This window comes from Nicotiana tabacum, chromosome 8 (genome assembly GCF_000715075.1).
Source record: "Nicotiana tabacum cultivar K326 chromosome 8, ASM71507v2, whole genome shotgun sequence".
Taxonomy (NCBI): Eukaryota; Viridiplantae; Streptophyta; class Magnoliopsida; order Solanales; family Solanaceae; genus Nicotiana; species Nicotiana tabacum.
The window spans coordinates 86,646,618-86,718,706 of NC_134087.1; the positions used below are offsets into that span (position 1 = coordinate 86,646,618).

Consider the following 72,089-nt stretch of genomic DNA (forward strand, 5'->3'; position numbering starts at 1 on the left):
AGTTTCAAATAGCAAACTGGACCTATACCAAGTCCCAAAATAAAAACCCGAATCCGGTAGCGATAAAGTCAACCTACGGTCAAGCCTCAAAAATTTTCAAACCTTCAAGTGACTAGCTTTCGGTGAAACAAGTTAAATTAACCTAGGGACCTCCGAATTCAATTTTGGGCATACGTCTAAGTAAAAAAAAATACGATGCAGACCCACCTAGATTGTTAAAAGACCGATCCGATGTCGTTTACACAAGATATTGATTGTAGTCAACTCAAGTTGTTTTAAAGCCAAATATAATTGTTTTTTCTTCAAATTTTTACGTAAAAACTTCTCAGAAAAAGGCTCAGATTTTGCACGAAAATCAAGGAACATAAAATAGAGCTAATAGAGGTATCAGAATATGGAAATAAGGGCTAGTACTCAAAATGACCTATCGGGTCGTCACATTCTCCACCTCTAAAAGAAATGTTCGTCCTCTAATGGACATATAAAAGTACCTGGACTGGTAAAAAGTGTGTATATCTACTCTGCATATTAGACTCGAACTCCTATATAGCTGCCTCGATCGGCGGACCTCTCCATTTCACTTTCACTGAAGGAAAACTCTTATACCTCAATTATTGAACCTGTTGGGCTAGAATATCCATCAACTTCTCCTCATATGCTAAATTCTCATCAAGTTAAATCGTGCTAAAGTCCAAAACATGCGAGTTGTCCTCATGATACTTCTGAAGCATGGAAACATGGAATACCGGATGTATTGCAGATAGGCTAAGAGGCAATGAAAGCTTGTAGGCAACCTCCCCAACTCTCTCAAGGATCTCTAAAGGACCAATATACCTAGGTCTCAACTTTACCTTCTTCCCAAACCACATCACACCCTTCATAGACGAAACTCTAAGCAAAACCCTTTCTACCACCATATAAGCTACATCCTGAACCTTCCGGTCCACATAACACTTCTGCTTATACTGAGTTGTATGAAGTCGATCCTAAATTAAGTTAACCTTCTCCATAGCATCACGGACAAATTGGTGCCCAACAATCTAGCCTCTTCGGGCTCAAACCAAACAATCAACGAACGATTTCTCTTCCCATATAAGGCCTCGTACAACGCCATCTGAATACTCGACTGGTAGCTGTTGTTATAGGCAAACTCTGCAAGAGGTAACACAAGCATGTAACATGTTCTACAAGATCTAAATAGAGCGCTCAAACTGTCCGTCTGTTTGAGGATGAAACACAGTGATTAGCTCAACCCACGTGTAAGAATACAACTTTAGTGTCAATGCCTCGGGTATCGTCTCAGCCATTGGTAAAGTTAAAGATACTAGATGGTCCAAGCCCATACAGACCGACCCTTCTTAGAGGAATCCCAACTTAATATGTAAGTATCATGGTATTCACGGGCATAGGACCGAGGATTGCAGGCAGCATAGGGAGGAGGTAGCCCGGTTGTTCAATGAAAGGCATCTTCGTGAATTTCTCAATGACCGGGCAAAGAACCATTTCTGAGAAAGAGATGCAAACAGGAAGACTGAACTTGAAGAACCTCAACAGGCATTCACATGATCATCGGTAGAGTCGACGTCCCATTGGGACCCATATTCAAACGTACCAAAGTATCCATCACGAAAGAGAAAGAGAAACAGACTCAGATCTATGTGCCCGAGGACGCCCTATCGTCCTGTGATAAGGAAGCAGAGGACGTATCCCAGCCTCACAACAATGCCCTGGTAATCTCTATCTTTTTAAATAAAGTTTAGATTAAACGTGTTTTAGTGGATCCAGGCAGCTCTATGAACATAATCAGATTGAGGGTTGTGAAACAACTCGGCCTACAAAATCGGATTGTACCTACATCCCGGGTGCTGAATGGTTTCAACATGGTAAGTGAAACAACAAAGGGAGAAATTATTTTGCCAGTAAATGTAGCTGGGACCATACAAGACACTAGGTTCAATGTCATCGAAGGCGACATGAGGAATAACGCACTCCTCAGAAGGCCATGGATACACAATATGAGGGCAATGTCGTCGACCACCTCCCATATCCACAACACAAGCACGTAACATGTCCTCCAAGATCTAAATGGTGCGCTCAGACTGTCCGTCTGTTTGAGGATGAAACACAGTGATTAGCTCAACCTACATGCCCAACTCAATCTGCACAACTCTCCAAAAATATGATGTGATTTGCGTGCCTTGGTCAGAAATGATGGAAATAGGCACGTTGTGCAGGGATAATCTACTGAATGAAAATCTGAGCCAATCTCTCTCAAGAATAGGTAGTCGCCACCGGAAGAAGTGCACGGACTTAGTCAACCGGTCCACAATAACCCAGACTACATCAGACTTCTTCAAGGTCCGTGGAAAGCCTACCACGAAGTCCATAGTGCTGCGCTCCCACTTATACTCTGTTATCTTCAATATCTGAATCAGTCCACCCTGCTTCTGATGTTCATACTTCACCTGTTGACAATTCAAGCACATAGATACATAAGCAACGATGTCTTTCTTCATTTTGCACCACCAATAGTTCCATTTCAAGTCACGGTACATCTTCATGAAACCTGAATGAATAGAATAACGCGAACTATGTGCCTCCTCAAGGATTAAATCTCTCAACCCATCAACATTTGGAACACAAATCTGTCATTGAAGCCACATAACACCATAATCACTAATCACAATGTATTTGTCACCACCTCGTTGCACCATATCCTTCAACACCAACAAGTAAGGGTCATTAAACTGGCGAGCCTTAATACGCTCCAATAATGAAGATTGTGCCACCATATAAGCTAGAACACGTCTGGGCTCCGAAATATCTAATCTCACAAACCGGTTGGCTAAATCTTGAGTATCTATGGCTAGTGGCCTCTCAGCTACTAGTAAATATGCCAAACTACTCATACTCTCTGTCTTACTACTCAATGCATCGGCCATTCGTTGGCCTTCCCCGGATGATACAATATGGTGATACAATAGTATTTTAATAACTCTAACCATCTCCGCTACCGCAAATTAAGATCTTTATACTTGAACAAGTGTTGGAGACTCTGATGATCGGTATAGTCCTCACAATGAACATCGCACAGATAGTGCCTCCAAATCTTCAGCGCGTGAACAATGCCTGCCAACTCTAATTCATGAACATGGTAATTATTCTCATGAAACTTCAACTGTCGAGATGTGTAAGAAATCACCCTACCATCCTGCATCAATACTGTACCAAGCCCAATATGCGATGCATCACAATACACGATATAAGATCCTAAACTCGTAGGCGACACCAATACTGGGTTATAGTCAAAGTACTTTTTAATATCTGAAAGATCAACTCACACTCATCAGACCATCTAAAAAGAGCACCATTATGGGTTAATGGGGTTGCAATAGATGAAAATCCCTCCACAAACCGGTGAAATAACCTGCCAAACCTAAGAAGCTCAGAATCTCTATAGCTTAAGCTAGCTCTGGACTACTTCAATCTTTTTAGGATCCACTTTAATGCCATTGGAGGATACATCATGGCCAAAAAAGTAAATCGAGTCCAACCAGAACTCACACTTTGAAAACTTGACATATAACTGACTATCTTTCAAAGTCTGAAGTACAACCCGAATATGTTGCTCATAATCCTCCCGACTACAGGAGTAAATCAAAATATCCATAATGAAAAGTATCACAAAACAAATCCAAATAGGTCTTGAACACCCGGTTCATTAATTCCATAAATGTTGCTGGGGCATTTCTCAAGCCAATGACATCATTAAGAACTCATAATGATCATACTGAGTTTGAAAAGTTGTCTTAGGGACATCCGATGCCCTAATGTTCAACTGATGGTAGCCAGATCTTAAATCAATCTTCGAATACACTTTGGCACCCTGAAGTTGGTCAAATAGGTCATCAATCCTCAGCAAAGGATACTTGTTCTTGATAGTGACCTTGTTCAACTGTCGATAGTCAATACACATACTCATCGTTCCATCATTCTTCTTTACAAACAATATTGGTGCGCCCCAAGGCGAGACACTAGGTCTAATAAATCCCTTGTCAAGCAAATCCCCCAATTGCTCCTTCAATTACTTCAACTCAACTGGGGTCCTATGATATGGTGGAATAGAAATAGGCTGAGTGATCGGAGCCAATTCAATATAGAAGTTGATATCTCTATCGGGTGGCATCCCCAGCAAATCTGTAGGAAACACTTCTGGATATACTCGTGCACAAATAGTACTGTATCCATGGAAGGAACCTCCGCACTAGGATCACGGATATAGGCCAAATATGTTAGGCAAGTCTTCTCGACCATACACCGAGCCTTCACATAAGAAATAACCCTACTAGTAGAATGGACAAGAGTCGTTCTCCACTCTAATAAAGGCAACCCCGGCATAGCTAATGTCATCGTCTTGGCAAGACAATCCAAAATAGCATAATAAAGGTGACAACCAATCCATGCCCAATATAACATCAAAGTCAACCATATCAAGAAGTAGAAGATCTACACTAGTCTCAAGGCTCCCAATAGAAACCACACACGAATGATAATCAAGATCGACTATAACAGAATCTCCCACAAGCATGGACACATAGACAGGAGCACTCAAAGAATCGCAAGGCGTAACTAGATATGAAGCAAAATAGGATGACACGTAGGAATAAGTAGAGCCTAAATCAAATAAAACTGAGGCATCTCTATAGCAAACCGGAACAATACTTGAGATGATGGTGTTGGATGACTCTGCCTGGGATCTGGCTGGGAATGCATAAAAATGGGGCTGAGCCACACCACTCTGACATCTAATTGGCTAGCCTTCACCTCTAATGGCCTGACCACCACCTCCAGCGCCTGACCTTCACCTCTAGCAACCTGACCCCCACCTCAAGCTAGTTGCCGAAACCAAAGCACGAGAACCCTGTTGTGGCATGCCGCCCTAGGACCTAGGGTAAAACCTAGCAACGTGCCTCAGATATCCACATGTATAGCAAGCCCTCAGTTGTAGTGGCTGCTGAAGCTGAAACTGATCCTGATGGCTCGGATACTACTGTGATAGTTCTAAATCTGTTGTACACTGATGGGAGTTAAAGGTGCCCTATAGGCTGGCTACTCCGGACGATACCCATATGAATCACGACTGCCTGAACCACCATGGGATTCTTGAAGAGCTAACTGAATCGGCCTTGGAGGATTTCCTCTAAAGGAAGAACCTCTACCTCCAGATAAGGCACCACTAAAGCCACCAAAATAATAAGGCCTCTTCTCAAACACCGTCTCTCTACCCTAAATATGAATCATGTCGATCCTTCTAGTAATCTCTATGGCCCTCTAGAAGGAAATATCATCCAAGGTCTCCTTGGCCATATGTAGCCTGATGCCAAAAGTAAGTCCAATAATGAATATCCTCACCCACTCCCTCTTAGTAGAAAGTAATATAGTTGCATGGAGAACTAGGTCCACAAATCAAGTCTCATACTGGATAATAGTCCTGATACCCTACTAAAGGTGCTCAAACTTCCTGCAGTACTCCTCTCTCAGAGTGAAAGGAATAAAATTCTCCAGAAATTGATGCAAATAATGATCCCAAGTGAGGGGTGGCGAACCTGTTGGTCTACCCTGCTCAAAATCCTGCCACCACCTCTTAGCAGAACTGATCATCTGGAACACTGCAAAGTTGACCCCATTAGTCTCAACAATACCCATATTGCTCAACACCGCCTGGCAACAGTCCAAATAATTATGTGGGTCCTCAGAAGGTGCGCCACTGGAATGAATAGGGAAGAGCTATGTAAACTTATCCAACCTTATCAATCCCTTAGAAGACATCGCGGGCCTCTCCCTAGTCTATGTAGCAATAATAGGTTGAACTACCCCGACTAGCGGGACTGTTAGAGTCTGATACATGGGAGCCATTTGCTCTGGAGAGTGAGAAGCGAGAGTTTGTGCTCCTCCCCTAGACAGGTGGTGCCACCGGAATGCTCCAGTCTGGGCCACACTCTCCATAACTCTAACTAAGCGGGCTAGAGCGTCCTGAAGTACAAGAGTGGCTATGAATCCCTATAGGACCTGAGCGGGTCCAACTGACGCGGTCTGGACTGGGATATCCTCCTCAAGATCAATCTGGGGCTCCATGGTGAGTGCTGCAGCATGTGCTCTAGGCTGAGCTCTGCCTATGCCTCTGCCTCTACCCCTACCTCGGCCCAGCCCCTACTTATTGTAGTGGCTGCAACAGAGGGCTCCGTCTCCTACCTCGTTGTAGATGTTGTGTAAGTTATCACCATCTATGAGAGCAAGAAATGAATGATTCAAACATCAATGATAGAATAAAATTGCACGATAAAGAAAGAAGAGGTGATATTTTTCCTAAAGCTCCATAACCTCTAGAAGATAAGTAGAGACGTCTCCGTATCGATCCTCCAGACTCTTCTAAGCTTGCTCATGACTCGTGAGACCTAGGCAACCTAGTATTCTAATACCAACTGTCACGACCCGAAATTCTACTCTCAGGACCGTGATGGCACCTAACATTTCACTTGCTAGGCAAGCCAATATTAGCTAGATTTTTTAATAAATATTAACAATTCAAAATAAAACAGTAACAAAATAAATCGAAATAATCTATAATGGAATAATAAAATACATATGACGATATCTAGACATCTCCCAGAATCGGAGTCACGAATACACGAGCAACTAGAGTACTACACATAAGGTCTAAAGCAAATACAACTGTTTGGGAACTTGATAAATAGTAGAATAGATAAAGAAGGGGACTTCAGGGCTGCGAATACCGTACAACTATACCTCAAGTCACTGAATGTAGATGAGTCCGAGCAGAACACCTCTTAACGCTGCTAGGATCAGCACCAGTGTCTGCACAAGAAGTATAAGTGTCGAGCCTAACCTCGACGAGGTAGTGACAAGACTATGACAAGACACCTACATAAAATCATGTCCATATATATATATATATATATATATATATATATATATATATATATATATATATATATATATATATATATATATATATATATATATAAAGAATTAAAATAAAGTGGAACAATAAAATATTAACTGGGAGGGGACATGCGAAAGGGGAATTTTATAAGAATGACAAGTACTAAATCACCAAATAATATTGTAACGACCCGATCGGTCATTTTGAGCGTTAGCGTTCCATTCGGTGTTTTAATACTTTGAGTAGCTTCATATTATGTATTATGACTTGCATGTATGGTTGGTTTCGATTTTCGAGCAATTCGGGGTTGATTTGGAAGAATGATTCTCGTTTTAGAAGCTTTAAGTTGGAAGAGTTGACCAAGGTTTGAATTCTGTTAAACGGACTCAGAATCAAGTTTTAATTATTCCAATAAGTTTGTATGATGATTTTGTACATGTCCACAAATTTTTGTTAAATTCCGATGAGTTTTGGATAAGTTTGGGTTATATGGTGATTGATTTTGGTTTCGACGTTGATTTGAGCATAAAGGTTACCATATTGAGCAAACGGTCATTGATTCGTATTTCTACTAAACCATTATATCTGTATCGTAATTTTAGAACCATAGCAACTGAAATCATCAAGTTTCGGCATCGTATGAAGAATTTATGGTCATTTCACAAAGAATTGGTTTGCCAGATTTTTAGATTAATTACGAAATTGCCACTAAATTCGTATTTAAAAATCTGCACTATTTCTAAATATTGAAACCAACATATCTACTTTATTATAAGGTCAAATGAAGTGATTCAAAATCCTATCTTGATTGAAATTTTCTGAGGAACTCGTTGGAAATATCCAAAGCGAGTTTCAGGTTCGTTTGGTACAAGAAACGAGGCAGAACAACCGGGCATTTTAGCTATTAATGTTGTTGGGGTTTTTCTCATCTTGAAAGTTTGAGATTGGGATAACTCAAGGATGTTTTTCAAGTTTATTCTATGGGGTAATGTCTAAACCATAACCTAAGTATTTTCCTTTGACTCAATCCCTTGGTTTAAGCTTTAATCCATGATTTTAATTGAAAACCCATTTAATTACTTAAATCAAGACCTAGGATTATGTCCTAAATTATAAAAATTGAAAATGAGTTAGAGGCATTTATTTCCTTATTCCTTTTGGGGTTTTGTTTTCCTATATTAGGAGAACAACATACTCGAATTTGGTGAGTTTTGGAGGAGTATTTCATGAGATATGGCCCAAAGTAGTGTGGGTAGGACTCTTGGGTTATGAACACCCAAGAGCGAACTTTTGGCTAATTGGCTGAGCTATCGGACTCTGATTGAGTCGGTTTCCATTCGTGTGAGCTTGTATTGGTTCGGGCTTCGCTCGGGCAAGCTTGGATTCGGAATTCAAGGGGGGTCTGGCGTTGACCTTTTGGGAAAAATGTAAATATCCTATCTTTATTTATTGTAATTGATTTCTCTTGCATTATTTGATGTTATTAAATTATTTTTGGTTAGATTGGAGTCGTGTGTAGGCAAATTTTAGGGGAAAAGCTATTTCGGAGGGTTGAGTTGGCCTAGTTGAGGTACGTACCTTGCCTAACTATGTGGGGGGGGCTACCCCTTATGATTTGTGTTATGTGAAAGCCGTGTACGCAAGGTAACGAGTGGGTATACGGGCTATATGTGGTATTGACCGATTTAAATTATCTAGAATATTTCCATGTCTTTAATTGAATTGTCATACATGTTATATCTCTCATTGTTAATCTACACTTACATGCTCAATTTGATGTTGTTAGCACTTGTTCTACCTCTTACTTGTTATTTTTCTCTTATATGCTTTAGTTCAAGTTATTGCCTTCTTTATTGTTTTGTTACCTCTTAATTGTTTGAATCACTTTTAATTGAAGTTGTTATTTTGTGGAATATAATTTGTTGAGTTATTGGTGTTGAAGTTTTAATAGTTTTTATCACATTGAGGCGAAGTTATTAATTGTTGAGATACCTTTTTTTGTTGAGCATTCTCATTCATTTTATTATTGTCGAAATTCTTATACACATTATGGTTTGAGCCATGGGCTATTTGTTGTAGAAATATTGGTGTTGTTGACTTTGTGGCAAGTTGTGGCATATGAGCACTTGTGGTGCGAGTAGTGATTGTGTTTTGATATTGATATGCATGCAGTGGTATAAGGCTAGGGGTTGATGTCGCGCCCCCTTTTTACTTTGCGGGGAAGTTCGGGTTTCGATATTCATGGGGAACAACTCGTTTCCTTTTGGGAATTGGGTATTTGAAGAGTCGCCACCTAACGAATTAAGGTGCGTTAGGGCACCTAGAGTAATTAACTCATGTAACCAATTTTGCATTACCAGAGATTAGGGAAAGGGCTCGAAATAACCTTGAGGGGAAGGTGTTAGGCACCCCTTGCGGTCCACAACGGTGGTTCCATGTCGAACTTAAACTATGTGAATTAGTCAATTAACAAGTAAGCAGTCTTAGCATATATTTGCAAATTAAGGTAGTTTTCACAGTCTAAATACATATATGATCAAGAAAGTTTAGAGGGTCCAATGAAAGTAAAAGAGGTTTGGACAGTTTAAACACATATATGTAAAGAAAAAGAAGTTTAGATGGTTTTAACACATATGTGAATTGGGAAAGGAAGTCCTAAGTTGATCAGCCTATAGGATCAATCTGTGCAATGCCCGGTAATCCTCCTCAACTAGAGGGGCTACACGTGACATTAGCGCGCAGGTCATCATATCCTTTTACTACCCATTACCCTCCCATTAATGGTGATATAAGAGAATTTCATTAACGGCCTCTAAGCGTGATGTTACCCGTCCCTTCCTTGTGGCCCTGGAGGAGTTTAGGACCTCTAAACTTAGGCAGTTCTAGACAATCCTAAGGTGTTTAAAAGGCAAAAGTCTAGGCGACAACAAATAACACATAGGACTGTCAATTAAGGAAGTAGATAAAAGGCTTATAATTACCTCCACATATACATAGGGAAATAAGCAGCACGTCTTAAACAACCAATTTTAAAAGGATTCAGAAAGCCTAGGAACATGATATCTAGATGACCATCACAGATACAAAATATGCAGCATTTGTTTAAGGGAAGTGGCAGAATCCTAACCAGTCTGCCTACTGGCTTTATGGTCTGTTAAGCCTGGACAATTTCACACATAAATAGAACCTTATTTCACAGTTATTTAACGGCCTAAGGCTTTCCTAGGCGTGAATATGTAGTCATAATCTGGGAACCACTTAAACAATTTGAAGTTCTTTAATCCTATAGGCATGCTGATCTATAGCAGGTGATTTTATACTGATTCATACTAGAACATGGTACCTATTTGTGGGGGCTGTTTTAACCTACTTATTTTAGCGACATGTTTCAAGGCAAATGTGCTCACAGTCCTAAAACAGGATCTCTAATGCACATGGAGAAGGTTATTTTATTAAACAGTATTAGTAACTTAATGGAAGGATTTCTAAGTGATAGCGACTTATGCAGAATCAGAAGTGATGTGATGAACTATAACATGTGATATGCAGAAGCAATAAACATGATTGTCCTAAGTCAAGGCATCTAATGCACAAATTTTGTGTGGTTTAATGCGAGTAAGCATAGAAATCCTAAAGCATGATATCTAATGCGTCATACAAACCTAGAACATGATTTCTACAGCAACTCAACATAATGTAACACCTAAAGCATGATTTTTACCCAATTTACCCCACATAATCATATAACCACCCTTCCCTTTTTTACTAGTTACCCCAATATCTGTTTACAAAGGATTATTACAGACCAAGATTGAGTAAATTACATAAATGAATTGTAAAATTCCACTATAGGGAGTCTGAAGCAGTCCCAAAGTAAACCTGGGAGTACCAGGCCTTTAATGTAGTCTCAAATGCTCAGAAATCGCATGGCCAACAAGTGTCCAAGTGTGTCAAAGTTCCCTAAGGACCTCAAGGATCCGGGGCAGTGCTCACACCAAGACTTTTCTCAAATAGGGGGCTGCTTATGTGCAGTAGGAAGAGCCAACCCTGGTATGCCAAAGTTCAGAGAGATTTCAAGGATCTCTAAGCAGTACACATGCCAGAGGGGCAGAACTTAATAATCTAAGAGTAAATGAGAGTGTTTGACATAATTTGAAAGATTTAGTGAAAAAACACTGTGGAGATAACTTTTAGGAGTGAAATTTGTTTTCTAGAATAGACCAGTTTTAAGAAAATGCTAGGAATGAAAACTAGTTTTTAGAAGAATAGTGATAACATTTTGAAATTAGTTCTGAAGAGAGCAAATTCAGTAAACAGCCAATCAATCATAGAAGGCTCAGATTCACAACCACTTAGCAAGCAGGTTTGCACACATTGGTGAAAGGGATTGGGAACATATAGGAATCTCATTGAGGGTACATGTATAGGGTACATAGAGGCATGTAGACAATAATATGCATAGAACACTTAGGAGATTCATAGCCTTAACAAATTAACCAGGATAGTAGGCAATTAAGACATGGAGCAAAGATGTAGAGGACAAAATCAGACACACAAGTGGGGTCAACCATATGCGTTAAGTAGCCAACATGATCACATAGTTAAGGGATTAAACATAAATCAACAAACAAACTGGTCAAGCATCAGATAAACAGCTGAAGTGTAGACATACTAGTTATACATTGAACAGGGCAGAATTCAGGCAAGCTAAGCAAACAAGTAAACAGGAAGACAGGTTGAATTCATAGTCAATGAACTAGTGCAAGAATGAAACACATAGAGTTTGGGTTTCCAATTTAACTACAGACATACCAGTTGAAGAAAAGAGTGCAGAATATAAAGCAGGTATAGTTCTAATATCTAGCCTTGGCTTTCAGTTGGCTAGATCAAGAGTTATCACAAGTAGCAGAGAAAGAAAGAGAGTTTGAGTGTGAGTGTGTGTTTCTTTATAACTTTTGTCCGTGTCTTAAGAAGTAAAACAGAGGAGTTTATATAGTAGTTCAAGAGTAGAGCAAATAAGGTAAAAGAATCAACTTTAGTTAATCAAGGGAAGATTACATAGCCAATTACACGAAAATCAGCATAGTCTTCCCTTAATTAAAGGTAATTAACCAACGGTAAGGACAAGAAATATTTAAGGAAAGAAATTCAAATCAGACTTAGGCAAAGAGTGAATAATTAAGAATCTAATTAAGGAAATAATCGTGCAAGGAATCAGTAGATACTACAAGCAATTAAATAAGGCAAGAAAACTAATTAAAGTCATCAATAAGGTAATAATCAAGAATCATACACTGAATTTTAACAGAGCAAATCACTCAACAATTTTGGAAAGAATATATCAATTTCCATAAACAAAATAGGCTGAATAAAACTTTAGGGACACAGAGAAATTAGGCGGAAAATAATTCAAAAACTCTAATAGAGATTAATTAGGATAAAAATCACAAAGCAAGGAATTTGACTAAGGGAAAGCGTGCAAATCAGAATACAGCATGAACCAATACGACTAGTAACTTTGAAAACCTCAGAATTGAAGCAAAACATCAGACAGTTAGAGTTTTAACATAAATCAACTAGGGCTTATACAACTTTAGCATAAATTAGTCAAGGACACTTAAGAACAAACGATTAAGCATTCAAAAATCAGAAAACCTTTTGAGAAGATGACTTAGGGTAAACCCTAGTTTAGGAAAAACGGGAAATCAGTTGAAAACCAAAAAAAGAATTCAAGGAAAACATGTGAGATATGTTCGATTCGTCTCAGATCTGTCGGAGATAAAAAAAATTACGGTTTTTTAGAAAGCATGACAGAGACGAGAAAATAGGCCTAGAAAATCATGGATTCATATCAAAATAAGAGAGGTTTCTTACTCATGGTCGAGCAAACGGCCTGAAACAAGCAAAGAAATCAAAGGTACAAACCAGACCGCCTATGACCCTTGAGATATTCCCCAGGATCTAAGAAACTGATGAACCATAGCAAGTAGTAGGCCAGTATAGGCCTGAGATGACAAAGAAACATCATAGAATGGAGGGATACACCGGTGATTGTGCCTGAGGATTAGGGTTCGGATAGAGAGCATTTGAGAGAGAAAGGAAAGGGTGATGGCGGGGTATGGTGGAAATGAATTAGGTTAGCAGGGGGTCGTTTGGAACTAAAATGGTATGAATCAATACGGGCCGTTGATCTCAGAGATCAACAGCCAGGATTAGGAGGGCTTGGGTCGGGTTTAGAATAATTGGGGTTGGGTTTGACCAATTTGGGTTTAGTCTTAGTGGGTTAGGGGTTGAAACTGGGTTGTTCAATTAGGCTAAATCCGAAATAAAAGGGCGATTTGTTAAATACCCAGGTATTTGAATAAAAAATATTTTATAAAATACTTAACAATGAGAAAAAATAAAATTCATGCACGGAGATGCTTTAAAATAGTTGTTTAATATTTTAAAAATATAATGGGCTAATTTATGGTAAAATAATGCAGTGATGTATGCATGGTCTATAATTGCAAAATTATTGCAATTGTAACCAAAAGGCGTGAATCTGGCCATTTGTGAAATAATTGGACCTTAATATGACCATAAATGGTATTAAATCAAGAGATGTTTTAAAATCATCTGTAATGCAATTTTGTAATTATTTATTTAAATATAATATTGAGATAAATTAATTTAATAAATGTAAAATTATGGAAAAAACCAATTGATGCTAATGCATAGTTTTAATGGTATGCATGCATTTCAAAAAATATTATAGGGAAAAATTGGATATCAACAACTGCCCATCATTACCCGGGAAGTATGGAAGAGTTTTCGGGTAAAGAAATGATGACCAATTTTTCCGAACGGGCATTTACAAAAATATAGGCCGAACTCTAGTCTTTGAGCTGCCTACATATCCCCGGTTTTACAAGAATTAGGCCATGTGTAGTTCTGGATCCACCGGTGAATGAAACTAATGGAGTTGTTATAGGAATGGTTGCCAACTTCAACAAAGGCTCTTTTATGAAGGGTAATGTCGGATGGAGTTATGATTGTGGGTCTAGAGTGCTTCGGGTGCATTATAGGGCAGGTAGCTGGATATCACGAGGTAAGATGGGTAGCTAATAAAGATTAGTTATGAATGGTGAAGTGAAAAAAGGTATGGAAATCGGAGCAAATGGTTACTCCTGTTTGAAAACAGTTACCTGCGAGATCACCTGCAAACTCAAAACACGATACATGCAAGTACGTAGATTACTGCGGGTATTTAAACGTGATGCAAATTTCCTTTGAACCATGAAAGATTGCCTTTGGACGGTGCAGATGATGTCCTTAGACCATGATGTCCTGGGCCATGAATTGTTTAGTGAGGGATTTGCAGCCCATGAAATAATGTTCGCGGGCCATGAAAAAATGGTGCCTCCGAAACATGTCACCTTTGAATAATGATATGCAAATTCGAGAGATCCTCAGGCCATGGCATGGCGTCTTCCGGTTATGAGGATGATGCCTTCAGACTATGGCGCCTTTGGACAGGTTGGCGATATTTCAGCCAATGAGATGCAACAATATGATGCTAAAGTCAACAAGACAAGGCTTAGTCTTGTGAGGTTGAGGGCAGAGCTTAGCCCGAAAGAGGAGCAAATAGATAGTGTCGGAATAGAGCAACATTTATGGAAGGTGGGACAATGCTTAGTCCCATGAGAAGGTAATGCTTAGCCTTATGCAAAATAGGAGACAGAGCTTAGTCTCATAAAAGATGCGGGACAGGGCTTAGTCCCATGCAGATGGAAGGCAGGGCTTACCCTTATATAGATATGGAGGCAGGGCTTAGCCTCATGCAGGGTTCGGGACATGGCTTAGTCCCATACAGGATGCGGGACAGGGCTTAGTCCCATGCAGATGGAAGGCAGAGCTTATCCTTATGCAAATAGAGGCAGGGCTTAGCCTCATGCAAGGTTTGGGATAGGGCTTATTCCATGCAAAAAATGAGTAGCAAAATAAGAGTAGAATATTTCTTAGCTGTAGATATATTCGGTGTCTGGTGGCCCAATTGATCGTGATTTTGCTGTGTGTATATCTTTGTGAATGCTACTGTTATGTCAATGGTCAAAGAAAAACTGTAACTTTTGTAAAGGGATGCTGGTTCGTGCCTTTGTCTGTTGGCTTTGCTCCTCTGTTCTCGAGGCCTTGTTTGGGTTTCTCTGGGTAACCTAGCTGTTACAACAATAGAGTTTTCGAAAGTATGCAATTATCGATGAAAATAGAGTTATTTTAGAAAACATAGTGAAATATCAAGTAATTTCAGATGAACTAGTGATGGTAACATATTTCAGAGACACTGTGGCTTTCTTGTATTAGAATTTTGAGGATCCTCCTCAAAATTCTGCCCCAGTTTGGTTGATGATCTTTCAGCTGTTTGAAAATGACGAAATTTGTTGAACCTTCTTCGGAATTTTGAGAATCCTTCTCAAAATTCTACCCCAGTTTCTTAACCAATTTCTGACTCTCTGGCATGCGACGACGTCGACTGAACTTGCTCCGGAATTTTGAGGGTCCTCCTCAAAATTCTGCCCTAGTTTTGGGTCCTAAAGGAAATGAAAATTTTATTGTGATATGTTCGAACCCTTAGGGCTACCTACATATCCCCTCTTAAATGGGAATCAGGTCAAGCGTAGTTCAATTACATCATATGAAGAAATGTAAATAGTCTAATCATAGTATCTTTTGACTGCGTCTAAATTGATTAGTTTTGGTTGGATCTCTCCATCCATTTTTGCGTGTATGAGCGCTCCTCCTGTTAGCACCCTATAAACCATGTAGGGACATTACCAGTTGGGAGAGAATTTTCCTTTGGCTTCATCTTGATGTAGGAAGATCTTCTTCAACACCAACTGTCCTAGTGCAAACTGTCTTGGCTTGACCCTTTTGTTGAAACCTTTGGACATTCTGATATGATAAAGCTGACCGTGAAATACCGCATTCATTCTTTTCCCATCTATAAGGGCCAGTTGCTCATAGCGGCTCCTTATCCATTTTACATCGCTGAGTTCGGCTTCCTGTATGACCCTTGAAGAAGAGATCTCTACCTCGGGTGGGATGACAGCTTCGGTACCATAAACCAGCATGTAGGGAGTTTCCCCGGTTGATGTGCAAACTATAGTGTGGTATCCCAACAAAGCAAAGGGTAGCTTCTCTTGCCATTGTTTGTGGTTTTCTACTTTCTTCCTTAGTATCTTCTTGATGTTTTTGTTGGCGGCTTTTACGGCTCCATTCATCTGAGGTCTATAGGTTGTTGAATTCTTGTGCTTGATTTTGAAAGTTTCACACATGACTTTCATCATATCACTATTGAGATTGGTGGCATTATCAGTGACAATGGACTCGGGGACTCCAAATCGGCAAACAATATGATCCTTGACAAAGTCTGCAACGACCTTCTTGGTTACAGCTTTGTAGGGTGCAGCCTCTACCCATTTTTTGAAGTAGTCAATGGCCACTAGAATAAACATGTGGCCATTTGAAGTAGTGGGCTCAATCAAACCGATGACATCCATTCCTCAGGCGGCGAAAGGACAAGGTGAGCTTGTTGCATTGAGTTCATTTGGCGGCACTTTTATCATATTGGCATGCACTTGACATTGGTAGCATTTGCGGACATACAGGATGCAATCTGTCTCCATAGTCATCCAAAAGTAACCGGCCCTAAGTATCTTCTGGGAAAAGACAAAACCATTCATATGTGGGCCACAGATCCCATTATTTATCTCCTCGAGTTGCTTAGAAGCCTCTTTTGCATCGACACATCTTAGCAATCCCAAATCAGGCGTTCTTCTATACAAGTTTCCTCCGCTATGGAAGAAGTGGTTGGACAATCTCTGGAGTGTGCGTTTCTGAGTATGGTTTGTATACTCCAGGTATTCTCCCTTTGCCAAATATTTCTTGATGTCATGGAACCAAGGTTTTCCATCTGTTTTTTCTTCAACATGGGCACAATACGCCAGCTGATCATGAATTCTCACTAGGATGGGATCAATGAAATTCTTATTTGGATGTTGTATCATGGATGATAAAGTAGCTAATGCATCAGCAAACTCATTCTAAATTCTGGGCACATGCCGAAACTCTATCTTCGTGAACCTCTTTCTCAATTCCTGTACACGGTGCAGATATGGCAATATCTTTGAATTCTTAGTGGCCTACTCTTCTTGTACCTGGTGCACAAGCAAATTTGAATCACCAATTACCAACAGCTCCTAAATATTCATGTCGATTGCCATGTTGAGTCCTAGTATGCAGGCTTCATATTCTGCCATGTTTTTGGTGTAGGGAAATCCAAGTTTAGCAGATACCGGATAAATTTGACCTGTTTCTGATACCAAAACAACTCCAATGCCCACTCCTTTGAAATTTGCAACTCCGTCAAAGAACGTCTTCCAACCATTTTATACATCAGTAATGTCCTCTCCTATGAATGACACTTCTTCATCAGGAAAATATGTTTTAAGGGTTCATATTCTCCTCCCACAGGACTTTCAGCAAGATGATCTGCCAATGCTTGTCCTTTGACCGCCTTTTGAGTTACGTAGACGATATCGAACTCACTTAACAGTATCTGCCACTTGGCTAACTTCCCAGTCGGCATGGGTTTCTGAAATATGTACTTCAGAGGGTCCATCCTGGATATGAGGTACGTGGTATAGGCATAGAAGTAATGCCTCAATTTCTAGGCTGTCCAGGTTAAAGGACAACAAGTGCGTTGTAGCAGAGAGTATCGTGCTTCATAAGGTGTGAATTTCTTATTTAGGTAGTATATGGCTTGCTCCTTTCTCCGTGTCTTGTCATGTTGTCCCAGAACACATCCGAAGGCTCCATCCGGTACAGATAGATAGAGTAGCAAAGGTCATCCTAGCTCTGGCGGGACCAAGACCGGTGGTGTGGATAGGTACTCCTTGATTTTATCGAAAGCTTTCTAACAATCCTCGGTCCAGCTTGTTTCAGCATCTTTCCTCAGCATCTTGAAGATGGGTTCACATATAACTGTGGACTGTGTTATGAAGCGACTGATATAGTTGAGACGTCCTAGGAAGCTCATCACGTCATTTTCGCTCATAGGCGGCGGTAACTCCTGAATAGCCTTAACCTTAAATGGGTCCAGCTCGATCCTCGATGACTGGCAATGAATCCCAGTAACTTTCCTACGGGAACCCCGAATGCACACTTTGCGGGGTTCAGTTTTAAGTTGTACCTCCTTAACCTATCAAAGAACTTTCTCAAGTCCGTTATGTGATCCGCGACCCTCTTGGATTTGATAATGACGTCATCCACATACACCTCTATTTCTATGTGTATCATATCATGGAAGATGGTTGTCATGGATCTCATGTAAGTAGCCCCAGCATTCTTTAGACCGAATGTCATCATCTTGTAGTAGTATACCCCCTCATGGTGTAATAAAAGCTATTTTTTCTACGTCTTCTTCATCCATCCAGATCTGGTGATAACCCGCGAGGCAATCTACAAAGGATTGGAGTTCGTGCTTGGTGCAATTGTCGATAAGGATGTGTATATTTGGCAGTGGAAAGTCGTCCTTGGGACTCGCTCTGTTTAAGTCTTGATAGTCAACACATACCCTGACCTTCCCATCTTTCTTCGAAACTGGTACAATGTTGGCTAACCAGGTTGTGTACTCAACCACTCTGAGGACTTTGGCTTTGATCTACTTAGTAACTTCCTCCTTGATTTTCAGGCTCATATCTGGTCTGAATTTTCTGAGTTCTTGCTTCACCGGTGGACATATGGGATTGGTAGGCAATTTATGAGCCATTATGGTCGTGCTCAAACCAGTCATATCATCATAGGACTATGCATAGATATCCTCAAACTCCTTCAAGAAATGAATGTACTCCTCTTTCTCTGTCGGTGATAAGTGAATGCTGATGTGAGTCTACTTGATGGTTTCGGCGTCTCCCAAATTAACTGCTTCGATTTCATCCAAGTTGGACTTAGGCTTATTCTCAAAGTTCTCAACCTCCTTGACAACTTCCTCAGGTATTTCATCTTCTTCATCTGAGTCACTATCCTTATATTGTGTTGCCTCATTACATGTCACAATCACCGGTTCATCAAGAAAAGTAATAATAACGTTGTAGAAAGAAAAGTGTGGAAGATAATAATGAATAGTAAATAGCAATGCATTGATTAAAACTGAGAACATCCAAAACAAGTACGGCTCGATGAATTGAGCAATTATTTGAAACAAGTAAGTCTTTAAAAACAAAACTACTGAAAATCTTAGATGCCTAGCATGGCTATAGAAATAAAATTAAGTTGATTGCCAAGCTACCCAGGGACTCAGCGGGCCCAGGATGGTATAGTAGTCCAGTTCCTGAGAACAGCTCCCTTCTCCACGGTCTGAATAGTGAGGCCTTCTTCCTCCTCCTCCTCAATTATTGCACTGCAATCTATGTCTTTGTCCTCTAGGAACAGATTCCTCAGCCAGCTAATGCTTCTTCTTCTGTAGTCCCCATATTATATCAGCTTGGTGAAACATCTGACCTAGATATGGAACTGGTTGCTCGAGAGGGTAATAAGGTCCACTCCATGGAGGCAACCAATCATCATACTCTTTCCATGTATACTGGTATCCGAGCCCGAAGGTAGTACCATGACATTTCAGTTGTATCGGTTTGGTAATACCTTGGAGATTCTTCCCAAGCCCTTTTCCGGGTTCATACCCAAACGATGCTAGTATGATTTCTATTTTGTTACTCCACTATTTGTCTTTCTCAACGGCATTGACACGTTCGATGTGATGATAGGTTTCCCCTCCTAGCCTTCTTCGGTTCCAGATAACCGGGATGTTTTTACTAGTGTAAATGAGGTTATTCCCATCCCCGTAAATGATCACCTCCTGATGGTTTCATCCAAATTTCACGGCCTAGTGTAGTGTGGAAGCCACAACTCCAGCAGCATGTATCTATGGTCGACCTAACAGAAGATTGTATGAAGCCGATATGTCAAGCACCTGGAATTCAATGTCGAACCAAGTTGGCCCCATCTGTATACAAAGATTAATCTCCCCAATCGTGGCCCTTTGAGACCCACCAAAGGCTTTCATGTTCATGCTTCCTGCCCGTATTTCATGGAAACCTTTGCCCATTCTTCTTAGAGTATCCAACGGACAAATGTTGAGGCTTGAACCTCCATCAATCAAGACTCTGGCAATGAATTTGTCTTCAAATTATTGCTCGATTATGATTCAACCCTTCAGGTAGTAGCTCATCATCGTGGAACATTATCTTATGACTTTCCAGCACCTGCCCTACCATGTTGGCCATCTCTCCACATGTGATATAGTTGGGTACGTAAGCTTCACTCAACACCTTTATCAAGCATTCTTGTAAGCCTCTGAATTTTGTAACAATGATAGGATGGATATCTGAGCTGGGGTTTTGTTTAAATGATCAATGACAAAATTTTCCCTTGCTTGTACTTTCCTCCAAAGGTCATCTGGTCCTGTTTCAATGATAGGCTGCTTGGTAGTGGCATCCTTACTTGGTCCTCCCAAGTGTTCTGGTGTATAGATGCAGCTACCTCAACCTCGATTGGTGACTGAGTCTGGACCATTATAGGAGTAAGCGTGACTGCGGGTTTAAAGTCATCGCCTTCTCGAATAAGCCTGATTGCCCCTCAGAATCCCATTCCTCGTCCACCTCTATCACATGTATCCCACCACCCTTATGATCTGGGAGAGGATTGTTGCGGATATTGGGTGCAACCTCTTTCGCCTGTATGACCTTGTTGTCAATCAATGTCTGGATTTTATCTTTCAATGTTCGACATTCATCAATGGTGTTCCCCTTCATACCGGAATGGTATGCATAGGTTTTGTTTGAATTGACCCATTGGGATGGGTTGTCTACTGCCACAGCGGGAATATGAGTGACGTAACCAACGGCTTTCAATCTTTCATACAGCTGGTCGATGGGTTCAGCAATAGCAGTGTATTTTCTGGGTGGTTTGCGATCAAAATTGGGTCGTGGTCTTGGATAATGTTGGCGAGTTGGAGGTGACTAGAAATGAGATGGTTGGGAATTATATGTGTGATAGACAGTGGCCGGTTGGGAATATCTAGGAGATGAGGGTTGATATGTAGGTGGAGGTGCTAGGTATGTGGGTGGAGGTATTTGGTATATGGGTGGAGGTGTTTGATATGTGGGTGGAGGTGTTTGATATTTGAGTGGAGATTTTGGGCCCTGAGCCACCATTACTGCCCCAACATCTTTTTTCTTTCATATGCTGCCTGATTGTAATGTCTTGTTTATGGCTTGTAATGCCTCAAAGTTTGTTACCATCTCGTTTTTGATGTCTTCTTCGATCATTTCACCAAGTTTGATGATATCAGAGAATTTATGGTTTTCGATAACCATCAATCTTTCATAGTATTGTGGATCATGTGCTCTGACGAAGAATTTGTTCATCTATTCCTCATTTAATGATGGCCTGACTTTGGCTGCTTCTAACCTCCAACGAGTAGCATACTCGTGGAAAGTCTCAGTAGGCTTCTTCTTGAGGTTCTAAATGTAGAAAACATCCAGTGCATTCTCTGTGTTGAAGCTGAATCGGTCCATGAAATCAGATGCCATATTCACCCAGTTGGACCATTTGTTAGGATCCTAGCTGATGTACCAGGACAAAGCATCTCCCGTAAGACTCCTCTTAAAAATCTTCATCCGGATCTTTTCATCCTTTTCGACCCCGGTGAGTTTGTCACAATAGTCCTTAGATGAACCTTGGGATCACCTGTACCGTCGAACCTTTTGAACTTGGGAGGTTTGTCACCCTCTGGCAGTTCTACATCTGGCTGTATACATAGGTCTTCATAATTCAAACCTTCTATCCCCTTGCCTCCTTGGACACCCTGAACCTGACTTGTCAATTTCTTGAGTTCCTCGGCCATGTTCTTGATGATTAGGTCCTTCTCAGCGGATTCTGCTATATAGGAGGTTGGTTGAGTAGAGTGAGGTATGGTTTCCACATATATAGGGTTGTTTTGGTGAGTGCTAGGAATTTGGGTGTAGTGGTGGTCATTCATTGAGTTTTGAGGATCGGGAATGGGTTGTGGTGTGTTTTGGGGAGTGTGATAAGTAGCGGTTGGTGGGTACTGGATTGGTTGATGATGGTGTTGCGGTGAAGTTGGTATCAATAATGGATTGAGATTTTGAGGTGGGTTGCATATTAATGCGGTGTAGGAGGGTTTTGTGGATGCTGGTTTGGTGCGTTTTGGGGAGGAGTTGGGTTTTTTGTGTTTTGTTGGTTGATGTCGGGGAAATTCAGTGTGAGGGATAAATTTTCCAAGTTGTGGACCTGTTCAAGTTCTCCATGTAGCTCCAGTATCTTTTGTTCCAACCTTAAAACTAAATCATTTGGTGCCGAAGTACTCCGTTCGTCTGAAGTTTCTGCATTTTTCGCATTTTCCTTTCGAATACCACTTAAGTCATCCATTTTAGCTTTCCCTTTGCTCTTTGTATTACTTGGAGGAGGAGGAGATGGAAGGCCTCTAGATCTGGTGTGATACACTAATGATACTGGTATGTGCGATCCGACCTTAGGGGATGGGAATAAAGGATAAAGAAAACAAAAGGTAAATAAGTCAGTAAGGGTTCTGAAATGTTTGCAGTATTTAAACACATATTGCGAGAATGTAAATTCACGTCCTAATTTGGGAGCCTTGTTATGCCCATGGTAGGCCTAGCGACAAATAAATTTGGAGAAATTCAATGAAATAATTGCCTCATTTCATTAATGTGCAAATAAACGACTCAAAAGGACACTAAATAAGATAACATTGCTAATGGCAATTGGCCTTACTACATTTAAAAGGAAAGCAAGTAAACCTAATCTACTTGGTCCTAGAAGGACCCTCTTCAGATCGGATGCTGTTGTCGATCAACTCTCCCAGCTCGCGCAGGTTCAGTAGTAGGAATGCCCTTGCCAAGTGCCCTCCTTCATTTCCCTCAGCGTTCTGGCAGTCGGTGGCCCTCTTTCTTATCTTCCCTTCCAATTCCATTAAATTGTACTCCAGATATTCCAGCCTTTTGCTGGATTTAACAGCTCTTTCTTTCCACTCGTTAATCATTTCCATATCGGCCTTATGCTGCGCCATATGCTCAGCTTCAGACTCTCGAACTCTTTTGCGTAGCTTGTTGTACTTCACCTCTGCTTCGGCAAACTCATCTATGACCCTATTTCCTGGACCGACCCTTGGCTCAAAGATTCCTGATAGATTATCATCCAAAACCCTGAGAGGAGCGTAAGGGTATATTCTTCTTAACCCAATCAACACCAAATATGGGACGTCTCTAGATTTAATGATAAACTCGTCAGTGGGGAACCACTCGAACATCCACTGAACCTGGTCCTCAATCAACTTGTTGAAGAACTGCACCCATCCTATAGCATCCTTAGGCTAAGCAAACATGTCGAATGTAAGTCATTCTCTTAGGGTGATGGAAGGCTATGTGGTCATTCCACGGCCTTCGTGGAAACTCTTGGCGGTATTGGCCCCTTTGGAGATGTTCTAACAGCCAAACTTGTAACAGCAAATTGCAACCCTCAAAGAATCTGGATCCCTTCTGGAAGCATTCTAAGGCCTGGTACATATCCGCAATGATCATAGGGACAATAGTATATGTCTGCCCCTCGATCCCGTCCATCAAAGTTTTGGCCACCATGGCCAGCCTAGTATGGATTCTATCCCCTTGGGTTGGGAATACCAATATGCCCAAGAAGCACGCAATGAACACGAATACCCTAGATGAACCCAGCCTAAGGAGGTGATTGAGAATTCATCATCAAAAATGCGGTAAGAGCTACTGTTGCTGTATCTTTCATAGAGGAAGTCAAAAGGTACGTAAGAGTGCTTCAGGCACTCTAAATCATCTTTTTTCTTCAGCCTCATCATCTTAAGGAGCCCTCTAGCGGTGCAATTTTCAGATGCTAACAGACCAGGGCTATCCCAAGGCAACCCAGCAAATCCTCCTATTTATTCTAGGAGGGGAGTCATTTTATATCCCCAAGGCTGAACACCGCCCTTTCCTTATCCCAAAACAGAGTGGCAGCCTCGATCAACATTTTGTTTGGCTGAAGATCCAACAGTGACGGAAAATTCCCTAAGACTCTTTTCACATGATTTTGGTCACTTGAGGGAAGATCCCTCCACCAATCTAGTAAAAGTGGAGGTATGCTACCGACCATACCAAATTTGGGGACTCCGTGCCTCATTTTTTCTGCAAAACAAAAGATACTTTAGCCCTTCCCACCTCCAGGTTCGTCTATTTATACAATAAATATTAGCATATTGGCACTTATTTCTCCAAAATTAATGCACGCAATCATGGTTGCATCCGTTGGGATTATGGAAAACCCAATGAACTTTGGACGAGGCTTGTCTTAAAGGGTTGTTATGCGGACAACATATTATACCGGCTAGGTTTGACCATGATACATGCACAATTAATTAGAGTAAGGTTGCTATAGAGGTCTAGACTGGGACCCTCAAGCGGACAACTTGAGGGGGAAAGGCACAGAACCGTCGAACTCACCGATTATTGACTAGTTTTACTGCAAATACGCCTTTCCGAATTTAAAAAGGGTTATATATAGGAAGAGCGCAAACACTCATCAAGCGTTGCTATAGTATTGATTACGCACGAATGGAATATGATGTTGAGCATGATTTATGCAACAATAAATAGTATGTTGTCAAATATTTGCACGTTAAAAATGATAAATGCAGTATTTAAATAATTGAAAGACAGTTACGGAAAAGAAAACAAAGATACAAGTCAGTTTGAGGAAATAAAGAAAATCATAAATGCTTGAAAATAAGCAGTTAAATTCAAATAAGAGGGAGGGTGCACGGGATAAAGCATGTTTAAGACTAATTCACAAAAAAATTGTTATGGTAAGAGCCTAAAATATCCCCAGCAGAGTCGTCATGTTGTCGCGCCCCTTTTTTCTTTCGCGGGAAAGTCCAGGTTTTGACATTCATGGGGGAACAACTCGTTTCTTTTTGGGAATTGGGTATTTGAAGAGTCGCCAGCTAATGGATTAAGGTGTGTTAGGGCACCTAGAGCAATTAACTCATGTAACCAATTTTGCATTACCCGAGATTAGGGTAAGGGCTCCAAATAAACTTGAGGGGAAGGTGTTAGGCAACCCTCGCGGTCCACAACGGTGGGTCCTGGCCGAACTTAAACTATGCGAATTAGTCAATTAACAAGTAAGTAGTCTTAGCACATATTTGCAAATAAAGGTAGTTTTCACAGTCTAAATACATATATAATCAAGGAAGTTTAGAGGGTCCAATGAAAGTAAAAGAGGTTTGGAAAGTTTAAACACATATATGTAAAGAAAAAGAAGTTTAGATGGTTTTAACACATATGTGAATTGGGAAAAGGAAGTCCTAAGTTGATTAGCCTATAGGATCAATCTGTGCAATGCCCGGTAATCCTCCTTAACTAGAGGGGCTACATGTGATATTAGCGCGCAGGTCATCATATCATTTTACTACCCATTACCCTCCCCTTAATGGTGATATAAGCAAATTTGATTAACGACCTCTAAGCGTGTTGTTACCCTTCCCTTCCTCATGGCCCCGGAGGAGTTTAGGACTTCTAAACTTAGGTAGTTCTAGATAATCCTAAAGTGTTTAAAAGGCAAAAGTCTAGGCGACAACAAATAACACATAGGACTGTCAATTAAGGAAGTAGCTAAAAGGCTCATATTTACCTCTACATATACATAGGAAATAAGAAGCATGTCTCAAACAGCTGATTTTAAAGAAATTTAGAAAGCCTATGAACATGATATCTAGATGAACATTATAGATACAGATTATGCAGTGTTTGTTTAAGGGAAGTGGCAGAATCCTAACCAGTCTGCCTACTGGCTTTATGGTTTGTTAAGATTGGACAATTTCACACATAATAGAACCTGATTTCATAGTTATTTAATGGCCTAAGGCTTGCCTAGGCGTGTATATGCAGTCATAATCTGGGAACAACTTAAACAATTTGAAGTTCTTTCATCATATAGTCATGCTGATCTACAGCAGGTGATTTTATACTGATTCATACAAGAACATGGTACCTATGTATGGGGGCTGTTTTAACCTACTTATTTTAGCGACATGTTTCAAGGCAAATGTACTCGTAGTCCTAAAACAGGATCTCTAATGCACATGGAGAAGGTTATTTTATTAAACAGTATTAGTAACTTAATGGCAGGATTTCTAAGTGATAGAAACTTATGCAGAATCAAAAGAGAGGTGATGAACTATAACATGTGTGTTTACCGTGAAAATGGTAATAACAATTAAATTTGTTGATGGAACTGTAAAAATATGTGATCTATTTTTATGCTTGTTGTTAGAGTAGTTGATGCCAGATATGTGAAACTTAACGACGAAATACGAACTAAAACAGTGTTATAATCAAACTAAGGTGCTTGTTGTCCGGGCCTCAGACTGACCTATGAGGGGCCTCGAGGTCGATGCCTGGGCTCGGGCTCAAGCTATCGGGGATAATCGGGAAAGGGCTAACAGTTAGAGTATAATCGTTAGAGGCTCTTCATGGCCTATGGGGAGCAATAAATGAATAACAAATATGAAAGCAATAAATGAAAGTGGTAGCCTCGAGCGAGTAAGTTAGACAGAAAAGAGAGAGAGAGAGAGTTGTTATTGATCTTGTGTAGAATAGTTGGAGCAACAACAGCCCTTTACAAAGTGGTGAGGATCCCCTTTATATAGTAGGGGAAATACAACATAGTACAGAATGCATTAATTGTAAAGATACGGAGATGGGATGGCTAGACATGATACCAGACTCTGCTAGTATTACCTGCTTGCCTTGGGAATTCCCCATCATCGGCATTATCGTTGGGTCGAGCATACATGAGCATCGAGGGAGAGAACTCGACCGCAACCCCACAGCCTCGAGATCTCGATATGACTTCCCGGAACCCCGTAATGACGAGAAATTGGACCCTCCGATTTTACCGTATACAAATTGTCTCCGCGTTTCCTAGAATGAAGTAATAGGAAACGATTTTGAACCGTCGTTCCGAGGACATCATTGTCGTGACATCAACCGATAAGAGCATTAAATGCCATGTTCCAAAACACCGTGCAAAGGTCTCTGTCAAATGCGATAAACATGATTGTCCTAAGTCAAGGCATCTAATGCACAAATTTTGTATGGTTTAATGCGAGTAAGCATAGCAATCCTAAAGCATGATATCTAATGCGTCATACAAACCTAGAACATGATTTCTACAACAACTCAACATAATGTAACACCTAAAGCATGATTTCTACCAAATTTACCCCACATAATCATATAACTACCCTCCCCTTTTTACTAGTTACCCCAATATCTGTTTACAAAGGATTATTACATACCAAGATTGAGTAAATTACATAAATGAATTGTAAAATTCCACTATAGGGAGCCTGAAGCAGGACCAAAGTAAACCTAGGAGTACCAGGCCTTCAATGTAGTCTCAAATGCTCAGAAATCTCATGGCCAACAAGTGTCCAGGTGCATCAGAGTTTCCTAAGGACCTCAAGGATCCCGGGCAGTGCTCACACCAAGACTTTTCTCAAATAGGGGGCCGGTTATGTGCAGTGTGGAAGAGCCAGCCCTGGTATGCCAAAGTTTAGAGAGATCTTTAGGATCCCTAAGCAGTACACATACTAGAGGGGCAGAACTTAATAATCTAAGAGTAAGTGAGAGTGATTGACATAGTTTGAAAGATTTAGTGAAAAAACAGTGTGGATATAACTTTTAGGAGTGAAAAAGATTTTCTAGAATAGACCAGTTTTAAGAAAATGCTAGGAATGAAAACTAGTTTTTGGAATAATACTGATAACATTTTGAAATCATTTCTGAAGAGAGCATATTCAGTAAACAACCAATCAATCATAGAAGGCTCAGATTCACAGGCACTTAGCAATCAGGTTTGTACACATGGGTGAAAGGGATTGGGAACATATAGGAATCTCATTGAGGGTACTTGAATAGGGTACAGGGAGGCATATTGACGACAATATGCATAGAATACTTAGAAGCTTCATAGCCTTAACAAATTAACCAGGTAGGATAGTAGGCAATTAAGACATGGAGAAAAGATGTAGAGGACAGAATCAGACGCACAAGTGGGGTCAACCATAAGTAACCAACATGATCACATAGTTAAGGGATTAAACATAAATCAACAAATGGGCTGGTCAAGCATCAGATAAATAGGTGAAGTGTAGACACAATAGTTATACATTGAACATGGCAGAATTTAGGAATGCTAAGCAAAGAAGTAAACAGGAAGACAGGTTGAATTCATAGTCAATGAACTAGTGCAGGAATGAAACACATAGAGTTTTGGTTTCAAATTCAACTAGAGACATACCAGTTGAAGAAATGAGTGCAGAATATAAAACAGGTACAGTTCCAATATCTAGCCTTGGCTTTCAGCTGGCTAGATCAAGAGTTATCACAAGTAGCAGAGAAAGAAAGAGAGTTTGAGTGTGAGTGTGTGTTTCTTTTTACCTACTGTCAGTGTCTTAAGAAGTAAAACAGAGGAGTTTATATAGTAGTTCAAGAGTAGAGCAAATAAGGTAAAAGAATGAACTTCAGTTAATCAAGGAAAGATCATAGAACAAATTACACGAAAAATTAGCATAGTCTTCCCTTAATTAAGGGTAATTAACCAACGGCAAGGACAAAAATATTTAAGGAAAGAAATTCAAATCAGACTTAGGCAAAGAGTGAATAATTAAGAATCTAATTAAGGAAATAATTGTGCAAGGAATCAGTCGATACTACAGGCAATTAAATAAGGCAAGAAAACTAATTAAAGTCGTCAACAAGGTAATAATCAAGACTCATACACATGAATTTTAACAGAGCAAATCACTCAACAATTCTGGAAAGAATATATCAATTCCATAAACAAAATAGGCTAAATAAAACATTAGGGACACAGAGAAATTAGTTGGAAAATAATTCAAAAACCCTAATAGATTAATTAGGATAAAAATCACAAAGCAAGGAATTTGACTAAGGGAAAGCGTGTAAATCAGAATACAGCATGAACCAATACGACTAGTAACTTTGAAAAGCTCAGAATCAAAGCAAAACATCAGACAGTTAGAGTTTTAACATAAATCAACTAGGGCTTATACAACTTTAGCATAAATCAGTCAAGAACACTTAAGAACAAATGATTAAGCATTCAAAAATTAGAAAACCTTTTGAGAAGATGACTTAGGTTAAACCCTAGTTTAGGAAAAACAGGAAATCAATTGAAAACCAAAAATATTTTAAGGAAAACATGTGAGATATGTTCGATTCGTCTCAGATCTGTATAGATCTGAGAAGATCGGAGATAAAAAAAATTAGGTTTTTTTAGAAAGCATGACAAAGACGAGAACATAGGCCTAGAAAATCATGGATTCATATCAAAATAAGAGAGGTTTCTTACTCATGGTCGAGCAAACGGCCTGAAACAGGCAAAGAAATCAAAGGTGCAAACCAGACCGCCTAGGTCCCTTGAGATCTTCCCCAGGATCTAAGAATTTGATGAACCATAGCAAGTAGGAGGCTAGTATAGGCCTGAGACGACAAAGAAACATCATAGAACGGAGGGCTACACCGGTTATGGCGCTTGAGGATTAGGGTTCAAATAGAGAGCATTTGAGAGAGAAAGGAAAGGGTAACGGCGGGGTATAGTGGAAATGAATTAGGTTAGGAGGGGGTTGTTTGGAAATAAAATGGTGAGAATAAATACGGGTCGTTGATCTCAGAGATCAACGGCCAGGATTGGGGGGGCAAGGTCTGGTTTAGATTAATTGGGGTTGGGTTTGACCGATTTGGGCTTGGTCTTAGTGGGTTAGGGGTTGAAATTGGGTTGTTCAATTAGGCTAAATCCGAAATAAAAGGGCTATCTGTTAAATACCCAGGTATTCGAATAAAAATTATTTTATAAAATAGTTAACAATGAGAAAAAATAATTTTCATGCACGGAGATTCTTTAAAATAGTTATTCAATATTTTACAAATATAACGGGCTAATTTCTGGTAAAATAATGTAGTGATGCATGCATGGGCTATAATTGTAAAATTATTGTAATTGTAACCAAAAGACGTGAATCTGGCCATTTGTGAAATTATTGGAACTTAATAGGACTATAAATGGTAATATTAAATCAAGAGATGTTTTAAAATCAACTGTAATGCAATTTTATAATTATTTATATGAATAAAATATTGAGATAAATTAATTTAAAAAATGTAAAAATATGGAAAAATACCAATTGATGCTAATGCATAGTTTTAAAGGTATGTATGCATTTCAAATTAAAAATTAGGTTTCAACAGCTGCCCCTCTTTACCCGGGAAGGATGGAATAGTTTTCGGGTAAAGAAATGATGGCAATTTTTCTGAACGGGCGTTTTGGAAAATATAGGCCGAACCTTGGTCTTTGAGCTACCAACATATCCTTGGTTTTATAGGAATCAGGCCATGTGTAGTTCTGGATCCACCGGCGAATGAAACTGATAGAGGAGTTAGAGGAATGGTTGCCAATTTCGGAAAAGGCTCTTTTATGAAGGGTATTGTTTGATGGAGTTATGATTGTGGGTCTAGAGTGTTATGGGTGCATTATAGGCAGGTAGATGGATATCACGAGGTAAGATGGGTAGCTGATGAAGATTAGATATGAATGCTGAAGTGAAAAAGGTATGGAAACCGGAGCGAATGGTTGCTCCTGTTTGAAAATGGTTACCTCTGAGATCACCTGCAAACTCGAAACACGATACATGCAAGTACATAGATTACTGTGGGTATTTAAACGTGATGCAAATTCCCTTTGGACCATAAAAGATTGCCTTTGGATGGTGCGGATGATGTCCTTACACCATGATGTCATGGGCCATGAATTGTTCAGTGAGGGATTCGCAGGACATGAAATGATGTTCTCAGGCCATGAAAATGGTGCCTCCGAACCATGTCGCCTTTGAATAATGATATGCAAATTTGAGAGATCCTCAGGTCATGGCATGGTGTCTTCCGACTATGAGGATGATGCCTTCAAACTATGGCACGTTTGGACAGGTTGGCGATATTTCAGCCCATGAGATGCAACAATATGATGCTAAAGTCAACAAGACAAGGCTTAGTCTTATGAGGCTGAGGGCAGAGCTTAGCCCGAAAGAGGAGAAAATAGATAGTGCTGGAATAGAGCAACATTTATGCAACGATGCTTAGTCCCATGAGAAGGCAATTCTTAGCCTTATGCAAAATCGGAGACAGAGCTTAGTCCCATGCAAGATGCGGGACAAGGCTTAGTCCCATGCAGATGAAAGTCAGGGCTTAGCCTTATGCAAATATGGAGGCAGGGCTTAGCCTCATGCAAGAAGAGAGACAGAGCTTAGTCTCATACAAGATTTGGGACATGGCTTAGTTCCATGTAGATGGAAGGCAGAGCTTAGCCTTATGCAAATATGGAGGCATGCTTAGCCTTATGCAAGAGGGGAGACAGAGCTTAGTCTCATGCAGGATGCGGGATAGGGACTTAGTCCCATGCATATGGAAGGCAGGGCTTAGCCTTATGAAGATATGGAGTCAAGTCTTAGCCTCTTACAGGGTTCGAGACAGGGCTTAGTCCCATGTAGGATGCAGGACAGGGCTTAGTCCCATGCAGATGGAAGACAGAGCTTAGCCTTATGCAAATATGGAGGCAGAGCTTAGCCTCATGCAAGATGGAGACAGAGCTTACTCTCATGCAGGATGCGGGACAGGGCTTAGTCCCATGCAGATGGAAGGCAGAGCTTAGCCTTATGCAAATTGAGGCAGGATTTAGCCTCATGCACGGTTTGGGACAGGGCTTAGGCCCATGCAAAGAACGAGTAGCGAAATAAGAGTAGAATATTTCTTAGCTGTAGATATATTCAGTGTCTGGTGGCCCAATTGATAGTTATTTTGCCACGTGTATATATTTGTGAATTCTACTGTTATGTCAGATGTGCCTGCGTTCAAAGAAAAATTGTAAGTTTTGTAAGGAGAGGTTGGTTCGTGCCTTTGTCTGCTGAGTTTGCTCCTCTGTTCTCGAGGCCTTGTTTGGGTTTCTCTGGGTAACCTAGCTGTTACAACAATAGAGTTTTCGAAAGTATGCAATTATCGATGAAAATAGAGTTATTTTAGAAAACATAGTGAAATATCAAGTAATTTCAGATGAACTAGTGATGGTAACATATTTCAGAGACACTGCGACTTTCTTGTATTAGAATTTTGAGGGTCCTCCTCAAAATTCTGCCCCAGTTTGGTAGATGATCCTTCGGCCGTTTGAAAATGAAGAAATTTGTTGAAACTTCTTTGGAATTTTGAGAATCCTTCTCAAAATTCTGCCCCAGTTTCTTAACCAATTTCTGACTCTATAGCATGCGATGGTGTCGGCTGAACTTGCTTCGGAATTTTTAGGGTCCTCCTCAAAATTCTACCCCAGTTTTGGGTCCTAGGGGAAATGAAAATTTTATTATGATATGAACGAACTCACAGGGCTTCCTACGTATCCCCTCTTAAATGGGAATCGGGTCAAGCGTAGTTAAATTATATTAGTTGAAGAAATGTAAATAGTCTAAACATAGTATCTCTCGACTGCATCTGAATTGATTGTTTTTTGCCAGATCTCTTCGTCCATTTCTGCGAGTATGAGCGCTCCTCCTGTTAGCACCCTATAAACCATGTAGGAACCTTGCCAGTTGGGATAGAATTTTCATGTGGCTTCATCTTGATGTGGGAAGATCTTCTTCAGCACCAACTGTCCTAGTGCAAACTTTCTTGTATTTCCTTTTTGTTAGACTTTGGAGGATAGAGATACTGATTTCATTCTGTAGTTTGTGATTCACAATATTCTGGATTTTGGGAAAACTGTGTACGTCCAGTGTTTGGTTATTGTACATGCCAAGCAGCTTTATTATTGGTTGTTCAGTATCTAATACAGTTAGTAGTTTATTTGGTTCTATTGTTGATATTTTTCCGCAATTTGTTAGGCTTACCTAGTCGTAGAGACTCGGTGCCGTCACGACATGTCTCGGAGGGAAGTTTGGATCGTGACAGTGTGGCTCCTGTAGATGACAAGATGCGAGAAGCGAGGCTCAGATGGTTCGGACACGTGCGGAGGAGAACCCTTAATGCTCTGGTGAGGAGGTGTGAGCGGTCGGCTTTGGTGTGTACACAAAGAGGTAGAGGGAGACCTAAGTAGTATTGGGGAAAGGTGATCAAGCAGGACATGGCACGAATGCAGCTTTTCGAGGACATGGCCTTTGATAGGAAGGTCTGGAAGTCGAGCATTAGGATTGTAGGATAGGGGGTAGTCGAGCTTTTTCTACTTCATTCTGGGGGTGAGGCTGGTTTGATAGGGTTGATCATAGACAGATAGTGGTTAATGTTGTGTTCACACTATCCTTTCTGTTTTTCATAGCTCCGCGCCTTAATTATTGGTTATTGTTATTGCATGTCATCTACTTTATGATTTTTATGATGCTGTTACTATTTCTATGGTTTCTGTTGACGATACTGATACATTGTCTCTTCTTGTTTTCTTTCCGTCTTCCTGAGCTGAGGGTCTAACGAAAACAGTCTCTCTGCCCCATCGGGGTAGTAAGGTCTGCGTAGACACTACCCTCCCCAGACCTCACTTTGTGGTATTTTACTGAGTTATTGTTGTTGATGTTGTTGTAAGACAACCAGACTAATCGCACGATGGATTAAACTCGGTAGTTTTAACATCGAACATTAAAAAGTATATAAGAAATTACTAAAATATTAAAAATATATATGAAATTCGAACTCATAATTTCAAAAGGACGAATTAATGTAAGAACGTTAATCCTGAATCCGCATTTGATAGAAGCTAATTAATTCCAATACATAAGGATACTAGTAAAATGTTTCTTTTTAATTTCTTTAGAATATATTTTATTTTTAAAAAGTAATGGAGTATTCTATTTCAGTAAAAATGGTAGGTTAGACCAAGTATAAACCAATAATATATAGTTATATAGGTAAAACCTTCTCTTACCAAATCTTTAGAGAGTTTTGCCACATAGGTTTCTTTTCTTTAGAATTGCATGTATATGTAGATGACCTTTCGCATGCAACAAAAATAGAAAGAACCAAGGGAAAGAAAAAAGGATAAGAAAAGTCAAACCAAATGAAAGAGCATTTATAAAAAGTTGAGTATCCCCTGACCATTCATGTCTTGATATGAAACTTCAGTGTCACAAGGAAAAAATAATAAAATAAGTAATTCTGATAGCATTACTTTTTCAATCTACCATAGAAAATATCAACAACTTGCGTGTACTCAATCCCATTTACAGTATATAAAATAAATGCCACCCCAGTTCTTTAGTCTTATTGTGGTTTTCTCCTGGCTAATTCTACTATCCTTGCTACGTACACAATATTAAGTGTTTTCTTGTCTTTCTCTTCTCTACTATTATCTTTCGCCTGAGTTACTACAATGGAGTTAACAAGTGTTGTCAAGTTTCTTGAGAACAGAACCATTCTTGTTACCGGTGCCACTGGCTTTCTTGCAAAAAGTAGTTTTATTAAGCTGCATCTCCTCTGTGTCCCTCTCTTGTGATTCTCTTAATATATATGGTGTATTTAAATTTTTTTTTTTTTTTTTTTTGGTTGTAGTTTTTGTGGAGAAGATACTCAGAGTACAACCAAATGTGAAGAAGCTCTATCTGCTTTTAAGAGCTAAAGATAACAAGGCAGCTTTGCAGCGTTTCAATACTGAGGTATAAGCTACTGAAAATGTTCTCCATCCTGTCTTTGAAAAACGAAAATTTCTTTCTCTTTAATTTGTTCTTTAGTTTTACATGAAAAAAAAAAATTGCTATCAGGTGATTTCTTCCGTCCAACTCCACCTCAAAAGTAAATTTATAAAGTCAAAAAGATTGTCCATGATCATATAAGGAAATCATATCTCATACGCTCAACAAATATAAGATACTATCGCCTACCTCGCACGTCCAAATTTTGACATTTGGAGATTGAAGTGTGGACAATATGAGGATTCAAATATTGAATAAACTAAGAACAGGGATGGCTTTGACATTAATACCATGTTAAGAAAATATACCTTGAAACAATAGCCCATATCCTCAACTAATGTGGGACTTTTAACCCGGAAGAATATAATCTAAGTTGAGGTCGTTGAAATTTTTCACAAGAATGGTATCATTCTTCTCTCCAACATACAATTCTTTTTTAAAGAAAATCATGATTAATGCGAGATGAAAAACCTAAAACATAGGAAAAACTTATTCTTTTCTTTAGGGAGGGAGAGAAGTAAAGAATCAAATTAGACAAAAATAAGTTACTTTTGTACTAACTCAAGTCCAAGTGCAGAATATGATTCTGTTGAAAAATGAGCAGTAAAAAGAAGATATGTTTTATTTTGTACGAACTCATGTCCATATTTGGTTGTTTAACTTTTAAAAATCTTCTTTTTCATCCTTCTACTTAATCTTGTTGGGCCAACAATAGCTAACAACATATAAATAGGAGAAATTCAAAAATAGCCAGATTTAGAAATGGTCATTTAAAAATAGCCACCGTTTCAAGTAATCGAAATTTAGCCACTTTTCATGTAAAGATAAATCTGAACGAAAACACTGTTCAAAATCCGGAAAAATACTCCAGTATAATATATTGAAATTTCAGTATAATATATTGGAACTCCAGTATAAGTTCCAGTATAATATACCGGTCCAGCATAATATGCTGGAAGTTCATACACGGGTGCACCAATCTCCAGTATATTATGCTGGAACTTTCCGTGTTGCAGCAAAATAGTGACTATTTTTTAATAACTTTGCAAACGCTGGCTATTTTTGAATGGCCTGTCCGAAAACTAGCTAGCTCGTGCTATTTTTACCATATAAATTCATTCCGTTTATGACATTATTTCCGGAGAGTACATATCACACCACTCATCATTAAGTCAATTTCTTCTTTTGAGGGCCTATTTCACGAATTAATTACTTCCCATATATATTTTCTTACTCCCTTTGCCTTGCAAACATTCATAAATGAGTGGGAAATATCTATTTCTTTAAAAGGTTAGTCCGTTAGTAAATAGAACACATATAGTATGGTATGAGAGCATGGGTTCTATTACTAAAAGCACATGATACAATTAGGGGCGGAGCTAGGTGGCACAAGCAGAATTCCTTCGCTTGAAAAATATATTTTATATAGAGGGTCAAAATTAATTTTATGTATATATAGTAGATAGTGAATCCATTTGGCTTCTTTATGTGTTTACTTCTTTAGTTTTTGAATTTCTTAATGAAAATCCCGAATACAATAACTATAGTAAATATCTTTTCACAACTTTTTGTACATCGATAAATTCCATCTTTTAATTAACAGGCTGTGGCAAAGGACTTGTTCAAGCTTCTAAGGGAAAAATATGGGGCAAATTTGAATACGTTTATCTCAGAAAAGGCCACGATTATAGCTGGTGATATCACATGTGAGAAGTTGGGGGTGAAAGACCCTAATTTGGTGGAGGAAATGTGGAGGGAAGTAGATGTTATTGTTAACATAGCTGCGACTACCAATTTTGATGAAAGGTACGTACGTACTACCAAATTCTTTTAGTTTTACTTATTTCAAATTCAGGTCAGTTTAATTTATACCTTGATAGTGTGAAAGATTTTTACATTATCAGAATACTTAAAAAATGAGACATGTAATGTTCATAATAAATGAAATTAATTGTCTAAAAAATAAGGCGGATAACCAGCAGTAAAAAGATTTACAAGTTTACAGCCAAAGCAAATTAAATTATACTATGTGAATTAGTCTTATACAAATAGTTTTCAATTCTCAGATACGATGTGGCATTGGATCTCAATACGTTTGGAGCTATATTCGTACTCGACTTTGCCAAAAAGTGTAGTAAATTAAAGGTTCTTCTTCACGTGTCAACTGGTTGGTACCTTCCACCTCATTGTCTTTAGTCCTATAGTATTTTCTCCTCTTACTTTTTGTTATGTTTATCCTTTAATATTGATTAATATCATCCAGACCACAACAAAATCGAAGTATATTGCATTTAGGATATTAAGGCTTTTGTACTTTTTTTACTTTTCCTTTAAAAGGTATTAATGGATTATGGCATTGAGTACTTGTTTATGAAATTCCAATAAGTAAAAGAATATGTGCAAGAGAGAGGAATACGGTAGGTACCTTACCTCTTTCAATTCTTAATTCTCGAGTCTGCTAGTGTTATGACTTTCTTTCTGAAAACAAATGATGAACATTTCTAATTGATAAACCTAGAAACTAGTTAATCTACTATATATATTGATTTTATTTCAAGGAGAAGGAAATTAAAAGTAATTACATTTGTAATATTCTATAGCATTTGTATCTGGGGAGAAGGCAGGTTTGATATTGGAGACGCCCTATAACTTAGGGGAGACCCTGAACGGTACATCAGGACTAGATATTGATACAGAGAACAAAGTTATGGAGGAAACATTGAAACAACTCAAAGCTGAGGGTTCTTCTGAACAATCTATTACTTCAGCCATGAAGGAGCTTGGCCTTGAAAGGTATCTTCCCTTAAATTAACATAAACACACAACATCAGAAATATCGGGTCAGTTTGTGCGTACCTCGACTAATTGCACGGAGTACCTGCTACCTCCCACCAGCACAGATAATGATAACATCAAACTAGAGTATGATTTCACTAATATATATTGTCTTGACCTTGATTTGTGAAGAGCAAGAAAGTATGGATGGCCCAATACCTATGTATTCACAAAAGCAATGGGAGAGATGCTATTGGGAAACTTGAAAGAAGACATACCTCTTGTAATCCTTCGTCCTACTATAATTACTAGTACCTTCCAAGAGCCTTTCCCTGGTTGGGTTGAGGGTATAAGGTATATAAATATCGATCAATACTCCACCTATTTTTTATTTTATTTGTTGAAACCTGAACGAAAAAATTTCATGAGCTGTTTTATATATATACATATATATATATAATTGGTGCTTTTCCTGGTCTTCTTTGGGGCATGCAGAACTATTGATAGTTTAGCAGTTGGATATGGTAAAGGAAGACTAACATGCTTCCTCGGCGACCCTAAAGCCGTTATTGACGTAGTAAGTATTAAAGCTATATATATATTTCAACGAAGATAATGATTTTTCGTATGATGCTCGACTTTAATTTATAGAGGGGTCAATGGGTGTGGTATATTATTGGCAGATTCCAGCAGATATGGTGGTGAATGCAATGATAGTAAGCATGATGGCTCATGCGAACGAAAGAGGAAGTCAAATAATATACCAGGTCGGATCGTCAGTGTCAAATCCTATAGATTTCATTAGTCTTCAGGACTATGGATTGCGTTACTTCAGAGCGAATCCATGGATTAACAAGGATGGAAAACCAGTCATTGTTGGAAAAGTTACTGTTTTGAGTACAATGGATAGCTTTCACAGATATATGGCTCTTCATTACTTGCTTCCTTTGAAGGTTTGGTTTCATTTTTCACTTATGCCAAAGAGCTAGACCTAAATGAATAACAAAACTAAATGGTATAATTCTTTGTAATTAGTATTTGAAATTATCCATCTAATATATATACAGGTATTAGAAATAGTGAATACAACACTCTGCCAATACTTTCAAGGCAAATGTTTGGAGCTTCACCGGAAAATCAATTTTGTGATGCGGTTGATAGATCTTTACGGGCCCTATTTATTCTTCAAAGGAATGTAAGTAAATACATATCTTTATACGGTCTAAATTTGTATAAAGAGTCCGTCTATAGAAGTTAAACTCATCTTTTCTTTAATCAAGATCTCTCTCTGCATTGAGTTGTATGATCGAAGCTAATACGTAATAATGTTGGAAATTTTATGACAGATTTGATGACATGAACACAGAAAAATTACGTAGAGAAGCGAAGGAGGCTGGTATTGAAATAGACGTGTTCAATTTTGATCCCAAGAGCATCAACTGGGAAGATTATTTTATGAACACTCACGTACCTGGTGTGGTAAAATATGTATTTAAGTGATTAAAGCAGGGGGGGGGGGGGAATTGTTTATTTTTTCAAACAATTTATGTTTCTACTTTGACGGTTTAATTGATAAGGCGTGAAAGTGTACCAGGTCTCCTTTGCTGATGATACTTATCACTTTCAATTAAATGTATCCATTTCGTATTTTTTTGATGAAGTAAGAATTTCATTAAAAGCATCAAGAAGATGCATAGCAAAAGAGAGTACTAGTAAATAGAGTGTGTCTGCTCATAAACAAAACAAAAATAAACCTATGTTAAAACTAAAAGGCAGACACAGTCAAAAAATGATCACAACTAGATACAGGTGTCTGATTAAGCCAAGTAAAAAGGTTCAATAAACATTTAGCTTTAAGAGCATGGTTTGGAGTCGATATCCCATCAAAACATCTGATATTCCTTTTAGAAGCGGGGACCAAAAGCCAAGTTTTTTTGATAGATTTGCCAACTCTCCAAGAGCACCAGCTTTCGTAGGCCTCTTTAATACTATTAGGCATGACCCAGGCTAGTCCAAAAATTGAGAAAAACATACTCCACAAATCTGCTGCAACTGCACAAGGGAGAAAAAGATGCCTCACACTCTCTGCCTTCATCTAACACATGTAGCACCTATTCACTATGTAGATGTTTCTTCAACTTAGATTATCTTGAGTGAGACATGCTTCATATAAGGTTATACAAGTGAAGCCAATTACTTTAGGTGGAAGTTTAGTTATCCAGATGAGTTTCCATGGCCAGTTGTCAATCAACACCTTGTTCGAGCACAAATGTGCATAACCTTTCTTTACCGTCTATATCCCATCATGTTGGCCATCCCATAATAGTTTGTCTCTCTCCTGAGGTTTGATAGAGACCCCTGCTAGCTTAGATTGAAGCTCCAGATAGTCGTTTAGCTCCCAGTCCTGTAAGTTTCTCCTTGTTTGTAGGTCCCATGAGTTTTTGTGCCATATTGTAAGTTTCTCCTTGTTTGTAGGTCCCATGAGTTGTTGTGCCATATTTGACCCACTGTGGAGTTTTGATTGCTAGCTATGAGATATAAATTTGGGTAGTCTTCTTTCAGAGTCTGGTTCTCTAACCACTTATCCTTCCAGAATGATACATGTGCTCCATTGCCTAGCTTTATCGAACAGTTGAGTTGGAATTCACCTCGTAGGCTTGAGATATGCTTCTAGGGACCAGTGTCATGTGGTAACCTGCTCTGTTTGGTGCACCATTGACTCCACACCTCATACTTTGCCATGATCACATCTTTCCACATCACAGTGTTCTCAATGTTGTACCTCCAATGTCACTTCATTAGAATGCTCTTGTTGTGCAATGCTAGGTCTTTTATGCCCAATCCTCCATGCTCCTTTGGCAGAATCACTCTTGGCCATTTCACCAGATGAAATTTGTTGTTTTGACCATTCCCTTCCCACTGAGTTTATTCTAATTTTGTCTAGCCTTTTCTGCACCCTGGCTGGTATTGGAAATAGGGACATGAAGTATATTGGTAGGTTGTCCAGGACACTGTTAACGAGTGTTATTCTGCCCCTAGTGAAAGATACTGTATTTGCCAAGTTTCAAGCTTTTTTTCAAATTTCTCTACTATCTCATTCCAGATATCTGGTGACTTGACTTTGGCTCCAAGTGGTAGACCCAATTATGTTGTGGGAAAAGATCCCACATTGCAACCCATTAGCTCTGCTAGCTCCTCCATATTTGGGACTGTGTTTACGGGGTAAATAGTGCTCTTGAATCTGTTCATGTGGAGGCCGGATATAGCTTCAAAAATCATGAGTGTGAGATTAAGATAGAGCACTTGCGACCTATCAGCTCCACAGAAAATAAGCGTGTCATTTGCATACAAGAGATGAGAGACACTAATTGAGTTCCCAACAGAACTTTCCACCTTGAAACCCTCCAACCAGTGTATTTGGTTTGCTTTGTCAAGCATTTTGCTAAGGCCTTCCATTGCCAAAATGAACAAAAAGGGTGAGAGATGATCCCCTTGTCTCAATCCTTTCTGTGAGGAGAAGAACCAATAGGACCTCCATTAACAAGGACTGAACACTTCACAGTTGTTACACAAAACTTGATCCACCTGATCCAACCTGCACCAAACCCCATCTTCCTAAGTATATTGAATAGGTAAGACCAGTTTAGCTGGTCAAAGGCCTTTTCAATATCAAGTTTGAAAAGGAGACGTGGCTTCCCTGATTTTTGTCTCCAGACTAGTGCCTCATTAGCAATTAGTGCAACATCAGTGATTTGTCTTGTTTTGATGAATGCATTTTGATGCCCTGAGACAAGCTTCCCAATCACTCTTTTCAGCCTTTCTGCTAGGATTTTGGAGGCAATCTTGTATACACTTTCAATGAAGCTGATAGGTCTATAGTCCTTTCTATTGCACCTTTCTTCTTGGGAATCAGTGCAATAAAAGAGGTGTTGCATGACCTGGCCATCTGGTCATTCTGGTGAAAGTGTTGGAGTGCTCCCATAATATCTTCTTTAATTATCTCCCATGATTTCTGATAAAATGCCATGGTGTAACCATCTGGACCGGGAGCTTTGTCTGGAGCACACTCTTTAATGACTGCTATAACCTCCTCTTCTGTAAATGTTCTCTCCAGCCACACTTTTTCTTCCCCTGTGATTGTTGCAACATCATCAAACCTTGTTGTAGGTCTCCAATTCTCATTTTCTGTGTAGAGTTGCTGATAGAAACTAAGAATTTCACCCTTGATGAGACCTTTGTCTTCTATAATTTCATCCCCTACTTTGAGTCTGTCAATTTCATTTGATCTTCTGTTGGAATTAGCCATTTTTCTGAAAAAACTTTGTGTTCCTATCGCCTTCTTTGAGCCACATGCATCTTGATTTTTGCCTCCATGATACTTCTTCTGCTTTGGCCATTTCTACCTTCAGTGTTCTGTTGCAACGTGAGAAGGTCTTCTAGTGCTTTTCTTTTCTTAAGCCTTATCAATCCCAATTCCTCCTTATTCCAGATGGTAAGATCTTTTTTGAGTAGCTAGAATTTTTGTGTAAGAATAAAGTCGGGATTGCCATTAACGTCATAGCTCTGCCACGATGCCTTGACTTTATCCATGAAGCCCTCCATCCCCAACCACATGTTCTTAAATTTAAAGTAAGAAAGGTTAGTGTTCCAGTCACCACATTCTAGCATGAGTGGAATGTGATTAGAGATGACATTAGGGAGAGCAATCTGATTGATTTTGCTGAAGGAATCATTCCATTCATTTGAGATAAAAAATCTATCTATTCTAGATGCTTGAATGGTGTCCTCCCCTCCAGTCCATGTGTAAAAAGCCCCCTGCAAAGGAAGATCCACCAAGCAAAGATCCTGAATTACATTTGAAAATTTTCGCATGGCCCCGGATCTTCTCACACAATTTAGTCTCTCATTTTCGAATCTACATACATTAAAATTACCCCATATCACCCATTAATCAGGCCAAATCCCTCTTATGGCTCCAAGTTCATTCCACAACTCTTCCCTTTCAATGTTAGTGTGGGGCCCATAGACGCCTGTAAAGCACCAACAGAAAACCTCATTTAGACTTTCCAACATACAAGAGAGAGAGTAAATCCCCTGCTGTATTTGAGAGCAATTCCACTATCTTTTATCCCACATGATGATCCCACCCCTAGTACCATTGGCTTTGAGTTCAGCCCAATCAACCCATCTGTTTCCCCAAATCTGCCTGGCTAAGAATCTGTTCCACTCTTCTAATTTAGTTTCTTGAAAACAGAGAACATCTGGTTTCCACTCACTGATTAATGATTTAAGAGTGTCCCTCTTCCCATTGTTATTCAACCCCCTTATGTTCCAACTCAAAATCTATTGGTATTTCCTACCCATGTTCTTCTTCTCAACCCCATCATAATTCAACTGAGCAGATGATCAATCTCTTGACTTCAGTTTCTCCCTTCGTCTTCTTTGTTTGCTTGCACTTATCCCTTGCTTTATTGATTACCAGTTGTTCTTGTCTTCTTTGTTCCATTCTCATAATCATGTCGAAGATTTCATGCTCAAAACCCTTTACGTTAATTCCAAACACCTTGCATGCTTTCCCCATCACCAATTTAGTCCACTTGGATATTTCAATTAAAAGGATTCTGAATTCTTTAGTCTACAGAGTCGTACCATGGGAGAGATGGAGAGTCGCTGAAATAGAGAGAAGAATGAGCAGAATCAGTGTCACTTACCAATGGTGAAGTGATCCCCATAGTTGGCCCAGGTAGAAGAAGAGGGTAACTCCTTTCCTCTGCTTCATCATCCGCTTCTAAGTGTTGTTCTGTATCTTTTGGTTGGTGAAAACTTGACGAGGATTGATATGAGGAGTGGGTATATAATAGGTTAGCTATGGGTTGGTGTAGTGGTAATTGGGCCTTTATATTTCCAAATTTGTTTGGGCCTTTTATAAACAAATTTCTCCTTTCCCTTTCCCCTGTTTTTTGGACTTTTAGAATAGTATGCCTGGTCCAAACTTTTCGTACCCAAAGGCCCAGCATTATTCGGCTTAAATGAAAATTGAATCGGCATCGGTTCTTTGCAAAAGTTGTCCATCAATTTTGAATCCCTGCTAGGTCTGATCCCCACATGATCCTCCACATGCTTGTCAACAGACTTGACAATAGGTTTGGTAGGGTTCGAGATGTCCTTTCCCTCTGGTAAGATTGCTATTTCATATCTCCAATCACCCACTTCTACCTCCACCTTGCTTGGAATCTCTAACAGCGATTCTTTCACGTAGATTCGTGCCCATATCAAATTGGTTCTTGATTTTGTATCCATGTTAATTCCAACAAAGCCTCCACATAATTCCCCGATAGACCGAAAGGTGCTTTCTGACCAGACATGTAACGGGGATACCAAAGGCTCTAACCCATTTTTGATTGAGCGTGGCTTTGCCATGTTAGACCCAGTCACCGGCGACCACCATTTAAGTGATAATTTTCTTCCATTCCAAAACCACTCTCCTGCTTTAACTCTCTCGGCGTCCTGTTGTGATGGCAGCCGAAAAAAGAATTGATTGTGGGTTAGACTTGTTACACTGATTCCTGCTGTGACTTGCCATCTCTTAACGAACCAGTTCCGTAACACCTCTGGTGATGGTAAAGGACTGAATGGGTCGTTGAGAGTACCAATTAGGACAGTAGACAAAAAAATTTGAGTGTTGTTGCTTGCTTCTGGTATAATTTTGACCATATTATCCTCCACCACAGCTTTCCCTCTTGAACCTTGTTCTGTCCAATCTTCCTTGCTAGCAGCTTCAAAGTATGATACTTCTGGCTTAGTGCGACGATGTATGGTGATGCAATGATTACCCAAAATTTGCAGAATTTTTCCTGCTATATCTCTCCATCCAGTATTATACCCCTCTTCTGGAATTATCACCCATGATTTCTTATCCCCTAGCCATGCTTCAATCCTTACAAAACGACCATAGCGATTGAAGTTCTGATATACTCTATAGGTGTAAGCTTGAATCTTTCGCCCCCAACGTCTGCATAAATCACATGTACCCATTGAAGCTTGTTCAAGCTGCTTGCAGACCCATTTGAGATTATCCTCGTCGATCTTTAGGCTGCTTGTGAAGCATCGGCTGCTTTCTACTAATAAGAACCATCTGTTAACATTCAAGTTAGTGATTATTAGATCAAAAGATTTCCCTCGTGCCGAGAAGGAAATCTTCTTATCCATGAAGAAAAAATCAATTGGAAAAGGGGTCGGCTATGGCCATCGGAAAGAGAAGTAAAATTGCACATTTCCCAAGTCAGAGTTTCTCTCTCCTTTTCTATGTTTGCCCAAATATTCTCTCCACTCCATTTTATATAATATGCTAAGAAGGAAACTATGTCCGAATTACTTTTCTGGTAAGACGTAAACTAGGATAATCAAAGCCTTTTGCATGTTAGCATTTCAAAGAAAAGGTAATAACAAGATAAAACCCCGGAAAATTCGGTTATAATGAGTGTAAATACTTAAATATGTAGGTCTGCGACTCTTCAAAAACATCTACTTCCTTAAACATACAAGTGTGCAACCTCTTGAAGAACATCAAGCTCCTTGCATCTTGCAAAGGATTACCAACCTCGATGGAGAAAAACTTCAGATGCCAACACAAATTTGCAGAAACTGATTACCAACGTCGACAGAGATAAACTTAAGATGCCAACACAAATTTGCAGAAACTGAAGAATCCATTTGTATTAGGAAAAAACCCGAGTGGTGCTGAAGAGATGTATCCCCTGCCAGTCATTTATGCTGCTAATGTTTCAGCTTTGACATTACGTTTAGTACAACAGTCTTGACCAGAAGCTGCATTCCATGCAAGGGATTATGCATAATTTCAAATCTTTTGAGTTCATTTGAGGAACACGCACACAAATAAATTCCCCCCAGTTCGTTAATTTGTTGGGGGGGGGGGGGTTAACTTGGTGAGGAAACAGTTGAGTTGATGTGACTGGGGAACCCATAATGCAATGCAGTTGGTAAGGTAAAAGGCATCACCTTCAAATTTCAAGATTGTAGACTGGAGTGAGATGGAGACCTCTCTTTCCTCTTACCAGCCAAACCAGAACATCTAATTAAGCCATTCTGACTTGCAAAACTATCTGAATGGCAAGAGTCTTCAATTTGATCACTGCATACAAGTTCACTAACTTCGGAAGCTTCTACACTTGCATGCTGCTTAGTGTTGGATTCACATGAAGCTTGTCTGGTGATGCAGAGCCATATCCTTGAAGACTCCTCAGCAATTTCACCTGACAGAGGCACATGCCATGATCCATTCTCGGATTCCTGAGATAGACATAAAATAATATATGAGATGTAAAAATCCAAAGACTAACAATACCGGAACATTATTACATTAATTGGAAACTCAAAATATAGATAGAAAAATATACTACTAAATAACTTGAGCTAACTGCTCGTGAAGTAAAACTAGAAATTAATCAATAGGTCATATTAGATCATTTTTCATTACCAATCCATACAATATTAAGTTATGTCATCCAGAAATTGTCATCCAATATAGTATAAGATGCAAGTTAAGGTAAGAGATCAAACTCCGCAAGAATTGATAGAAGTATTAATGCACTTAGGTAGGTCTCAATATTTAAAGACATATTGATCATCTCAACTCACCACTCGGCAACAAAGAAATACGTCACATTTTTTCTTTTATTATAAAAAGGCAGCCTGGTGCATGAAGCATCCCACGTTCACACAGGATCCGGGGAAGGGCTGTCCACCAAGGGATGTAATGTAGGCAGCCACCTGCAAGCATCAGTAGTTGATTCCACGGCTCGAACCCGTGACCTATAAGTCACACGGAGACAACTTTACCACTGTTCCAAAGCTCCCCTTCATTTTTATATTTTTTTATAAAGACACGAGAGAACTGTATAAATTCATCTACATTACCCCTTTTAAACCACTCCAATAAGCATAAATCATGTTAATAAAGTTAGCTGGATCATGGGCACTGAGAGCCTATATCTATAACAAATAGATATTTCTCTTAGTTTGTCATCTGGCCTTAAGAATGAGATGAAACCCAGCTTGCTGCGTTTATTCTCTTTCCCTAGACACCGGGAAAATAAAAGAAAATGTATATTTAACATTAAGTGAAAAATAGGAGACACGAATAAAAGACATAATTGAGATGCTGACAGTCACCTTTGTATAGATTACTATGTATAAAGAACAAGAAACATCAGTCAAGGAAAGAACACAGTTTAATAGCAAATGAGAACAAGATAGAATACCTGAATGACAACAGAATATGTGGGTGGCATCAGAAGCTTAGGTTCCCCTTTAACAAAAGTGTACTTGACCTACAAAATTACCAAGACACATCAACTTGTCAAAATAATTTATTTTTTTCCCAGAGAAACAGAGCGTCACATTATCATAATTATGAAACATCATCTAATCAAATACCCACTAATTATAAGAATCATAGCATAAAACAGACAAATTTTGAAAGAAAGAGATAGCCAAGATAGAGATGGACTAACATAAAATAGTCATAAATAAATGAATGAGCGCCTGAACATTTTTTGAAGTCTTTATAACATAGGTAAGACCATAACTGACCCTCATCCATATTGTCAATGGCCCATTACAAAACTTACGAGGATCAAGTATTCACATACTTCATATCAAGCCAAATTTGGTTCAATCCATCCAAAAGGGTGATAGTGAAGATAGAGAGGAACTAATTTAGTTTAGGTTGGTTGATTAATGAGATAAAATAATACTGAAACAAGGATTGCAACTCACAGGAACATCAACAGCATGACCGGCATAAGATCACAAGTTAATAGACCAATTTACATCGAGTTTTTTCTTATCGAGGCGGTGTCCAGACCAGCTTTTGCACAATAAATATGGATCAAAATTAATTGGATCAAATAACTAATGTCTTCCTATAGCTTAATCATGCCACTGAATAAAGCTCTTTGTTGACTTGATCTACCATGATGAATTACATAAACTTAACATTTTCGATGAAGAGGAAAAACGGAAATGCAAGGCACCAAGAAATAAATTTTCTGATTGATTTCATTTGTCCCTGAAACAATAGACAACCAATTGTTTCTGCCATTGAAGGGCTTGAGATGAATCTAATAACCTGATAGAATTTTTAATCCAAGAACACAAGGGATTTAAAGCCTGTCTATTACATATCAATTGATAGCATTATTCCAAAAGAAGAAGAAGAAAATAAAATATAATGAGTACATCATCCAAATCCTATCAATTTTCACATTCAATCTATCATCTGAACAATGGATCTCAATTGAAGGAAAAATATGAATACAAAAGTTACAGGACATAAATTAACTTTTAAGAATCCATAAAAACATAAAATGAGTATAAAGAATGAAATTAATATTTGGAAGAATAAATTCTTTAAGCAATTGAACCTGATGTCTTTCTTTCCATATGGCAAAAAAGCTACTCCCCAGGAGCTCAAAAATATGATCTCTCATTTCATCATTTGTCAGGAGCAAACACTTACGTTTCACTGCTGCATAAAGCCAGTACCTATATCATATTGCAGTACGTCAGATAGCATAGGGTTTTTTTTTGGTGGTAATAACTGTAAATATTACCATACAAACAAATTCAAGTTCCGTACACCATATATAAAGTAGATTTACTGAGAATGCTATAGGAAAATAATATACAACAATCAAATGGACAAGAAGAAACAAGGTATTTTCTCAATTCCCAGGTAAAAAACTAAGTATTGCATATTATCACAGGAGGCACAAGAAAAGCTAGACAAATGAGGACTACAAGAGGTCTCAACAATGTAAAAAGGTGAAGGAAATCAATGTGATATAAAATTGCTAAATTCAACTTTTCGTTGATCATTAGAATATTTTAAAACAAACCTAGTGAAGAGGGGAGAAGAGAGGTCATAAAGTCTTGGGCTTTTACCAGTCATCATTGGATCCAAAGGGTGTTCCATAAAGTACTTTTTCATTTATCCACTCTTCAAGCAACTCTCTATAGCAAGCATTCTGAAGAAGTGCGCGAAGACGCTTCTTATGTAATACAACCAGTGGCCACTTGTTGCTTCTGCTATGCAATTCTTTCACAACAGTAACAAGCTGCTCTATTGCAATACATGATGGAATATGAGTCAAAATGCTGTTTTAAAAACATTAAATTGAAGAACCAAATGAAATGTCAGTAAATAGCAAACTTAATAATTACAACCTGTGCAATACTAAATCCACCCTCAGCAAAGTTCTGCTGATAGAGCCCAACATTTGCTGCATCCACCACAGCATCATATTCTGAATGCTGTTCCAACCAGTCCTAAGCAATTCAAGGAGAAGTTAGGAGAAAACTCAGAGAATACGTGAAAGACACAGCATATATGTCACATTTGAATAGAATCGTTGTGGTAAATCACTTACAAAGAAAAAGAAAAAATAACTTCCTCACCTGAAATTCCTTAAAATTAGAATGAACTTCCCTTTCCATAGCCAAAGAAGCGACTGCCTCCGCAAATCTTTCTGTCTCTGCTTTGTCAATATCAACACAAACCAACTGTTCTCGACAAGTTAGACACCTCCCATCTGGAGCTATTCGGGACCTCTGTACAGTCCATTTACCCTTTCCAAGCCATCCACGACCGTGCCACCCCCCTCCATTTTGTAAAATTGCTTCTTTCACCTGACCCATGTCCCAGTCGGATAACCCCACCTTAGCTGCCACTTCCCCTCCAAACCAACTATGTATGATTTCTGCTGCTGACTCACTTACACTCCTAACTGACATTCTCAGTTTATGTAAATACTGATAGACCTTCTCTTCCCTTTCTTTCTCCACACTCACCTGAAAGAAGGTAAAAGTACAATCAACAAACTATGCCTCAATCCCAAATAGTTGGAGACAGCATTATGAATCCTATAACTATTCCGCTCTATTAGCCCCCATTTCATTCCTATACCGAATAATTTGAAGGTTAGTACAAACGTTAAACAAAAATCAGCATATTACAACTTACTAAACTATTGACCGGTGTATAAGTTCCGCTTTCCCACAAAACAAAAACATGGTACATTCTTTTAGTTGAGTACTATCCCAGAGATCTTAATAGATAGCAAAACCAATAGAACAAAAGTTTTGACAAATGTCAAATGCAAAGCAATGCAAAACTAGTCTGGATTAGCTATATGGATCATGTTTAACCATTCCGCTCTATTCAGGCCCATCTATTCCAATATGTAATAACTTGGAAGATAAAAGTACAAACATAAAATAAAAATCTGCATATTACAATTCATTGAACCATCAATCAGTGTACCTATTAGTCTTTTCCACAAACAAAATACATGGTGCAAGAAGACTATATCTTGAACCACCATCTAAACAAACTACAACATGAAATTACCAAAACGCTCATTAATTAGCTAATTAGCAATAACTAGGAAAATATAGAAACAAAGAAAGAACTCACTTTTAACAAACCAACAAGCTCAGCTTCCTCAAGTTGCAACCCAATAGACCTCATGTGATCTTCAACTTGATAGGCCTTATCAGCCTCACCCATCTTACAATAACAAAACAAAGTCGGCCCATAAGTCCTTAACTTCCCACAATTCCCCATTCCTTTAGCTAACTCAAACGCTTTATCACCATCATCAGTTGCAGCCGCAAGCCTAGCAACTGCCGTGACAGTAGCCTCATTGGGGGTTACATTGCTCGAAACCATATGATCAAAGATTCGAAACCCGAATTCGATAGCGGGTTTTTTCGTTGATGGGTCTGAAACAGCGTTGGAGCAGATATAAAGAAAAGAGTTGAAGTGGTTATTGGAAAAGCGGATTGTTGAAAGAGCAGATTCGTATAAGGAGATGGCAGTTGAAAGATCTTTGGTTTTTGAACAGTTGTCTAGGTTTAAGCGAAATTGGACTTCTGGGGTTGGGTTTTTCTTCTTCTTTTTGGCTTTGTCCATTTTTTCCGGTAGTGCACGGCTGCGACGGCGGAGGTAATAGACCTGGGAATGGAGCTATTGTTTTGGGTTTTGGGTTAATGTGAAGGTTTAGTTCCTTCTCTTTTACTTTTTAACTTTTTGTAAACCCAGCAAAAATCCCAATTTTTTTTTTAATATTGGAGTAAGACTTATTTATTGTATTGTAATTGTATTTTTTTTTTTTTTTGTAATAAATGTGAAATATTTACCATTAACAATCAATGTTTACAAACTCTCAAGCACCTATGTTTGCTACCTCCGTCTCAAGGTGCTACATCCAGGCCAACCAACAAGAAAACAGTAACTAACTCATTACTCTATTCTAATACAGCCTCCTGCTCTAATCAAGCTAATAGAAGCAATAAAATTAGAATCAGTACCTAACCAACTAATAACGGCTTTAATAGCTTTTATTCCCATATTCTATATCTATACAGTTGCTATATAACATTCTTGCTTGCCATGTATGATTACCCCCATATGGCTGCAACCACTTCTCTCTTCATCTTCGCCATCTCCTCGTCTTTTTCAACTGCAGCTGTTGTGTGACCCCTTTGTTGGCTATATTGTTTATCCATAAAATAATACAGTTGAATTTATAGCATGGTTTATAAACAAGCGAATTAATTTGATCCGATAAATAAATGAAATAAAACGCAAGACTTGGCATTGAAATCGAGATAAAATAGTAGATAGCTTGGCTCCGGAAGCAACGCTTCCGAAAGCAGCAATAAAAATGTCGTTAGACAAAAAATAAAGTATTATTTAGCTTGGAATAATGTGTAGGATAAGTTTGTCATAATTTTTGTGTCCTTACAATTGTTGTTGAAGTCACTATTTATAGTTATACATAGGGAACAAGGTCCTAGGATCAAGCCCCTCTTAAATGACAATAATGGGGGTTACTGATAAATATGTAACGGCATGTCATAAATGCTAAAATTCTCTGTAACGGATGTATATTTTATACTGACTAATATTCTTCATTTAATGACATCTGGTGACAAGTATTTGTTTGCTCTCGTTGATAATGTTCCCTTTAGGGTCTACTTGATGCCAACCGAAACGGTTGTTCTCGGTCTTGGTTTCCACTCGCTTCATCTTTCGTCTGTCCCCGGTTCCACGTGTCACTCTGTCATTTGAGTATCTAATGTGAACCAATTTTACCCTATACAAATAGTCTCACTGCTTTCCGTGGCACATCTTTGTGTCATCGGGAAGTTGGTGAAGATTCTTTTCTTGGTGGGAAATTTTCTGAGCCCTTCTGAAAAGTTTCTGACGCTTGATAAGATACACGTCTCTTCGCATTTAATACCCCGAACATGTGTTACTCCATGATTTAGCAATATTTTCGCCAGTTCTCGAGCTAATCATGACTACCATTTTAACCGCCTATTCCTTTACTTATACGCTTCATTCTTCTTCTTTTACACTTAACAGTTTTACAATCTCTCTCAACTTCTTTGCATTCAACTCTTTACTGCTTTCATACTTCTTTGATCTTCTTCAAAGAACTCTTATCACCTTATGCTGATCATGACTTCTTTCACTAACTCTTCCAAGAACTTCGGTCTTCTCTTCGATGAGGATCCGAAGAAGAGCAAAGACAAACAAATCGACGATGAGGCTGACCCTCATATGGTGACACCATCATCCCCAAACATCTCAACACAATCAAGGACGTCGAAGAGAAGTTCCCTTCTTCAAATTCCCACACTTAGGTTGTTCGCAAGTATCCTTCTTCTATTCGCCCTTCCAGCATTCCTGTTGTAACTGAGGACTGGGATTGCCATGACCTGAACATTATTGCTCTCGGTCTGGTGGAGCGAGTAACCTTCACTAAGAAGGGCTTCACGTACGTTTATATGTACCCATTCACTTTGCGTGCATTTTCTTTAAGTGGGGGACTTGACCGCGTGGTTTTGGAGCCGTGCTGCTGATACCAGGTTTGTTTGGCACAGGTAGGCCCTTTGGTGTGGCGAACGGTGTCCTATCTGCGCTGGCTGTGCCAGGAAACGAAGGAGGAGCTCACCTTGGCCGTATGATGAGTCTCTACTCCCCTAAAATTTTCTGTGGGAGAGTAAAATTTCAGAAAACGTGGCCACCATGCTTTGTTCACCAGCATGGACGACGACAACGATCGTAGGTGGATAGAGCGATTTGTTGTTATTGCCACCAGGGAGATCATCCCGGCCACAACTCCATTCTTCCCTGAGTCCTGGACTCGTACCCGTAAGTTTAATGTCTATCTCTTTTTTTCTAAAAAAAGGTTGTTTCATGTTGTTGATGATCGTTCTCCTTTCATTATTTCAGCAACTCGGTGGACACCACCAATCGTTGAAGGCCTGGACCGATGGGTTTAGAAGATTCTGGACATCATCACGCCTGAGACCCGCTAGTGGAAAGAGTTGGCCCCCAAATATGGATGGAGGGCCAAGAATCATGGTAAGTTGACTCGTAAAATTGATTCTGCCTTCATTTCATCTTTGTACATAAAAAAATTGGTTAACCTCACCTTTTTGTTTGATTCAAGTCTTCCGCAGGGCTTTATTACCATCCCCGAGGAGGACATTTTGATTATTCTGTAGAGGCTACAAGGTTGTTGTAGGAGGCTCTCACCCAAACAGGCACCATCGGATTTGCTACCGGTACAAGTGCTTCCTCTCAGAGTCCCCGGCCAGAGAACAAGCAACCAAAAAGGTGGAGTTCTTCCTCGGTCGAGGGCAAGAACAACAAAAGTGAAGAAAGTCGCACCCGAGCTAGCCGCAGCCAGTATGGTTATTGACGATGATGGAGAAACTAGTGATGAAGGAGCTTCCCTACAAAGGAGACAAGACCTTCATTAGCTCAACAGAATGCTCAATCTGAAGAGCTTATAACCCCAACCGAGGACGATGCCCAAGCGCTCTAGAGAATTTGACTTGGTGAAGAATGCCAATTCTCCTTTTCTGATCCCAGTTGCTGCTCCCGGTACTATGAAGCTGAGTACCGGGTCTCTTCCTCCTTCGGTTGGTGAGCAACCAATAAACAGTACTGCATCTTCCGCAGCTGCTTCTCAACCCACAACACCAGCAGCTTTATCTCCTTCCATGCCGGCCATACCTTCAATACCAGCAACTACTACATCACCCCCATTGGCCACACATGCTCGAGAGGAGGATGTCCCTCCTCCTAGTCCCCAGACCACGGGAATTTGGGGCACAACTATCTGCCCCTTCGGCAAATCCCCAGAGGAGGAAGAGTATCTCCCTCTCGGTGTCTATTGAATGTCATCTACTCTCTTGGCCAGTGGAACTCGCCAATTATCTGATGTTGCTGGCTTTAGAGAAGGATAAGAAGAAAATACACTCTTTTTCGGGAGAGTGTTTGTTAAATAAAGCCATGCACAATGTGGCAGCGATACTGAACTTGCTCTTTTGTTACTTATTTTTTCTAGATTTGTCATGAAGGGTATTTTAGTATTGGTATTTGTTTCGCATGACAACTTCCTTGCTTCCTAGGGCATTCAAAAGTTGATCCTTGATAAAGAAGGACTCAAATCCGAGTAGGATCAATTATTAACCGAGAAGAACTAAATCGTTGCTTGCCTCCCGGTGCTGGAAGCAAAAGCTGCTGAGGCGAGTGAGTTAGAGGCTCGGTTACAACAGAGTGAGTAGGAAGTGATGGCCCTCAGCCGAGAAGCCTCTCAGCTAAATGTACAATTTCAAGAAGCTAAGGCAAAATGAGTTGCGGTCCAAGATGCTCTACTCGCTGCTGCCGAGCGCGAATCTACCTCCATTGAGAGAGTGAATAACATGGAGGTAGCCTTGAACTCCAAAGCTAAAGAGGCTGCTACTGCTGAGGAGAAACATGCCCAGATGGAGGATAGGTATAAGAGGATCATGGAACATAATAAGGTTCATATAACCACTATCTGTGATCTTGATCTTAGCCTTAGCGCCACGAGATCCGAGCGGGATGGCCTTCTAATCGAGGTTGATAGGCCTAAATCAGAACTTCATCACCGAGCGGATTCCCTAATCATCAAAAATACACATACCATGTATAATATGAGGAGAAAAACCTTTGAAAAGACCAAGTCAGCGGTCATTAATATTGACGATGAAATTGCCAAGGTCAGAGAGCTGGAGTTAACTGCTCGAAGACGCCTCCCGGATCAGCCTGATGCAATTGACTCTTCTGATTTCAATTTCGAGTTCTCAGAGACCGAGGAGGAACTTGAAGAGAATAACGATGAAGGCCAAGATCCTGAGTCGACGGCAGATCCACCTACTTCTCCGGGGGCGCTGATGCTTCTCTTTCCCTGAGTTTTGGGGGCGATGTAGTTTAGTTTTTTGCTTTCTTTTCCTTTGTTGCTTTTTGTATTTGTGTACTTGTGCTTCTTGGAACGTTTAATAAATAAAAGTGTTTTTTTGTTTAGGCATTATGCAAAATTTATTCCTTTTGAGTCATATTAGGCAAGGTTTCAGGTGCATTTTTCCCCGATAGCATTTGTGTTCCGAACATGAACTCTTCCGGAACCGACCCTTTATTATGAGGGTTTCATAAGAAAGGGCCCTCTTATATTTATGGTGGTCTTGAAGAGGATGTCTCATGTTCATTCTAGCAGTAGCATTTGAAGTACTTGATTAACTTTCAAATGATAAATCAATTCATCGTTTGGACAAGAAACAAGACAAAAATAACAACAACAACCCAGTAAAATCCCACTAGTGGGGTCTGGGGAGGGTAGTGTGTACGCGGACCTTACCCCTACCCCTAAGGGGTAGAGAGGTTGTTTCCGAAAGACAAAGACAAAAATAAAAAGACTTTATTTTATTCCTTCTATCTTCAAAAGTATATAAGCATTCCTTTTACTGAAAGAAAAGAAATTGCCATTAAATGTGGCTAATTTGTACGACTTGTTTCTACAGGGCTAGTTGTGCAGTCCCCGTTCCCAATAAGGTATATTTATTCTTGGATCTCGTAGTCCCGATTTCTGTGGCAATCAAGTTGATGTATTCTCATATTATTCCCCTAGTGTTCGAATGTGAAGAATGCGAATTGGAGCATTAGAAGTCTTGCTCCTTTGAGAATTCCACTAGCGAATGATTGGATAATCTTTGGTTTAATAGCAAGCTTTGTTTCATGTTAGGAACTTTGCTATCAAGCCAAAGATTATCTAACCACCCCCTAATGTCTTGTAGGGAAGAGACTTGTAAATGGTTGAATAGTCATTGGTCCAGCGGCAAGTTTTGCTTCCCATTAGGAATTTGCCACCGAGCCAAAGACTATTTAACTATCTCGCAGTGGTTTGTCGTTTCGATGCCTTGTCGTTTAAAGGTCTTATTTTTGTTGATGGCGTTTCCTTTGTTGTTAGCTTTTCGTTGTTGCCTCGTTAAAAACCTTGCCAGAAAAACCCAATTGGGACAAAATTAGGCAAAGGAAAAAAGAGTGCAGCACATACTTTCAGTACAAGCAGTGCCCATCAGCAGTAATACTTTTTGAGGTGGGTCACATTCTAGTTGCTTGGAAATTTGACTCCGTCTTGGTTTTCTAGTTCATATGATCCTTTCCTGGTGACAGCTAAAACCCGGTACGGGCCTTCCTACGTCGAACCCAGCTTCCCTGCATTGAGCTTCGGGGTGTTTTGAGTCACTTTTCTTAAAACCAAGTCTCCCACTTTGAAATAATGGAGATTGGCCCTTCGATTATTGTATCTTTCCATCCTTTGTTTCTGGGCCACCATCCTTATGTACGCCAAGTCTCTGCATTCATCTAGCAGCTCCAATTTGACTAGCAATACATTATTATTTGTTTCTTTGTCCCCCCGAAAGTATCGCAAGGTCAGTTATACTACTTCTACCGGGAACGGAGCTTCTACACTGTATACGAGAGAGAAAGGCATCTGTCCCGTGCTTGATTTGGCTATCGTCCGGTATGCCCACAACACTCCCGGTAATTTTTCGAGCCATTTGCCTTTGGTTGCTTCCAACCTTTTTTTGAGGTTTTGAAGAATCACTTTATTGGTTGCTTCCGCCTGCCCATTTGCGCTTGGATGGTATGGCGAAGATGTGATTCTTTCAATCTTTAATTCTTCAAGGAATTTTATGACCTTTGAGCCTATAAAATGTGGCCTGTTGTCGTAGGCAATCTCTTTCGGTATTCCAAACTGGCAAACTATGTTTGCTTATAGGAAATCGACCACTTCGCGCTCACCGATTTTCTGGTAAGGACCTGTTTCAACCCACTTGGTAAAGTAATCAGTTAAAATTAAAATAAATCTCATCTTCCTGGGAGCCGATGGCAGCGGGCCGACTATATCCATCCCCTATTTCATGAATGGACATGGGGATAATACCGAATGCAGCAGTTCTGCCGGTTGGTGCGCTAATGGTACATGGAGTTGACACTTGTTGCACTTCTAAATGAATGCGTTAGCGCCTTGTTCCATCTAGGGCCAGTAGTATCCTGTACTAACTAATGTTAGCACCAACGAATATGCACCTGAATGATTCCCGCAAACTCCTTCATGAGCCTCTCTCATAACGTAATAATCCTCGGAGGCTCATAATCATCGGGCCAACGGGCCTTGGAATGACCTTCAGTATAATAGTCCTCTAATCCCTAGAAGTTGTAATGAGCCGATTTGATGCGGAGTGCCCGAGATTCCTTCGGGTCTTCGGGTAGCTTGCCGTGCTCAAGGTAGTCGATGATCTCATTCCTCCAGTCCCATACCAGGTTGGTTGTATTTACTTTATAATAATCGTCTACATCCAGTAACGAGTGCATAAGCCGTATGATCATACCAGAATATGATCCTTTCATTTCCGTGGACGAGCCTAGATTATCTAATGCATCAACTTATGCATTTTCTTCTCTCAGGATGTGGGTGATTGACCACTCCCTAAACCGCGCGAGCAAAGTTTGAACTTTAATCACATATTGTTGCATGCATTCCTCCTTAGTGTCGAAAATTACATATACTTGATTTACCACTAGTTGGGAATCGTATTTGATTTCAATGACCTCAGAATCTAGTCCCCGGGCCAATTCAAGTCCTGTAATCAAAGTCTCATACTCAGCTTCATTGTTAGTTAAGAGAACAATTTTTATGGCTTGCCTCGGGACTTCTCCCGAGGTCGTGATTAATTCTACCCCGAGCCTGGACCCTTTCACGTTGAAAGCTCCGTCTATGAACAAGGTCCAAACTCTTGATGTCGTTTCTGACACCATCACTGCTTCTTTTGTGGCCAAAGGCAGTAACCCGGGGCTAAAATCGGCAACAAAGACGGCCAAAACTTATGATTTGATTGCAATCCGGGGCTTATATTCGATATCAAATTCGCTAATTTCAACTACCCATTCGGCCAGGCGACCTGACAACTCAGGTTTGTGAAGGATATTCCGTAGGGAAAAAGTTGTCACAACGGCTATCGGGTGGCATTGGAAATAAGTCCTAAGCTTTCGAGCAGCGACTACGAGAGCGAATGCCAGTTTTTTAAGGTGCGGATAACGAGTTTTCGCTCCTGATAAAATTTTGCTAACATAATAGATAGGAGATTGAGTTCCTTTGTCCTCTCTGACTAGAATGGCACTTACCGCTACCTCTGCGACTGCTAATAATATTAGTAATTGTTCGCCTTCCTCCAGTTTTGATAGTAATGGAGGGCTCGACAGATACCGTTTCAGATCTTTTAGAGCTTGTTGGCATTCTGGAGTTCACTCAAAGTTGTTTTTCTTCTTCAGAAGTGAGAAGAAGTGATGAAATTTTTTCGAAGACTGAGAAATGAACGTGCTTATAGCGGCCATTCTTCCGATTAGTCTTTGGACTTCTTTCACGTTTGTCTTCGATCCCCCTTTGTGACACCTAGAAACCTAAACATTTACCATAGTTGATTCTGAACGCAGACTTTTCGGGGTTGAGCTTCATGTTGTGCTTTCTTAGGATATTGAAGGTTTCCTAGAGATGTTTCAAATATTCACCTGCATTCAAATACTTAACCAGCATATCATCTATGTATACTTTCATTCTTTTCCCTATTTGCTTTTCGAACATTTTCTTCACGAGTTTGAGCCCGAAGGATATCACATTGTAGCATATGTGCCAAAGTTCATTATGAATGAAATTTTCTCCTTATCTTTCGGGTTTATCTTAATTTTGTTGTACCCAAAATAGGCATCGAGGAAACTCATCAACTCACGTCCGGCTGTTGCATCAATCATGTGATCAATGTTTGGCAATGGAAAGGAGTCTTTTGGGCACACCTTATTTAGGTCCTTATAATCTACGCATATACGAAATTTATTATTCTTTTTTGGAACTACTACTATATTAGCTAGCCAGTTGAGATACTTTACCTCCCGGATTGAACCGATATCAAGCAATTGAGTTACCTTTTTTTAACAAACGTGTTTCTGACCTCGGCAATTGGGCGCTTTTTTTGCCTTATCAACGGGATGCTTGGGTCCAGGGTTAGCTTGTGCATGTCCACCTCTTGCGGGATACCTGTTATATCTGTGTGCGACCATGCAAAACAATCAATGTTAGTTTTAAGAAATTCAATAAATACTGACTTAAACTCGGGGTTTAGTCTTGTCCCCAAGTGGAACTTCCTCTCTAGAAACTTTTCGAACAATGCCACTTGTTCGAGTTCTTCTGCCATGGACTTGGTCGCATCCATTTCTTCCGGTACCTGGAAATATCTTGGTACTTGGTGGGATTCCGTCGGCTCCTCCTCTTTTTTCATCTTCGTTTGGTTCGGGAGCAGGCGCCGGTTCCTGTAATTGCGACACTGTGTGTTCCTTCCTTTTACTGGTGGAAACCGAGACCACGTTCGTCTCCATTACCACCGGTTGATTTCCTCTTATTTGTTTGATTCCCTCTAGAGTTAGGATTTTTAGAAGTTGGTGATATGTTGATGGTACGACCTTCATCTCATGTAGCCATAGTCTGCCAAGAATTATGTTGTAGCCCATGTCACCGTCTACTATTTCAAATAAGGTAGTCTTCATGACCCTTTCGAGGTTCGTGGGCAGCAGTATCTCCTTACGGGTTGTCACAATTGCCAAGTTGAACCCGGCGAGGAGTTTTATTGCTGGAAAAATGCTTCCTGTTAGCTTGGCTTGCTCCAACACTCTCTATTGAATGATGTTGGCTAAACTTCCTAGGCCCACTAAAACACATTTAATTTTAAAATCTAGAATGTTAAGAGAAATTACTAGGGCACCGTTGTGAGGAAGCAGAAGTCTATTGGCGTCCTCTTCTATGAAAATGATGTCGTCCTCGCGACTTCTCGGAGTCTTTTGCTGTGGGAAACCGATGCTTTTGTCTTTTTGCTACCAATTAGGTTACACCGTTGATCTCATTTCCCTCGAAAATCATGTTGATGGTTAGCTTGGGAGGGTCTTCACCCATCTTCGAGGTCTCTGCTTTATCCCGGATGCGGCCGTAATTGTTCTTAGCCCGGTCACTTAAGAATTCTCTGAGATGGTCATTTTTCAACAACATCACCACTTCCTCGCGCAGATGTCGGCAGACCCCAGTCCAGTGGCCGTTAGTCCCATGATATTCGCACCATAGATGAGGATCCCTTTGGCTAGGATCAGATCTTATCGGCCTCGAGAACCGCGTTTCCTTGATGTTCCTCATTGCCAACACCACCTCCACTACGCTGACATTGAAATTGTACTAGGACAACCTGGGATAGGTGGAATCTCGGGAACTCGATTCCTCTTTGTCTTGCAATGACTTGTTATTCCATCCGGGGTCAATTCTTCTATCTGAATCAAACTTATCCGCCGATCGGAACCCTCTGTCGCGTCCTTCAGCCCTTTCATAGGGAAAAAACCTGCCCTTAGAAGATCGCTGATCAATATCAAAATCATCCTTTGATTTATCCCTGTTGTCACGACCCGATTCTCCCTCCTCAAGGTTTCGTGATGGTACCTAGTCTCTACGACTAGGTAAGACTAACATTTGCGGAATAAGGAAAAATGAAAACAAAAATTTAACAACTAACTACTACAAATAATTAAATAACTGATAGAAATGCCATTCAGAATGTACAATAACCAGCACTCGAGCAATACACAATATCCCAAAACCCGAAACATCATAAGTCACAAGCTACAGAAGAAAAAAACTAGTATCTCTATACACCATAGTCTAAGAAAAAGAAGTACGGAAGGTAAATGACATATGATGGAATAGAGGGGGACTCCGAGGTCTGCGGACGGAGCAGATATACCTTGAAGTCTCCAAAGTCTTGCTGCTCACTGATGAAGATGCTGATATAGAGTACCTGGATCTGCACATAAACATGTGCAAAATAGTAGCATGAGTATACCAAAATGGTACCCAGTAAGTGTCAAGCCTAACATCGGTTGAGTAGTGATGAGGTCAGGTCAGGGCCCACTGGTATATAATAAATAAAGCAGAAGAATATAGGCAATATAACAAGAGACTAGAATTTAACAAAAAGGAAATCACAGCAAAATAACAATACAACACACAGGGATAAAACAGTAGGGGATCTCCCGAGATACCGTCTCGTCATCCCAAAAGTAAATATGCAAGGAGATCTCCCGAGGTACCGCCTTGTAGTCTCAAAAGCAAATGTGCGAGGAGATCTCCCGAGGTACTGCCTCGTAGTCTCAAAAGTAAATGTGCGGGGAGATCTCCCGAAGTACCACCTCGTAGTCTTAAAAGTAAATGTACAGGGGGATCTCCCGAGGTGCCGTCTCGTAGTCCCTAAAGTAAATACAAAGCTCAAACCGATAATACAATAATTAACAACAAAAATTCTACAGTTAAGGTTGATAGATCAAGGAAAAACATGAAATCAACTAGGCATGTTGCACAGAGTTCAAATAAGCAGTTAAAACGCGTAGGCATGCGATATTAGGCTAAACAGGATAACTACACATGTTGGTATAACTCAATTAAAAATAAAAACAGGTTACTACTCATTAAAAATTGGATTTTACAACAAATTGCTCGTGTACGCATTCGTCACCTCACGTACACGGCGCTTACATATCACGACAGTATCAAAATCCTAAGGGGATTTCCCCCACACAAGGTTAGGCAAGCCACTTAACTCGAACCAAGCTCAATCAATCAGTAAGATTGTCTTTTCCATGATTTTTCGACTCCGAATAGCCCAAACCTAGCTAAAAGAAATTACATACCATAAATATAACTATAAGAGACTAATCTAATTAATGAAATCAAGGCTTGAGAAAGAAATTTGAAAATCGTCCCAAAAAGTCAACCCGGGCCCACGTCTCAAAATCAGGTAAAAGTCACAAAATATGAACACTCATTCACTCACAAGTTCACTCGTACTAAAGTTATTCAAATCCGATATCAAAATCCAAATCAAAACTCAAAAACTTAGTTGAAGAACTTATCTCATTTATCCTAAATTTTTCAACCCAAATCTAAAATTAAAGGATGGAATCAACTATAGATTAATGGAATATAATCATAAATGAGTCAAGAATCGTTACCCAATAGTTTCATCTGAAAATCCATCAAAATTTCGTCCAAATCCGAGCTTTCAATCTCAAGTTTTCATAAAAATGGCCTAACCATCAATTTTGAAATGTTATATTCTACCCAGGCATCCTTTCTTCGTGAACGCGGAAGAACCCTCGCGTTTGCGAAACACAAAATTGCGTCAGTCCAAAATCCTTCATCGCGAATGCGAAGGTTACTCAGCTCGACCCTACGCGAATACGGGACCAACATCACGAACGCGTAGGCAAAATGGCCCAGAGACTCAGTTGAACAGCTTCCTCTATGCGAACGCGGGACCCTTATCGCGAATGCATTGACAAATTACCTCAGAGCTTTGCGAACGCGGGACCTCCATCACAGACGCGAAGCACAAATCCCCTCCTGCCTCTAGTTCCTCTTCACGAACGCGGAACTCCCCTCGCAAATGCGAAGAAGGAAACCAGTAACTGGGAACACCAGAAAATCTGCAACTTCTCAAGAGTCCAATTCAAACTTAATGAACTTTGAAATTTCAAACTTCTAACCGAAGCCGAAACCAATCAAATCACGTCCGATTGACCTCAAATTTTTCACATAAGTCATAATCGACATTATGGACCTACTCCAACTTTCGGAATTGGAATTCAACCTCGATATCAAAAAGTCCACTCCCGATCAAACTTCCCAAAAATTCAACTTTAGCCATTTCAAGCCTAATTTTTCTATTGACCTCCAATTCACAATACGGACCGCTCCTAAGTCCAAAATCACCCAACAGAGCTAACACAACTGACGAAACTCCATTTCTAAGTCGTCTTTACACAGTCTCAACTAAGGTCAAAATCTTAGAACTTAAGCTTCCGTTTTAGGGACTAAGTATCCCAAAACGTTCCAAAACCAAAAACATTACTTCCCGGCAAATCACATAAGAATAAAAAGATACGGGGAAAGCATTAAATAGGGGATCGTGGCTAATACTCTCAAAACGGCCGTCCGGGTCTTTACACATGTTCTTTTCTCAATCCCGTCCCTTAGTTGATGCCCGAAACCCGAGCTGATCATCTTCTATTCTTATCTTTGATTTGTAATAGTTATGAACATCTGCCCATCTAGTTTCTTGGAAATCGAGCAGGTTTTCTTTCTGTTATCAGGAATCATCAGAGCTCCTCGGGTTCAACCCTTTAGTAAATGCCTCAGTTGCTTATTCATCAGGCATGGCTGGTAGAACCATCCTTTCTTACTGAAACCTGATCGGGAGCTCGCGCAGCAACTCAGACTCTCCTTGCAAAATTCTGAATATGTCCGCCTTCTGGGTTTGGACCTTCCTAGCCCCAACATTTGACTTGATGAAAGAGTCTTCAAGCATCTCAAATAAATCTATTGAGTGTTCAGGTAAAAGTGAGTACCATGTCAGGCCCCCTTCGTGAGGGTTTCTCCGAACTTCTTCAGCAGGACTAACTCAATCTCATGTTGATCCAAGTCATTTCCTTTCACCGCCGTTATATAGATGGTAATATGCCCCTATGAATCTGAAGTCATATTATACTTTGATATATCTAGCATTTTGAACCGCTTCAAACTCAATTCTAGTGATGCGCTCGACTTGAACGACAATTGGGTATATTTCTTCGAGTCCGAGCCCTTCAACACTGGTGCTGCACCCAGAATTTGATCTATTTGAGCATTTATGTCCCTCATAAATTGCATGTCACGACCCAAATTTCTCCTATAGGCCGTGATTGCGCCCAAGTTCGAAATCATCACACGAACCTATTGGAACCGTCAAAATCCCGATTCTAAGGTCGTTTACTCAAAACATTGACTGAAGTCGAACTTAGCCCTTTTAGCCAACCCTAAGGAACCAAGTGTTCCAATCTCAACCAGAACCCTTCCAAATCCCGAACTAACAATCCCCACAAGTCATAAAACAGTTAAAGCATATATGGGGAGTCTTATTTAGGGGAACAGGGTTCTAAAAAGTAAAACGACCGGTCGGGTCGTTACAATATTGTGAAAGCAATCATTTAAATCTATTTATGACAAGGATAGACAAATCGAGGAAGGTTACTACTTCACTTTAAATTCAGTCGAGGTTACAGAAAAAGCAGTCAAAAGGTTCAACTTAGCGAAATCTAACATAGCTACCCAACATCTAACCAGAGACATCCTAAATGTATTCTGCTAAATCAGTTTTTAAGAAAAGCCACTTAATCCCTATAGGCATGATATTTTGACCTCCAATGAATGAGAACCAAACTCATGGTCCTCGTATCTCTTTAAAAAATAAGAATGGGAAATGTGTTCATACTCCAATAGAGGTATGATTTTCTTCAATGCATAAGCAATAAATTATTGTCTAAGTGCTATCTTCTTAAAGTAAGGAACAAATCACCTATAGTCATTCACAAACACTTACAATCATGATAAAGAATTTTTTATTTTTATTTTTTCGAACAATAAATTAAAATAAGTTCCTATGGACATGCTGTCTAAGGTGTAAAAGACACAAATGTAGAGTAAATCTTCAATTTCTCAGTACACATATAACCAAATTTGTTTCAAACGAAGTGTTCAAAATTTTAAGCAAAATGTCTAAAAGGTCCTGAGCTAGTGTTATTAGTGAATCATTTTCCGATATGGCTAGTTTATAAAATTATGGAATGTAACAGAGAAGTATACACAGGGAAATAAAATATATTCATGTGAGCGTTTTATCAAATATCAGTCCAGCATTCTTCTAACAATATGCACCACAACATAATCTCCTTAAAGGATTATTGCTAACAACTTTAGTCATAGAATCATTCCCATAAACAAACATAAATTAGAGCCATTTTTATAAAACCAAACATAAATCTAAATAGAAACTAATAGCCCTCGAATCGAACATGCACCAGGCATCAAACATGCTCTAATCAGAATCAAAACGAGAGCGAGAGGAGAAGATACAGATCTTTTAAAAGGCAGCGAACTAAGGCAGATCTTAGATGCGCTATTGAACATCGATCTCGACTTTACTTCTCCCTCTGTTAAGACAAAAGCATACTAGACTAAAATAAATAAAGGATAATCAAGTTTCTGCTATGGCAAATACTTAATAGCAACAATAGAGGTGTTGAAATTAAAGCTTTTCTTTAAGAGATAGCTAATAGAAAAATTGTGAATTTTGTAGAGAGGAGAAGATGGTAGCCAGAAGTCCCCTAAAATGTCTTTCAATGCAAGTATTTATAGAGGAAAAATTAAGTTAGGGTTCCTCTTGTGAGACTTGAAATTTGAAGGGCTAAAAGAGCCGTTATGATGACCTGAGGTGGTCGGTCATGGAAAGGGTTATGGAAAAATGAAGGTGGACTATTTGTGTATTGATAAAGAGAGCAAGATCATAGAGAAATAAAGGGAAAGTTGGAAGAAAATGGCAATTAACGTGAGAGAAAGAAATTTTGGGAAAAGGCAAAAGAGATCTTTTGTTGGAAAGGAAAGATTTCTTTCTTTAAAGTGGATTGGGAAATTTTGACCACACTTGTCACGACCCCAGTTCGCCCTCCGTGAACTATCATGACAGCACCTAGTCTCTACGACTAGGTAAGCCTAACAATTTTGCAGAAAAAAGAAATAACTGATAAAAACTAGTAGAAACTATGAATAAACATAATGAAAATGTTTAAGATGCCGCTCGACATATAAAAATACACACTCTCAACTGAAATATCTCCCAAAACCCAAAATCCCATGAAATCACAAGCTATGGATACTACATAGTTCTCTAACTCCAGAGTTTCTAATTCAAAAGAAATACATAAAGGCTATAACTACAAAAGACAATGGAGAGGGACTCCTCGGTCTGCGGACACGGCAGATATACCTCGAAGTCTCCGAAGAATCGCTTCACCTCAAAGATAGTAGGGCTGAGTCAAAGAACCTGGATCTGCACATGAAAAATATGTGCAGGAAAGGGCATGAGTACACCACAACGATACCCAATAAGTGTCAAGCCTAACCTCGGTCGGGTAGTGACGAGAAAGGTCAGGGCCCTACCGGTCATATACATATATATAAAAGGAGATGAAATAGTATGAACTAACACAGGATAATAAGAATAAACAACTACAACAGAGAGAAAAATCATAGATGAATATAGCTTCACACGGAAATAGCAACCGGGGATCTCCCAGGATATCGTCATGTAGTCCCCAAATGTAAATATCTAGTGGATCTCCCAGGTGTCGTCCCATAGTCCAACTCATAGTGCGCTGGGGATCTACCAGAATACCAATCCGTAGTCCCAAATGTAAATATCTAGTACAGGGGGAATCTATCGGGTGCAGTCTCGTAGTTCCAATGTAAATGTGCAGGGGGATCTATCGAAATACCAATCCGTAGTCCCAAATAAACAGGCAAGGGGGATCTACCCGGATATCGCCCGTAGTCCAAAAGTAAACACACAACAATATCACGAAGAATATTCAATTCTATCCAATTCCATACCAAGGAAAAACATGTATTTCTAACCTAACATGCTGTACAGAATTCAAATAAGGCAGTTTTAGCAAGTAAAACAGTTAAGTCACTTAGACATGCTTCCCTAAGCTAACAGTAGGCTTAAAATTTGCAAGTAATGTACAACAAGGAAGAAAAACACAATTATAGTTACTTAATGAAACCACGATTTTCAAGAATTAGCACATGTACGCACTCGTCACCTCACATACAAGGCATTTCATATATCAACAATATCAAATCCTAAGGGGAGTTCCCCCACACAAGGTTAGACAAGCCACTAACCTCGAACCAGCTCAATCAACTCGAAATCACGTTCTTGCCATGAGTACTCGACTCCAAATGACCCAAATTTATTCAAATTAATTGCATTATGTAAATATAACTTCAAATAACTAATTCCACTAAATAATTCGAAGCTAACACATGAAATTAAGAAAATTGCCCAAAAGACCCTCGGGCCCACATCTCGGAATAGGGTAAAAGTTACCGATTATGAACTCCCATTCACTCACGAGTCTAACCATACCAAAATTATCCAAATCCGATGTCAAATTCCCAATCAAAACTCGAAAATTAGGCCTAAGAACTTTTCCAAAATTTTCCCCAATTTCTCACCCCATATCTGAAATTAGATGATTAATTCATGTTTAGATTAATGGGTTCCAAGCAAAAAGGAGTTAGGAATAATTACCCAATTGATATCTCTGAAAATCTCTCAAAATCTCGCTCAAATCTGAGCTCCCATACTCTAGTTTTGATAAAAATAGCTAAACCCTCGATTTTGAAATTTTATAATCTGCCCAGGTAATTCCTTCTTCGCGAACGCGGAAGTCCCATTGCGTTAATGAAGCACAACTTCGCTTGGCCCAGATTTCCTTCATCGCGAACACGGTAGCAACTTTCTCCCTCCTACGCGAACGCGGGACCCTCTGCGCGAACGTGTATACATATGACCTCACAGCTTCGCGAACGGGACCATCATCGCGAATGCGACGCGTTAAGCTCCCACCAGCCCCAGCTCCTCTTCGCGAACGCGAGACCCTACTCGCGAACTCGAAGAAGGAAACCAGAACTAGAGACCTGCTGCATTTTCTGCAATTCCTCAACATGCATTTGATTCGTTCAACCACCCGAAACTCACCCGAGGCCCTCGGGACCTCAACCACACATGCCAACATATCCTAAAACATCATTCAACCTTGTTCCAATCTTCGGAATGCTCAAAACAACATCAACACACCAAATTAACACCGGATTCAAGCCTAAGAACTCCAAAAACTCCCAAATTCCGCTTTCGATCAAAAAGTCTATCAAACCTCGTTCGAACATGCCTATCACATTCAACACTACGGAGCTACTCCAACTTCTAGAATTCCATTCCGACCTCGATATCAAAATCTCACTATCGAACCGGAAACTTCAAAAATTCAACTTTCGGCATTTCAAGCCTAAATAAGCTACAGACCTCCAAAACACAATCCGAACACACTCCTAAGCCCGAAATCACCCAACGGAGCTAACGGAACTGATAGAATTCCATTCTGAGTCCGTCTTCACACTGCTCCAACTACGATCCAAATTCTAAAGCTTAAACTCTCTTTTAGGGACTAAGTGTCCCAAAACACTCTGAAACTCAAAACAAATCATCCTGACAAATCAAAATAGCAGAAACATAAGCGGGGAAAGCAGTTAATAGGGGATTGGGGCGTTAATTTTTAAAACGATCGGCCTAGTTGTTACATCCTCCCCCTCTTAAAACATTCGTTCGTCCTCGAACGAGCATAGAAACATACCTGAAGTGGTGAAAAGATGAGGGTAATGGCTGCGCATATCCTGCTTAGTTTCCCAGGTTGCCTCCTCGACCGGTTGACCCGCCACTGAACCTTCACTGATGCAATGTTCTTTGACCTCAGCTTTCGAACCTGCCTATCTAATATTGTCACTGGCTCCTCAGCATAAGATAGATCTTTGTCCAACTGGACTGAACTGAAATCCAACACGTGCGACGGATCGCCGTGATGCTTCCGGAGCATCGAAACATGAAATACCGGATGAACTCATAAGCAACCTCCCCAATACGTCTCAATATCTCAAAAAGACCAATAAACCTCGGACTCAACTTCCCTTTCATCCCAAATCTCATAACGCCATTCATAGGCGAAACCCGAAGCAAAACCCGCTCTCCAACCATATAGGAAACATCACGAACCTTCCGGTTCACGTAACTCTTCTGCCTGGACTGGGCTGTATAGAGTCTATCCTGGATCACCTTACCCTTCTCCAAAGCATCCTGAACCAAGTCTGTGCCCAATAATCTAGCCTCACCCGGCTCAAACCAACCCACCGGGAATCTATACCGCCTACCATGCAAGGCCTCATACGGTGCCATCTGAATACTGGACTGATAGCTGTTGTTGTAAGCAAACTCCTCCAGTGGCAAGAACTAATCCCAAGAACCTCCAAACTCCATCACACACGCATGGAGAATATCCTAAAGAATATGAATAGTGCGCTTGGACTGTCCGTCCGTCTAGGGGTGAAATATTGTGCTCAACTGCACCCGAGTACCTAACTCATGATGTACGGCCCTCTAGAACAGTGATGTGAACTGAGTACCTCTGTATGAAATGATGGAAACTGGAATACCATGCAAGCGAACAATCTCTTGAATCTAAATCTCCGCCAACCGCTCCGAAGAATAGGTAGTACACACAGGAATGAAGTGCGTGGACTTGGTCAGCCGATCCACAATCACCCAAATGGCATCGAACTTTCTCAAAGTCCGTGGGAGCCCAACTATGAAGTCCATGGTGATCCGCTCCCACTTCCACTCCGGAATCTCTATCTGCTAAAGCAACCCACCCGGTCTCTGGTGCTCATACTTCACCTGCTGAGAATTGAGACACCAAGCTACAAAACCAACTATATCTTTCTTCATCCTTCTCCACTAATAGTGCTACCTCAAATCCAGGTACATCTTCGCGGCACTTGGATGGATGGAATACCGCGAACTATGGACCTCCTCTAGAATCAACTCTCGAAGCCCATCAACATTGGGTACACATACCTGACTCTGCATCCTCAATATCCCATCATCACCAATAGTCATATCTCTGGCATCACTGTGCAGAACCTTGTCCTTGAGGATGAGCAAATGAGGGTCATCATACTGACGCTCCCTAATACGATCAAATAAGGAAGACCGAGAGACCACACAAGCTAGAACCCGACTGGGCTCCGAAAGATCCAATCTCAGAAACTGGCTGGCTAAGGCCTGAAAATCCATTGGCATGGGCCTCTCCGCTGCCGGTAAATAAGCCAAACTCCCCAAACTCTCCGCCCGGCGACTCAAAGCATCGGCCACTACATTGACCTTGCCCGAATGATACAAGATAGTGATATCATAGTCCTTCAGCAGCTCTAACCACCTCCTCTGGCGAAAATTAAGATCTTTCTGCTTGAACAAATGCTGCAAACTCTTTACGGGTTGTCACACTTACCAAGTTGAACCCGGTGAGGAGTTTTGTTGCCGGAACAATGCTTCTTGTTAGCTTGGCTTGCTCCAACATTCTCTATTGAATGATGCTGGCCAAACTTCCTAGGCGTACCAAAACACATTTAATTTTAAAATCTAGAACGTCAAGAGAAATTACTAGGGCACCGTTGTGCGGCAACAGAAGTCCATTGGCGTCCTCTTCTGTGAAAATGATGTCGTCCTCGGCGACTTTCCAGAGTCTCTTGCTGTGGGAAACCGATGTTTTTGTCTTTTTGCTACCAATTAGGTTACACCGTTGATCACATTTCCCTCGAAAATCATGTTGATGGTTAGCTTGGGAGGGTCTTCACCCATCTTCGAGGTCTCTGCGTTATCCCGGCTGCGGCCGTAATTGTTCTTAGCCCGGTCGCTTAAGAATTCTCTGAGATGATCATTTTTCAACAACATCGCCACTTCCTCGTGCAGATGTCGGCAGGCCCCAGTCTAGTGGCCGTTAGTCCCATGATATTCGCACCATAGATGAGGATCCCTTTGGCTGGGGTCAGATCTTATCGGCCTCGAGAACCGTGTTTCCTTGACGTTCCTCATTGCCGACACCACCTCCACTACGCTGACATTGAAATTGTACTAGGACAGCCTGGGATTGGTGGAATCTTAGGAACTCGATTCCTCTTTATCTTGCAATGACTTGTTATTCCAGCTGGGGTCAATTCTTCTATCGGAATCAAACTTATCCGCCGATTAGAACCCTCTGTCGCGTCCTTCAGCCCTTTCATAGGGAAAAAACTGGCCCTTAGAAGATCGCTGATCAATATCAAAATCATCCTTCGATTTATCCCTATTGTCACGACTTGATTCTCCCTCCTCAAGGTGTCGTGACGGTACCTAGTCTCTACGACTAGGTAAGCCTAACATTTGTGGAATAAGGAAAAATGAAAACAAAAGTTTAACAACTAACTACTACAAATAATTAAATAACTGATAGAAATGCCATTCAGAATGTACAATAACCAGCACTCGAGCAATACACAGTATCCCAAAACCCGAAACATCATAAGTCACAAGCTACAGAAGAAAAAAACTAGTATCTCTATACACCATAGACTAAGAAAAAGAAGTACGAAAGGTAAATGACATATGATGGAATAGAGGGGGACTCCGAGGTCTGCAGACGCGACATATATACCTTGAAGTCTCCAAAGTCTTGCTGCTCACTGATGAAGAGGCTGATACAGAGTACCTGGATCTGCATATAAACATGTGCAGAAGAGTAGCATGAGAATACCAAAATGGTACCCAGTAAGTGTCAAGCCTAACATCGGTTGAGTAGTGATGAGGTCAGGTCAGGGCCCACTGGTATATAATAAATAAAGCAGAAGAATATAGGCAATATAACAAGAGACTGGAATTTAACAAAAAGGAAATTATAGCAAAATAACAGTACAACACACAGGGATAAAACAGTAGGGGATCTTTCGAGATATCGTCTCGTCATCCCAAAAGTAAATATGCAAGGAGATCTCCCGAGGTACCGCCTTGTAGTCTCAAAAGCAAATGTGCGGGGAGATCTCCCGAGGTACTGCCTCGTAGTCTCAAAAGTAAATGTGCGGGGAGATCTCCCGAGATACCGCCCCATAGTCTTAAAAGTAAATGTGCAGGGGGATCTCCCGAGGTACCGTCTCGTAATTCCTAAAGTAAATACAAAGCTCAAACCGATAAATACAATAATTAAAAACAAAAATTCTACAGTTAAGGCTGATAGATCAAGGAAAAACATGAAATCAACTAGGCATGTTTCACAGAGTTCAAATAAGCATTTAAAATGCGTAGACATGCGATACTAGGCTAAACAAGATAACTACACATGCTGGTATAACTCAATTAAAAATAAAAGCAGGTTACTACTCAGTAAAAAATGGATTTTACAGTAAATTTCCCGTGTACGCACTCGTCACCTCACGTACACGGCGCTCACAT

The 72,089-nt window shown here is 39.9% G+C and overlaps 3 protein-coding genes across 5 annotated transcripts; 1 reads left to right on the top strand and 2 right to left on the bottom strand.

Moving 5' to 3' along the window:
* The first annotated feature begins 34,413 nt into the window (after positions 1 to 34,413).
* LOC107768885 (alcohol-forming fatty acyl-CoA reductase) lies at positions 34,414 to 39,276 on the top strand. The gene is made up of 10 exons (XM_016588048.2): positions 34,414 to 34,610; positions 34,711 to 34,814; positions 36,454 to 36,656; positions 36,917 to 37,017; positions 37,451 to 37,643; positions 37,818 to 37,979; positions 38,121 to 38,202; positions 38,309 to 38,578; positions 38,693 to 38,820; positions 38,972 to 39,276. The coding sequence occupies exons 1-10, from the start codon at positions 34,532 to 34,534 to the stop codon at positions 39,123 to 39,125; spliced, it is 1,476 nt and encodes a 491-aa protein (XP_016443534.2). The 5' UTR covers positions 34,414 to 34,531; the 3' UTR covers positions 39,126 to 39,276.
* Positions 39,277 to 39,406: 130 nt separating this feature from the next.
* Positions 39,407 to 51,051, bottom strand: LOC107768886 (proteinaceous RNase P 2-like). 3 transcript variants are annotated; one of them, XM_075219462.1, is made up of 8 exons: positions 50,122 to 51,051; positions 49,104 to 49,496; positions 48,873 to 48,974; positions 48,591 to 48,763; positions 48,071 to 48,191; positions 46,907 to 46,975; positions 45,645 to 45,935; positions 39,407 to 44,760 (listed from the first exon to the last, which is right to left on the bottom strand). In XM_075219462.1, exons 1-7 carry the CDS (start codon positions 50,617 to 50,619, stop codon positions 45,654 to 45,656), a joined length of 1,638 nt encoding a protein of 545 aa, XP_075075563.1. In that variant the 5' UTR covers positions 50,620 to 51,051; the 3' UTR covers positions 39,407 to 44,760; positions 45,645 to 45,653. The 3 variants fall into 3 exon arrangements, with proteins under 3 accessions (XP_075075563.1, XP_016443538.1, XP_016443537.1); XM_016588052.2 differs by having other exon boundaries at positions 39,407 to 39,677; positions 50,122 to 51,050; XM_016588051.2 differs by lacking the exon at positions 39,407 to 44,760 and adding an exon at positions 45,092 to 45,452 and having other exon boundaries at positions 50,122 to 51,049.
* LOC142163202 (uncharacterized) lies at positions 40,770 to 41,081 on the bottom strand. The gene has a single exon (XM_075220462.1). It carries the CDS (start codon positions 41,079 to 41,081, stop codon positions 40,770 to 40,772), a length of 312 nt encoding a protein of 103 aa, XP_075076563.1.
* Positions 51,052 to 72,089: the final 21,038 nt, after the last annotated feature.

Excerpts from the sequence above, each read along its gene's own strand:
- LOC107768885 (XM_016588048.2), top strand. The coding sequence starts at position 34,532 with ATGGAGTTAACAAGTGTTGTCAAGTTTCTTGAGAACAGAACCATTCTT. Across the intron at positions 38,203-38,308 it reads CTAAAGCCGTTATTGACGTA|ATTCCAGCAGATATGGTGGT; the intron begins GTAAGTATTAAA and ends TATTATTGGCAG. Across the intron at positions 38,821-38,971 it reads TATTTATTCTTCAAAGGAAT|ATTTGATGACATGAACACAG; the intron begins GTAAGTAAATAC and ends ATTTTATGACAG.
- LOC142163202 (XM_075220462.1), bottom strand. The coding sequence starts at position 41,081 with ATGGAAGGCCTTAGCAAAATGCTTGACAAAGCAAACCAAATACACTGG.
- LOC107768886 (XM_075219462.1), bottom strand. The coding sequence starts at position 50,619 with ATGGACAAAGCCAAAAAGAAGAAGAAAAACCCAACCCCAGAAGTCCAA. Across the intron at positions 48,975-49,103 it reads CTAATTTTAAGGAATTTCAG|GACTGGTTGGAACAGCATTC; the intron begins GTGAGGAAGTTA and ends TGAATTGCTTAG. Across the intron at positions 45,936-46,906 it reads CATATTCTGTTGTCATTCAG|GAATCCGAGAATGGATCATG; the intron begins GTATTCTATCTT and ends TGTCTATCTCAG.